Consider the following 56,022-nt stretch of genomic DNA (forward strand, 5'->3'; position numbering starts at 1 on the left):
ATTCTATCTTATTCTATTCTTATTCTATTCTATTCTATTCTATTCTTATCTATTCTATTTTATTCCATTCCATTTCACTTTTCTTTTTCTCAATCTTTCTCACTGCTCATTTGATTCTCTTTATTTTTTCAAAATTCTTTTTATTATTTATTTATTCCTTTTTTCTTATTCCTTCTCCTTCTCCTTCTCCTTTTCCATCCTCCCTTAAAATCCTTCTCCACTTCTTTCCTCCATTCCCTTCACTCCTCACTTCTACTTTTCTCTCTACCTCAAACCCTTTTATTACTTATTTATTTATCCCTTCTTATTTCCTCCCCCTCTCCTTATTTCTTACTTCTCACATTTCCATCCCCTCTTCCTTCTCCCTTCCCTTTTATTACTTACTTCTTGATTTCTCAAATTCTTCTCGCTTCTCTAATCCTTCTCGCTTCTCAATTCTTCTCGCTTTCTGATCCTTTTTATTTTTCTAATCTTTTTCACTTTTTTATTCCCCCTCAAAATCCTTTTTACTTCCCTCTTTCCTCTCACCCCCCCTTTCTTATTTCTCAAATCTTTCTCACTTCTCAAATCCTTCTCTATCCCCTCTCCCTCTCGCTTCCCTCTTTCTCACCACTCATTTCTTCATCTCCTCTCGAACTCCCTCTCACTACTTATTCCACCTTTCCACTTCCTCTTTCACTTCCTCTCACTTCTCAATCCCATTTCATTCCTCACTTCTCCCTATCCTCTCAAACTCCCTTTCACTACTTATTCCACCTTTCCTCTTCCTCTTCCCCCTCCCTTTTTTTTCCCCTTCTCTTTTCCCTTCCCCTTCCCCTTCCTCTTTCTCCTAATATTCTATTCCCATTTATCATTTATTCCCCATGTCTTTCTTTTAGCTTCCCTTTTTCTTCTCCTTGTTCCTCTTCCTCTTCCTCCTCCTCCTCTTTCCTCTCCTTCTCACTTCTTCCCTCCATTCCCATCACTCCTAACTTCTCCAATCTCCTTTCCCTCCTCACTTCTCCAATCCTTCTCACTTCCACCATAACAATTTCAAATAATACAATACTTTTTCCTCTTTTCATCCTCTCCCTCTCCTCTCCTCTCCTTTCTTTTTCTCAATAATCAAGTAAACAAACAAACAAACAAACAAATAAGCGAGCAAGCAAGTAAGTTAGCGAGATATTGCTCAACAGCTAACTATCTATTAAGTATATATATGTATGCATGTATGTCCACGAGTATTTATGTATATATTATACAAAAACATATACACATATAAACATAGACATAGAAACATACAATATAAATTTCACAAAGCAATAAAATAATCCATCAATCACACCGCTTGACCATATTACATTACATTATATTATATTCATTAATAGTCGGCTCTCACAAACAGCCTCCTAATACCTAGTCGGGGAAAGCGATTGTCCCCAGAAAGCAGTTATCCCCAAAAAATTTTGGTAAAGATTTTATTCAATTCTTGAAAAAAGAATAATAGATTTCAGATTATTAAATTACTATAATCTTATTAAATTCAACAATATAATCCACTACATTTGGTTTTAACTTTATCTATTATAATAAAGATAATAAATAAATAATAAGAATTAATATTTTATTAATAATTATATAATTTATAAAGATTGTAACTGATATAATTCAATTATTATGATATTTTCGAAGTTTTTTGGGGACAACCGCTTTCCGGGGACAACCGCTTTCCCCGACTAGATACTAGAAGGCCGTTTGTGAGAGCCGACTATTACACCCCCAAGAATTTATAAACAATCATTTTTTAGCTTCAGAACTTAGGGTATCTAATCATCTACCTCTTACTCCCTTACGAAATCTCAAGATTCGAAGACTCAAAGATTCCAGATTCCAGATATCAGAAAAACACATCTTCTTTCTTTTCATCCAGATATCCACAAATCCACAGATCCATCCCAACCTCCACCAAATTAAAGTAGAAAACATTAAAGGGTATGGTAAACACTACCAACTCCGTCCTCATTCATTTATTTATTTATTCATCGTTCCGTTCCGTTCCGTTCGATTTCCCGGGGTATAAAAAACATCTCAACTCATCGCATCCAATCTCATTTCATGAAATTTAGATCTTGAAAGATCTATTATCAATATTCCTCCACATTTCCATTCCCTTCCCTTTGCTTCTATCCATACATAGCTTAATAGAAAATCTTTGGTTGCCAAAGTGGTGGTCTCGCTCCCTCAACATCCCAAACCAACTTATTCTTCTCATCAAGCGTACATCCCTCATCGGTAATTGGAATAACCTTACTTGTGTGAGCCACTTCCTGAGCACTGATTCCAGCCTGATCTCTCGGGATCCATAGCAGTGGTGCCTCGGAGACAACAGCGGGAGGAAAGTATGCGTTTCGAGCAGTGACATCATCGTAGAGATTTTCAGGATCGAGGTTACCATGGGGAACAAGCGTGCGCATGCTAGCGTAGTCGCAATGAATATGGGGTTTGAAGAATTTAGCAAAAATACCGCCTTGGGGTTTGGCGTGAGGAGTCAGGTCGCTGGATCCGTTTTTCTCGTTATGTTTCTCGTGGGAGACGGTAGGGCTACCGCTCATACCGGCTTCGAGCTCGCCGCGGATAGATTCTTCTTCGGCCTCGAGAGTTTTGGGAAGGGTGTGCAGAAGTGGGCCCATGGCTGCGTTGAGAGAAATGTGGTATAAAGCTGTGAAAATGAGGAATATGATCATGAGGATCATTTGTGGCCATGCTTTACCAATGGCGAAAAGACCAATCAAACAAAGCTCCGAAAGGTAGACACCGGTGAGAAGTTGTTGGAGAGCACGTGGATAAATAAGACCCTTGGTATCGATTTGAGTATCGGTGACGAAGAGGATATTATATCTGTAAGCGAGATAGAACAAACTCATACCGATAGTCGCGAAACCCATAACAAGTGGCGCGATACATGAGTAAGTAATACCAATGACAGCAATGTTAGTGAAAACTGGAAGAGTGCTACCCCATGAGATGGCACTCAAGCTAGTCCATTTTTGATACATCTTTCGTGGAGTAGTGGCCAAGAACTTGTAGAGAATCTTGAAAACAAAGAATCCAACAACTTGAGAAATGACTCCAGCGGCCACAGTCAAACCTTGAACAATAAAGTAAGAGATGTAAAAGTTGGAAGCACTGGGCAATTTATTCGCAAGAAGGGAAAGAATTCCAGTTGGACTGTTGATGAGCTGATACAAAACCGATGATGCCGATGATGCGATAGTGACAACCAAGAAAACTTGAATGACTTGGAAGGCAAAGTATGCGTTTTGAGTAAAGAGTTCCACGCGTGCAGTAGTTGGTTCACCGGAGAGTCTTGCGCAAACTATTTCGTATTAGCATAGGTCATTCAATTTTGATAAAGATAACTTACGTCTCATGATGATGGGAACAAGGGACATGAGGATCGAGAGAGCGACAGAAGGCAAGAGACCAGAGATGACACCCATGATCCAACTCGGAACTGCTTTCAACCACGAAAGCCAGCTAAATTGTTCCAGGTATGAGACGTTTGAAATAAGACCAACAGCCGCGACTGGAATAGCCCAGAAAACGATTAGGGCAGCGATGAATCCAACCACCGCAAATCTACGAACAACTCTTTGCCACCATGAGATGGTCAAAGATTTCCAGATGACTTCGCTAGGATGCACACCGATGTATCTAGGAGACATTTGAAGGGCCTGGTGATGAGCGAGAGTTTGAAATGCGATTTGAGCGTCCGATTGGTGAGCAAATTCGATGAATACCGATCCAACCTTCTTAGTCTCTCCAGCCAAATAAGTACTTTGAGCGGATTCAGTTTCCGGGATGAGAGTTTCCAATTCACTTCGAGCCCAATTGATTGTATCGACCTTCTTTCCATAGAGACCAAATTTGCCAAGCTTGTGTGTGGGACGCTTCTTTTGAGGTAACCATCTCGAGGCCAATGATCCCGATTCACCATTATCTTCTATGACGGGTTGTTCTTCTTGACTCGCCCCATTCTTGATTGCCTTGAGTCTTTCGCCATTTGCTGTTTTGATAAGTTTGACCTCTGCACTTTCAAGTTTGTTGGCAATTTCATCACGCTTCTCAACCAGTTCCTCCACCTTTTCGGAATCCGCAGCGATCCAAATGTTACGTACTGCACTTCCAAAGACCTTTCGAAGTTTGCTCTCCTCGAGATATGGTGCAGGAACAGAGATGAAGAGAACTGTTCTTGAAGAGATGCGATTTGCGAAAGTTGGGTTGAGTAAGAAAGCTTGTCGAAGGTTGACGTAATAGATGGTTTCTCTTGTAACAAGGAAAAGAACACTAATTGATTGGGATGAGTAAAGTTTCAGGAGGTCAAGACCAGCGAGCATTCCAAAGATCAAGAAAGTCCAAAGAAGATCAAGAAATTCCAAAGAAGATCATGAGATTTCTGGAAAAACTTATGCGCGCATGCAAAAGTGAATACGGAAATTGAACTTACAATCCAAAGAAAATCCATCCAATAAAACAAGTAGCATAGTATCGATCTCTTCCAGCCGACGTAGAACTATCAATATTACCCATAGAGAGCATATCCAGTTGTTTTGCTCCACCTCCGCCCGTCGCATTGATGGGGAACAGAACTGGCCATGTGATACAGCAACCCACAAACATAATGACCACCGTCATGCGCAAAAATCGAAGAAACAAATAGGCATCGAGACCTTGATGTTGAAGGGCGTAAATGTCTGGAATTTTGCGAAAAGGACCAATCCAATTGAACCATCCTGATGGAAGAGGTTTCGTTCGTTCTCTATTGGGATATTAGCATTGGCCTGCATCCCGCATCGAATTGTGTGTGAGAAATGTACGTACTCCTCGCGCAATGCACCCAGATACGTTCTCGGAGCATACCATCGGACATTGGATCTGCGCAAGATCAAGAAGATGACAAAGTACACGGCAGCCACAATCAAGGTCGGTACCAAAGTCGCTACCAAACCAGATAAACTGGATCCACCACTGCTGGTATCATCGGCCATGATTACCAAGTGATATCTTCACGATATCGTGGAATGACGCACGCAATTGATTTTGATTTCGAGGATGATAATTGATGAAGATTATTCCTGCTCATATGAGCAAAAATAAGAGAGAGGAAAGTCGAAGTTCGAAAGGGAAGAGAGAAGCGAAGGAAATCGAGGATGCGACTGGGGGAAAGAAGGAAATAAAAAGAGCCAGGACTGAGACCAAAGTGATGGACGACCAGGATCCTTTTTGTTTCGCAAGCTTGGACCAAGAACCCTTGTCTGAGGTGGTGGTCCTTGTTTTATTTTAATTTCTGGAAGTGATAACTGGGGACGAATCAAGAATTTTTTTCAATTGGGATGAAATGTTGATAGGATGGGATGAAATATGGATGGGATGGGATGGGATAGGCCCAAGGGAATAATCGAGAGGCAAGGATCTTCGATATGACGATATATGTTGGATTGTTGCATATGCAATCAATGGAATGGCTGTGATTTTGGTGTCAAGAGAATGAATGATGATGGGAAATGGAAGAATGGAAGAACAAGAATCCGAGACAAGAATGTTGAATGAATCCAAATCAAGGACCAGATAATTCTTTGCACAGCCAACAATCAATGATGAAATTACTCGGACAATGATGCATAAAGAATATTTCATTGTACTCATGAGATGAGTGATTATATATCGATGACTCTCATCGGACATCAAGTAGTAAGTAACATCAAATAGTAACATCAAATAGTAACATCAAAACATCTCATAAGAAATCGCCATGCTTCAAATCCACAACAAAGAACACCCTTCCCGTGGACAGCTAGTAAGAGGTGTGGCTTTCATCAACATGACAGGTATCCTCTATTCCCTCGGATGAACCAATCAGATGAACGTGTACATTTCTTGAAATTGCTCTAGACCATCCATTTCTCCAAAGTAACCCTGTGTCTGCGTCTATGGAATCTAGGATTGAATTCATGGCAGCTGAAGTGGGTAGCTAGTAGTATTTCATTTCTTCATTTCTACGGTACTCTCTAGTTCTCAACCCCTCCTTTCTCCCTCTCTTGCTAACTTTATTCTTCATTCTTTAATATATCAATATATCAATATATTATTATATCATATCATAATATCAAATCATCAAATAGAAAGATCACTATTTAAACAGCCATCAAATCAAATCAAAAGAAAGAGAGAAAAAATATATAACATAAATAACATAAAAAACTTAAAACCCCAAAAATGCAATTTCCCATCCTCCTCCATTTCATTTCAAACATACCTAACATCGCAGGTAGACAACCGATGGATGGATTGAGATAAGTTGCGGGAGTGGATAATCCTTGTATAGCTGAATGAATGGGATAGCTGCATAGTACACCGTACATACCTCCTTGGGTACAGTACTATTACATATTTGCATTTCCACATTGTGATCTTTCCAGCCACCAGCCACGGTTGAAGAGGGATGTGTTGTGAGTTCCAGGTTGTGATGTGTAATTTGTGATTGATTTGTGATTTGTGACCGGTAAAACGTGGTGAATGGTATGAGGTAGAGACCTGATGGAATCGATGTTTTAATTCTCACATTGTGAATCGTATGATCTGAAGAGTACGTACTAGTAGGTATTATAAAATTATATACCTAGGTACTCGTACTCATAGTATAATGTTAATGTTGATTCCCAAAGTCTAATAAAGATATCTACCCATCATATAGATACAATACCATCCATCTAATCGACTCTCCTCTCCCTTCAAACTCTTCATCATAAGAAAAGGAGTTAAATTACCACTCTCCTACCCATAGCCATAGCCACACGTTTGAAAGAAGGAAAGTTTCGAATATTAACTTTCCCACCTCTATCTAGTGACAGTAGTACAGTAGTACCTAGTCCTTTCGGATATCAAAAAGCTTAATTGACGCTTGTGGAATGATTAGACTGTCACCGGTGGATAACGTCGGCGTTACATCTGGTAGTCGATACACTAAATGAAGAGGAAATACGACTAATGATCCAAACGATATCAAATTCTCAACGAAAAGAGCAGAACCGTGATGGGAACCCCATTGGACCCTCAATTGCAATTCGATCGGAATATCCTGGATGGGCTGTGAAGATGCACTCTACACGTCCCTGGAAATCTTGACTGCGTGTTTAGCCGCCGGTACTTCATGTGAGGGATGCTTGGGTGAGTTTAGTTGAGGGTTCGCACCATAGTTCGGGACCGAAGGGAGTGAGTGTTGAGTGTGCAGGTGGGGTGGTTGGTTGATGATTTGTTAGAGCTTGATGTTGATATTGGTTCATTGTGATACTGGTATGGATGTTGACGTCGATGTGATATTCTTCAATATCGATATGATATCTACACAGTACAGCATAAATCACATTCATCATTACCTCGTTAGAGCTCATTCAATCCAAATTATCATTCTTTGCTCTTGTTCTTTACTCTCACCGAGCTAAGATCACAAGACAATATCATATCTCATACCAAGTAGTACCTGCAGAATTATCACGGACCCCACAGCTCGACATGGTTCTTATAACCTGTGAGCCTGTCAAGCTGAATCGATATTACTTCACCCCGCTGATATTTGCTGCGTTATTGGTACAGAGTACAGCTTATGTTTTCAATTGATGGGAATTTCCCGATGGTTATAATTCTGAGGATATATTCTGAGGGAATGTTCAAGTGCTCGATTTCTTATCATGTACTGGGTACTATTGCCATACTATCGCCACAGTATCTCTTGGCTCATCACCATGCCTTTCACCATCTTAATTGAAAGATGTCAGGAGAAAATTCAAATGACAATCAATTATTTGCAAGTGTAAATCAACTCTTCACCATGGATGGATGGATGGATGGATCGATGGATAATTTATCTCATCCTCAAACCACACAGTGATTATATAATTCAGGCTTTTGGCCTTGATTTCGAGGTAGGGCTTTTCGAAGGTTTATTGTAGAGTTTAAAACTATTTGATTTCGGTTTTAATATAAAAACCAATAATTTGTTATTTTTCGACTTTTCAATTATAAATTATAAATCATTTAATAATTATATCAATTTGATATAGATTCAATATATACAAATAAACTTTCTTATTATTTTGATATAATTTTTATTATTATAACTTTATTTAATTATATATATATATTAAAAATATAGATTTTCAAAAATCAATATTTATAATAACAATCTTTCTCTCTTTATTGATAGTAATATTATAATCTATTAATCTATATAATTATATATATTTTGAGAATCCCTTTAATTATAACAATTCTATAGTATCATTTAATTTTCTATTGATAGTGTTTTTATTGAGAAATAAGTAGTTAGATGCTTTTTTTTGGTAATATCAATAGTATACCTATTTATCTCCTTATTGGGATTGTTTTTGTATATAAATAGAGTTTTCTATATAAATAGTAAGTAAATTGGAATAAAATTAAAGTAAAAATGAAATGAAAATAAAGTATATATTCAATATTGAGATTGAAAATTAGTTTATAAAGAAAAAAAACTTTGTTGTATTTATTTCTGTTGGTTTTTTATAAACTTCTATTACTTTTTATTAATTTTTGTTTAACTTATTAATAAATTTCATTATATTCTGTAAATATTTATCAATTCCTAAAAACTCCTGCAAACTTCTGATATCTTCTGTGAACTTTTGTTATAATTTGAAAACTCTTGTTATTATTTCGAATTATTGTATTATACTATTATACCTCTAAAATGTAAGAAAGCTGATGGATATTCTAAACAAACTAAAGTTAGAAAACTTAGAAATGATTATAAAATTGTATTAATTATATCTAATATATTAATAATATTGATGATTAGATTAGATAAATATATAAAGCAAATTTATAAGATTGAATTAAAAGATATACTTGCAATAATCAAAGAAAAAGGATTAAAGAAATATATCGAGAAGTAAGAAGAGCTTATTAGATTATATTTTGAAAAAATCCTTTGGTTTCTAAATCCTATTATTATTCGAAAATTCAAGTCTATACAAATCTGAATTCTTTATTATCTAATTTATAGAAAGAGTGATACCTTTTGTATTACTAAAACTAGATTTGGAAAGAGTTTGATATTTTATTTATACTCTATTTTGATAGGAAAGATTATTCTCCAAATAGTTCTATTAACAAAGCTTGGAGAGGAGCAACTCGAGGATATCAAAAAGCTTTCTGGAACATTACTTTATTTTCTGAATTCCAAATTATTGAAAGAGAAAACTGAAATAATTAATTAAATTTATTAATTAAAATATATATATATTCTTTTAGGCTTTGAATAAATGGCTTTGTTTAAATTTAGGGATATACTTGTATCTTTTGAATTATAGTTTAATATTAGACTTGTAGTTATAAACAAATGTTATCTTATCTCGCAATAGAAAGACTTTCAATCCAAATTTATTATATTAGAATAGTTACAGTATCTTTTGTTTTAGGAAGTTATATAATTTAGATGTATTATTATTTTGAATACAGAAAGCCAAAAGGTAGTCTTAAATAATAAAGGATTTCGAAAATTAAGCTTTCGATTATATCAAATGTATATTATCTGTATATTAATTGATTATTCAAATATCTCATTAATAATAATCCCTATCTCTTACAAATAAAACAAATCTTTAAAGTTTTTATATTATCTTTTAAACAATATTATCAATAAAAATAGAAATCCAATTCCAGAAAAGATTTCCAAAATTATAATCTTTATAAATTCTAAAAACAAAACTAATATAATAAAAAACTATTTTCAAAATATTTTTTTAAAAAAAACAAAAGACAAAGTTATATTATATTCTATTAAAATAAAGAATAAAAGCTTTAGTATTATAAAAATCATTATTTTGTTTTATTCAAGGGTTAATAAAAAGAATCGAGTAATAAGATATAATAAATTTGTAAAGATAATATTAATTACCTGTATTACCATTACTATTATTATTTTTGTTATAAATATTAATATTTATAATATAAATCTAATTATTATTTGGAATATAAGAAAATAATTGATAATAGAAATATAGCAAAAAATAAAATAAGGAGAAAAAGGATTAAAATATATTAGTATAGTATATATATTCATATTATATTATTATTTTGATTCTAATAAATCTTATCCTATAGTAATAGAAGAATCTAATATTAGTACCAATAAAATATCTATTTTAATATGAAAGATAATAGAAAGATACTTTTTATTATTTTATCGAAAGGCAATATAATTGTAAGCTTTGTAAATCTTATAAGTTATAAAAAATGAAATGGAAAACAAGGATTCGGTAAATGAAAAAAATATTGATATAGAAATCAATATCGAAAATGATATTGCTGGTAGCAATAAAGTGTACTTTATTTCAAATGGCTAGTATATTTGAATAAAAACTAAAATGATTTAAAGAATTAGTATTTTTTCTATTTAATTATCTATTTGTAATAGCTTATGCTATAAAAAGATATTCCTTAATCGTTTTAAAAAAAATCTTTTAGTAATAGAAAAGGAGAGAGAAATTGTTCTATTAGAGATATATTGTAGTAAGTATAATCTAGATCTTCTTCTTATTTCATTGAAGTTATTGAATAAGGTTATATCAGTATTCAAACTCCGAAAAGGTATTTTAAATATATTTATATTAAAGAGATTGAAAAAATAATATAAAATTGAAATATCAAAAATAGTAATTAATCAATAACAATTTATATTACTAAGTAGTTACTTTATAAAGGAAAGTATATATTAGGAGGTGGCGGATTTATATTATTGATAGTTGTAAAATTGATTATCTGATTAATGGGATAAATTGACTTTAAATAAATTGTGTGAGAAAGTATCTAATTTTAAAGTATAATAATATTTTGATTGATATAAAGATGGATTGGTATCTTTATTTCAAGGATTCCTTTCCGAAATTGAAATAATATATATATTATATAAGCAAATATTGGTTGAAGTAAAAAAAACAAAAAAAGAAATCAAATAATAAAAGAATACTTTAAAGAAAACATTAAAAGCAATAATATTAGTTTTAATATAAAAACATTTGAATATAATCTGTATAGTTTCGAATAATATTCTTGTATGCTAAATACTTTAATAAAACTAGATTAGGAGGGCAAATATATCTAATACTTATCTTTAAATATAAATAGTCTGATTAAATAATTTTTTAATATTAAATAAGAATATTAATACTTTATATACTAAAAGTATTCAATTTAAGATATTAGTTATTTAGTCTAAAGCAATAGTATCCTTAATGCTGATTCAATGTATAATACCTATATAAAGCACAATGTTTATATAAAGTATATTAAGATAAAAACGAATATTAATATTATTATTATTTATAATCAAAGATCGAATTGTTATTTTAGACTTCTTTTTATTTATTAGCAAATTCGGCTTTTTAGTTTTTATATTTTCTTTATTTAATAGATTTGGATTTACTTTTTTTATTTTCTATTTATTTAATATATTTAGTTTTTCTAAAAATATAAATCGAGATACAAATAATTTCTTAACTCGAATTTGGTAGAGGTATAGATTTCCAATAATTAAGATAAAGGAAACTCAGCCTGATAATATAATACTAAAAATATAATATCATAATAATAATAGTAATAATAATAAAGTAATATTAGAAATATAGATTGAATTATAAATATTTATAATATAATTTATTAACCTTCTATTAACTCCTATTAATTCCTATTAACTCCTATCAACTCCTATCAATTCCTATCAACTCTTATCAATTCCTATTAATTTCTAAGCCAATAATAATTCGATATTTTAATAACAAATAATTAGAAAAAGTAATTAAAATAAATATATTTGATATTTAATCTCACATTATTGTTCTATTTTAATCTGTGTAGAACTATTAATTCCTATCAAATAAATATTAATTTATTATATATATTATATAGAATATTATACATTTGAAATCTAATTTATATACAAAACATTGAATATAATAAAAAGACTATTATAGCTTTTACTACTCAGCTAATAAAAAACCAAATACACAATGAATTTATTTGTTTTCTATATTCATATGCCCTTTTTATTTTTTATATATATTTATTTATCGAATATTGATATAAATATTATAATCCTCCTCAAAAAATCATTTACAATGCGATTATAATCAGAATTCTATGTATTACATAATCACCTAATTCTAATAGAGTAGTATCTATTATTTCAAATAAATAAAACTTTATTACATTATCTTTCATTAACAATTCAATTTTCAATATATCTACTGCCTCACGCGTTTCCTCTTATATTCTCTTTTATACTTTCTTTTACACTTTCTTTCATGTTCCCTTTTATACTTTCTTTCACACTCCCTCTCACACTACCTTCCGCACTATCACTTTAGTTTTCTTGAATAAATCCTTTAATGATTTTAATAATGGGTTTGGATATAAAAATGGAAATAATAAAGAATTCGAAATTGGAGATAAAGGAAATGATAACTCGGAAATTAATAATATTAATAATACTACTAGTAGTATTATTAATCAAGATATATTAGACGTTATTAATATTAATAATAATACTGCTATTGCCTATATATTAGAAGAAATAGGAGTAGAGTTGATATCTAAAGAGGCTTTTAAAAAGATATAGAAAGGGTATGTAGTATGCTGCTTATGGCCTTAGAGTAATGTTAAATCCAAAGGACTATATCTATTAATATAGTAATATAAATGGTGGTATATGAATAAGAATGATTGGGATAAAGTAATTCCGGATAAACAAAAAGATTTTAGTTATATTACTCAAATTATAAAATCAGAAATTAAAGAACGATTATTAGAAGAGAGTAAATACGTTTTCTGTTGTAATCATAGATTTGAATACTGGGTTTACTTTAATCAAAATTTGTAATAAATAATTCGATCTGATTTGATATATGCTCATTATTATTAGATTACCCATAAAAGGAAATATAATCTATTTATTTGTATACAATATAAAAAGAAAGTGGTTGTTTTTCCTGTGTATTTATAATCAAATGCTCCGGATAGAATAATCTTATAAATCTGATTAGTTGTATAAGAAATTTTTAATAATTATATTCCCTTTCTTAAATATTAATATAAAAATGTTAATACTTATTAATTACAGATATTTTTTTTCATATATTATTATAATTATATAAGGTATTGTAAAAGGTTTTATTAATCAATCAATATAAAAAAATATTTCAATGAAAATATGGCTATTGGATATTTATTTAAATATAGTTATTTAAATAATATATTTTTATAATTTAATATATAATATTTTAAATTTATATATTAAGAATTAATAATATTTGACAAGAATTAATTAATAGGAATTGATAGAAATTGATAGGAGTTGATAGGAGTTGATAGGTATTAATAAGAATTAATAGAAATTGATAAGAGTTAATAGGAGTTAATAAAAAATTAAAAATCTAATTGATTAAGGATTAATTTAATATATATTAATAATAATAAGTTTATATTAAATTATTCTAAAGCTCTATATATATCATTATTAACTATATGTTCAAGTATTTGAATAGGGTCTACTACAATATCTAAAAGTTCTAATGGTGTATATAAAGTTTGAACTATCTCTTCTACATCCTCAATAACAATATTCTGAAGTCTTTCTTTCTTGATTATATATTATTTATTAAATAATTTAACCTTTATCTCCAATATAATTTCTCTATTTTCTTAAATATCTTCAAATAAATAAATCCCTTTTTTGAAATCTATTAGCTTAAAATTAACTTTATTATCTTAAACTAATTTTGTAGTCAAAGAAAGTATATCCTTTTTAATACTACAGATTATATACACTCCAGATATAATTTCTTCAAATATATTTTCAACCTTTTTTCGGAAAATATATTAAAAAGTATTTGTTAAACAAATACAATCAAATATCTTATTTATATTATAAATTGAGTTTTTATAATATTATATATCAATTTGATAATTAAGATTTATATACTTTTATATCAAATCAATAGCTTTATATATCCATATCTCTTTTAGCTAATTAACAAAAACTGAAGTAAGTATTCCATACTGTAATTCGGGAGTGCATACCCCTGATATAAATAATTATTTATAATAAAGCATTTTCCTTTTATATTTAACTTAACTAGCTTCCTAGAATAGAAATATAAGCAAATCTATTATCTGATGTATGATATTAATATTATTATATTTAATAGTTTTGTTTATTGTTATATATATCTCTATTTCCTAAAGTAAACAACATATAATAATATAATTTAAATCAACTCCCTTATTTCTATTCTATCCTTCTTACGTAAAAGCCTTTTATTAAACCATTTCCATTACTTTGAGAAACTCAACTAACATCATATCTCGTATAACTTCTTTGATAAAGTCAACCATCTTTTTTGTTTAATGAATATTATTAGTTATTCCAAAATATTCCTATAATACATAATAAAATAATAATACAACTCTTATACCAAATATTTGAGACAATAAAGAATATATTTGATAATATTTCAATAAATCTCTTTTTTATTCCTTTCACCCTAAATCTAAAAGATTGATTTGAATACAATAGAAACTAGTCTCGCTAAACGAAAGTTTGAAATAGATATGAATTATAATATCCTGAACCGTCATAAATATATAAAACCATAAAGTTAACCTAAGCATCCATTCTCTACATTCGTAAGGGTTAATAAACTTAGATTACTAGACTTTAAGAGATTGTATATAAACTGCTATAAGTTGGTTACTATGTACTAACTTGAGATTAATAGTATAATCAAATAATATAGATTTGCTAAATGTTGAAAAGATTAATTGTGTTTTGAAGATATTATTATAAACCTTATATATTCTATTTATAATTCCCTTATTTATATAGATATTACCGAACTGCTAATACTTTGTTTTATTGATAGGAATATACTTTATTTGAAGTATTTTGGGGTATAATTTAGTTTTCCGAAATATTGAACTAATAATATCTCCTAATATATTTTTAAATGTATTATATATAAAATAAGTATTCAATTAATAAAAAAATATATTTACTACAAAACTAGAAAAATCAAGAATATTTTGAAAGTCTAAAAAAATAATAGGATTATATATAATTTGTTTAAATTTTAAAAATAAAAGTTTTAGATAGAGAATAATTATAGCTATAATCAAATTCTTTATATTTTTGATATAGCTAAGACTTTTATTTCTTTTAATCTTTTTGAAGTTAAAATTATTATAAACAATTATTATTTGTAAATAATTTCCTTATATTTTGATTTCCTTTTTAACTCCAAAAACCATATATTTCATTTGCTCATTACAATAACTATAATTATTGTAAACTCCAAACTCAAAAAGCATTTAAATACAATGATGCTTTATTCCATAATCTATCAAATAATAATTAATAATACTATAGAAATAGTTTAATCAATATTTAAATTGAGTATATACTACTATACTAGTAATTATATAAATTTGTTGATCTTGAATATCTATATTTGATTCATTTAAATAACTAGAATAATAAGAGCATTCGTTAACAATAAGAATTGTAAGAATAAAATACCAAATTGAAGTTTTATTCTCTATTGACTAATCAATATCAAAGAAATCGATATCGTTAAGCTCGCTCGAAAAAATACTTATATTGAAAGTTTGAAGCTTTGATTTGATAAAAAGAGTAACGAATTCTTGTTTTAATATATTTAAAAGATAATCCAAGAAGACACTTTTATATATTATATTTTCAATAAATATATAGGTTAAAGTTTTTTTGAGCTTTAATCGTTGTACTTCAGGAATACCATTAATTCCAGTATATATATCATTAAAAGCCTAACTTATTATAAACTTATTGAATAATATTCCCTTCTAATCCATTACATTTAAAATATATTGGAATTTGGATTGAAATACTCTATCAATAGAAATATTAGAAGTTTTGGATTCAGAAACAACAATTGAAAACCAAGGTAGTAAATTAGATAATTATAATAATAATAGGCTAAATAATAGTAATACACTTAATAGACTTATTGGAGTATCAATTATCAGAATATCAACTATCTTGATTATTATAATAAAAAATAAAGACATACAGAAATTGATAAAAGTTGATAGAAGGTATTAGGAGATAATAGGAGGTAATAAGAAATAGTAGGAAATAGCAAGAGTTGATAAGAATTAACAAAAGATAATAGAAGTTGATAGGAAATACCGATTTCAATATTTACCATAGCTTTTTCTATTACATTTTAGTAATAAAAATACAAATATTATCAATAATTTCTAAATTCAATTAATCAATATATTATTACTATACAGACTTAAAAAATACTATAAAATTAAGGCTTTCAAATCATATATTTACTTTTTAAATATATTAAAATTGAAGAATACAAATACACCTTCGAAAATCTCTCATCAAAAGATTTCAGATCCTCACCAAAAACACAACCAAATACTCTCAAACTCTCGAGAAAATAAACATTCCCCCCAATCCCTAATTAGCCAAAAAAAATTCAATTATTAATAAACCATAATATCACCATAAAAAAGATCAAGATATTATTCAGAATTCAATAAAATATATTCTATCAATAAAGAGGGTCTGAATATTGAGATAATGGATAATTAATATTACGATGTTCAGTTTCAAGCGTGATCATGAGCTCACATGATATGAATCTCTTACCTTACATCCATTGCAGGCCAAAACTTCCATCAGACTAAAATCTTCATGCCAAGACCACACGATTCCATTCAAATACCTCCAACAAACAAACCTTCTTGCGTTGAAAGCAGAACATCCATTGTTCATACCATCAAAGAAATGCTTCGATGGACTTGACATTCAATGAACTACATTCCTTCTATTTCATTATCTCTATTCAAGCTTCACAACATGCGGTATACATATTTCCTAAAGCGTCATTGCTGTTACTTGATCTTTTCTTTCATCATGTTATTCCCATTATGCGATTTGTTTATCTGCTACGATAAACTTCAAGCTACATATAGAGACAGCCAAGTCAACGATTAAACCTTCCCAGGCCAATTATCACAAAAAAAAACATTACAAAAATCATGGCCGATGTAGTAATGCGGGATGCACCAGCTGCGGCTGCAGGCGCTGCCGCTTTGCAACGAAGAGCTGGAGGAGGGTCTGCCGAAAGTAAAGCTCCTGACACGATAGGTCCTGCGCCTAGGGGATCAAGTGGTCTAGCTCGAGGAGCAGTACAACGAACAAAATTCTCAGAAGCATATCGTTCCATCTTTACACTCAATCAACCAGACCTAATTCCACTGTTTAAACATGTCAACTGCAATTATCTGTCCACGAAAGGCCACTCACCTACAATTCTGGAATTGAAACAACACGCTCAAGCATTGGTTATTCTCCTCAAGCAAATTACTCTTTCCACCCACGCAGGAACCATCGATAGTAAGAATCAAAAAGCGGTTACCAAGTTTGATGGAGCCCCGAGTTTCAATGAACATGAAACCTTCGATTTCCTCAATGATTTGAATAATGTCTACGAGAATAATACAGTCCATCACAATCTTCCACTTCCCACTTTACTTAATACATTGGAACCTCAGTATGTCGAACCGGGAACCATGGTAAATCCAGGACAACTAGATCATTTTGTCGAGATTGACGTCTGTCCATTGCATGAAGTGGATCCAGCTCCTGTTGACGGTCCATCGCTTCCATATGCTACCCATGAAGCACTTCTCAAACACGCAAACGAAGTACTCGAACTAATCGATCATGAATATAGCGCCAAGGGAGGTCTACTCGGTGTTCTTCCCCATGAAGATGACGATAACAATCGACCCCTAGCAGAAACAACTCTCCTTGGTCAAATGATACTTTACATCCAACGACTCGTCGCTCGTCTTCATAACCTCGAACGTCTTCATGCAAATGCCATGGACGTAATGAAAGGTGAAGCTGTCGTTCCTCATCAAGCACTTTCCCGCGTAGGACCCGATGGACGTAGTGGCCGCGAGCTCGTCTACCCACAAGATCGCTTCGTCCTCGTCAATTCTGGCGACGATGTCTGGCAATTTCTCAATGATGAATTTGAAAAGAAAGAACGAGTCGACGAACAAGTCCGTGCAAATCATCTCCGTCTCGGTGTCGAAGGTGAGCGTCTCTGGGAAACCAAAGGTGGAAAAGAATATTCCCGTGGTATCACCGCCATCGATGTCATAACTCGCTACTATCGACTCCGCAACGATTCCCTCAAAACCATCTTCGTCATCCCTGCCCACGCCGAACATCCCGGTGTCAAAGTTACCCGCGAAATGGAACGCAACCCCACCGTCGTCAGCGTGGTCAAACCCGTCTGGCCCGAGCGCGTCTCCGTCTGGGAAAAGAAAACCCGCGACGATCTCGAGGAACTCCGACAACTCCGCCGGGACAACGCATCTCTCCGCGAAGCCGCCGAGGTCGCAGACACAGAACGCACGTATCTCCTCAACGAAGTCAAGCTCCAACGCTCCCACGTCTACAACGCGAAGGAAAAATGGAAACGCTTCACCGAAGGCCCCGACTTCAACGAAGTCGCCATCCAGCTAGAAACCGAACGTGAAAGTCTCGCCAAGGAACGCAAAGATTTCGAAGCCCAGCGCAGACAACTCGATACCCGCGCTACCGATCTGGAAACCCGATCCCAAGAACTCACATCGCGCGAACAAACGCTTGCGAATACTCGGGCAGCAGACGCGCGACAATTTGAAGCTCGTCGCGCCACGCTCGAAAATCTGTATAAACAGCGCTTGATTGATCTCGAGAATGATCGCTTGGCGGCGGTGGAGAATGGCACGCGACTCGCGGATGAGTTTCAGAGGGCCTGGACGGAACAATTGGAGAATACGCAGACGCTGGTGGATTTCTTGAATAGTGATCGTGCGAAGAGTTTGTTGGCGGAGAATCTCATTCCTGATGATATTGGGAAGAGGGGGGTTAGGGGCGCGCAGGAGGTGGTGCAGAGGGTTTTGGAGAAATTGGCGAATCCGCAGGGGGGTGGTGGTGGGCATTAGTTTAGTCTTTTGGGGGTGGGCAGTTGTAGGAGGATGGAGGGAGGGAGGGAGGGATGCATGGATGGGAATTCTATTTGGCTTGTTTGGTTAAAAGGGAGTGGATTTGTAACTTTATCTAGGTATTCCATATTTCGCGTCTTTTAATTTTCTCGAGAGAGAAAGTAGGTAGCTAGGTAGCTAGGTAATTGAGTTGTTTGTAATATTACGTATGTATGTATTTATTATCTATATATCTACGCATGTATTATCTATACATAATATCTTATATTAATCTTTCCACCCGGACTTTTCCACTCATCTAATGATTCCCTTTCCTTCTTCTTTTTCCTTTTTCCTTTTTCCTTCTTCTTCTCCTTTCTTCTTTTTTCTTTGGTTGGGTTATTTTTTAGATTAGATAAATTTATTTATATAGTTTTGAGAAAGTGAAGGGAGTATGGATATCTAATAGCTGTAATTATAATTGTAATTGTAACTCCTGTTGAGGAAATAAGAAATTAGAGATTAGGGATTGTTGAATTTATTTAATAGTTTAGAGATTGATTTGATTTCCTGGCTATGGGGGAGATTCTGGAGGTGGATTTGGAGGCTTAGGGTTAGGTTGTGTGGCTTTTGGTGGTTTGGGGATAGGAATGGGGATGGTTTTGTGAGTTTGGGATTTTGGGATTTTGTGGTGGATGGGATGGGATGGCATGGCATGGCATGGGATTTTAGGTGGGTGAGATGCTTAGTTTGGTATTTTGATTGTTTTATTTTCTGAGATTTGGTTCCAATTTTGGGGGAGTGGAATGAATGAAGATTAATGATTCTTTTTTTCTTTTTTTTTTCTTAGGTGTAGGTTTGGATTTGGGATAGATGGTCGGTAGATGAATAGGTAGATAGATAGATAGTTTCCTAACAATCTCGCTCTCAGTTTAGGAGTGAAAAGAAATACTAAATGGAGGATTTGGCTATTTTTAATCTAAACTCATTTAATCGAAGAAGAAGAAAAGGAAGTGGAAGAGTAACACTAAGCGAAGTATAAATGAGTGAAAGATTGAGAGGGATATCGATGAAAGAAAGGGGTATAGTGCTATTCAAAGAATTTCTCGCTTCGCTCTGGAGAAATTTGTAACGATTAGACGAAGAGTGATATAGAGTTGGGAGTCTAGATATCAGGTATTATGGATCGATGGACTGTTTTTTGATGGGGTTTGTATTGGAAGATTTTTATATGTTGGAAGGGATTTATGTTTTTGGAAGATTGATGGTTGGGGAGTTTAATTGTTCCTTTCTTATTTGGTTACAAGGGGATTTGAAACTAGGAGAGGGTTTTGATCATGGCAATTGAAGAAACATGATAGATTCCTGATTCATAACGTAGCTAGATGTATCAACCGTAGTGTCTTTACAATCCGTATATCCTTTTATTTATCCAAAGTGTAGATTATGAACAGTCTATGGTTCGATTCCGATGGCCTACTTGTTACTGTACGGCCCGACGTATCAACCGGATAATCTATCGATACTTGTATGCTCTTGAAGCAATGAATGAGTTACGGCTCGCATTTGGCAATGTCTCGCAAGTACAGCATCATATTGTATTTCTGTGCCGTATTGCAGCACTTGCCCTCAGGATTTTCTTTGAAAAGGTGTGCTTTGGGTTTTTGTTCTGCCGGAGAACAACTTTAGTCACCTATACTTCCCATACCTCCTGATCAAGTTTTGGGCACATCTCAAATCTCAATAATCTAGGTTATGCCTAAGTCTGTGCGCAAGATGGAAGCTAAATTCACTTCATTCATGTCTATGACAATGCATCGACATGGCAAAGACATAAAGTCTCTGCTTGTTCCTTCCCATTACAGAAACATCAACAATACTTTCAGAAAGACATTCCCTAGTATTCCACACAGAATCATTTCAGAAAATTCAACTCATATTCAACAGAAAAATATTCGACATTACAACATGTCTCATCCTTGGCTTGTTAAAGAACAAGACCGGTGCAACTATGGTCTTCAATGGCAGCAAGTAATTGCTACCAATCAAGCAGCAAATGTCGTCCTCGGTCCACACAACTTTCATTATCCTCCAGAGAAAAATGTGTTCGCTGTTCACGGTCAACAAGATCAGCAATACATTCAAGATTTCGAAACCAACATTCGCTCCTCGCTCAAAGATTTTCTGGTCTCGGAGCTATCTGACTGTACGTGGACCTTGAATATTCTTCGACTTGGCTTCGAAAGTAATAGAAGCGATAATCCGATTGTTATTCATCTATTCATTCAAACCCCAGATTACTTCCTGGATGCTGAAAACAACAGAGACATTGAAAACATTAAAAGCAATGCGATTAAGGTCCTGGAAGGAATGAATAAGATTATCTCCCAAAAGAAGAAGACTTCTGAGAAGTACGTATTTCTTCATAGTAACTCCAACTTGTTCATGGGGATATTCAACTGACTTGGCATGTCTAGGTGCTTCATCGACATTTGTCAAATTAAAAACTCGACACTTAGATGCTCCAAGATTAACCAAGAGAATGGTGTCGATTTGAAGAACAACTTTGAAAGCTTGTATACCAGTTACACACCACGTCCTGGCATCTCAATTGGACGCACAGAACTTGACACTGCAGGTTCCCTCACAGGGTTTTTATGCCACAATAATGACACATACGCTCTCACGTGCAGACATGTTGCTTTGCCAGGCAAAGATTTCCGATCAGGATACAAGTTTCGAGATGAAGGACAAGAATTTCAGATATCTATACCCGCTATCAAAGATCACGAAGCCACCAAGATAAAAATGAAAATTGATCTTGATAACATCACTACAGAAATCGCAAACGATCTGTTGGAACAAGTAAAACATCCCTATGGAGACTATGGATTGCAGAATCAAATCAAAAAACAGGAACAAAATGTCTATGCCTTTAACTATGACAAAGCCTTACATCACCGCACTGATGCTGGTCATGCTTATGTGGCCCCGGAAGAATGGCGCAAAGTTCCATACTACAATGGAGTTCTCGATTGGGCCATTATAGATAATATCTGTACTGATCACAATAACACAGTAAGTTCTTCATTGCTTGATACTCTTTTCGAGTGATAATACTGATTTTCATGATAGTTGCCTCGAACCTATTTTCTCAGAAAAGCCGAGATCTCCAGATTGATCAAGCGCAAACAAGCGGACGATTGGTCTTCCAGCCAGTACGAAGCTTTTATTGCAAAGTGTCAGACGTTAGAAAAATCAACTAGATTTGATATCAAGAATCCAAGCTCATCCTCGGCGCTATTCACAAATAGAATTTACTTCAAAGCACCAAGTCGAACATTGGGTTGGAAGGCGTGCGAAATGAATGGCATCAGAAACATAAATCACAGAAATGGCCATGGAGTGTCAGAGGAATGCGTATTTGTCGGCGAAGGCTACCAGGGGGCGATACCTGACGGAGGCGATTCGGGCGCTCTAATCTACGATATCGACGTTGACACTACGAATGTTGAGGAGCCCACTGCGGCTCTCATGCCAATGGCTATGATTTGGGCTGGTGATAATTATGGAACAATTGTTTCAGGTTTCCAGGATGTTACATATGCGACTCCCATCGGCGCAGTGTTGAAGGATATTGAGTGTGAAATGGGATGGGATGAGGGAAGTCTTAAATTTTGCTAAGCGAAAGGTGGCTTTAGTGATTAGACCTTACATTCCGATCTTTACTAGACACGGATGGAGGTTATAGGGTGGGGTTAGCCTGGACTCAGGATAGTATAGATTTGACTATAGGGGGAGAGGGCTTTACGGGCTAGCGGAGTGTCAGGCCCACGGAGCTTGTGTTTATATTGCTACTTTTTTCATGGTTTTATGACCTCATGAATTTATGACTTTAGAATCACACCAGTAACTACATGTACTTCAAACAAATCAACAGGAAATTCCTGTAATGATCCTCCAGCTATTTCAACATATTCGTCACATCTTTGATTATATCTCTTTCTCTTCGTGAATTTATTATCGACTCCAGTTGTCATGTCAACTCATGCCTCTCAATTCATATCAATCATCTCATTTTCCTGCAACTTAAAATATCAACTTTACATTCCAAGTAAGTATAATAAGCGGCTCTTTAAGTATAGTCGGGGGAAGTGAATTGTCCCCATGAGATTCTGAATGCTAATTATATTAATAGAATTAGATTAATATAAACAAGCATTATCAAGGTGAATAGTTATTGCGTTGATAAAGCTAGTGATATATTTGTAATTTTGATTGTTTCAAAAAGACCAAAGAAGATTTTTTTACTATAAATCACACATTCGATTTGATTTCATTGGTCTTGATCTTGATCTTGATCAGAAAAACTATCAAAATCTTAGAGGGAAAATTCACTTTCCCAGAATGGGAGCTAATCGGCTGTTTAAAGAGCTGGCAGATGGTGGGGGTCACGTCGAGGTACATTGGATGGGAGGAGATCGAAAATCGAAATGTGGTGGATGCTAATGATCATGGGGGGAACTGGATGATGGTATGCTGTGAGGACATAGGTAAAGATATTGATTATCTTTTGAATTTTAGGGTCTCAAGACTTGAAGATCGGTTGAAGATTGGATGTTCAGAGAGTGTTTTGTGAGACTTGGGTGAGTTTGTGGAAGAAATTTATGTGGAATGAGTTGATTTTATTGGAAGTGCATGCATAAACTCAAAACACAGAAAGAAACCATTTCAATAATCAAAGCAGAGATTAGATCAACCATGAGAATTGGCAGGAATCTTGAAGTGAAGTCATGAAAGAAAATATCTCACGCTGTGCATCGTACTCGGCGGGAGAAGTACATTTGGTGGGGTGGGTAAGCGGCGCATCCACGTTTAAATGATTGGCGAGTTCTTCTCATGTATGAGGAAGTATCGATGTGAACACTATGACTCTATGAGAATATGAGAATATGATGAATAAGGAAGATGAGGAGGAGGAAGTTGGTGCAAGGGATCAATTGATATGCTGAAAATATGGTTGTGAAACCAACTAGCTAATGTACCTATATAAAAGTATGACAAGAGAAATGAAGAGATCATGTTCATCGTTGGCTGTCAAGAAAATCCGGTTATTTCAGACGATAGAATCAAAAGAAAGAAAAACAGACAGAGACATGGTTGAATCGACAAGGCTCTGGTACTCGAATCTCCAAGAGGATGTGGAGCTGACGTGCGTGCTTGGCAAAAGCCTGGATTTGAAGGTAACCCCGATGAATGGCGCAAAGAACTCAACGTGCCTCGATATCAAGATCTTCATCGTAGTAAAATATATTTGAGGGAATTTCTTGGCCACCGGGTAAGCCGAGTCGTATTCTTTCATCTCGAGACTCGTGCAGAGTCCAAATTTCGGTAGTTGGCGAATAGGTTTGCATTTCTTCAAATTCATTGCTCGATACTTGTATGCCATTCTCTGTAGTCGGATTTGTCGTTACACGCTGAATTTCTGATTGGGGAGGGCTATTCTGTTCGTTCGGATCTTCCTCAATGGTAAGTTGATTGTCGTAGTGCGATGCCATTACGCAGTCGTGTGAGAAGTAACCCAAGTGACGACAAGTATATTGGGAACTAGGTTCATGGGTTTGAGCTTCCAATTCATGCAAGTCATTTTCTGACATATAGCCAGCATCATGGCTGGAGCCACCAAAACTAGCTGCATTGCTTGCGAAAAAATCTTCTTGTTGTGGTAGATGATCGAAGTGGGTGGATTGTGGATGAGGACCTGCGGGAGATTCTGTACAGGGATGGGGAGATCCTTCTTTTTTGGGGCCAACAGAATTGCAAAATCGACTGAGATCAGCGTTGTGATGGTAATGTTGATGATGAGATTTACTCTCAGTGCTTATGAAAGTCAGTAAGATAATCACAACAAATAAGTGATGTTATCTGTGGTACCACATACTTGGGTTCGGATTCCTCCCGAGCCTGCCTATGAGTTGACGCGGATTTTGATGACATGCTGTAAGAAGTAACATGAGAGATTTTATGCTTGATGATAAAGCTGATCACAAGAATGAAGGGGATGTGAGCTGGATAATCGGTAGTCTGAGTCAAAGACAGACAATAGTGACCTAAGTAACACTCTTCATAGATCTCAATTTCAATGATTGCGCGGGAAAAATAGAATGAAGAAAACTTAGGAACTTTATACACAAATTCTGATAAACATTTCTCCTGGAAATCTAAGAAAAGATTAACAAAGCATCGTTCCAAATGGCGAGTAGGATATCTACGATGCAAGACGCAGGGGAAACGGCCCGACGGTATGGGTATGTAAGATCGTTCTTCAATTGAGTGAAGGTATTCGAAAGCATGACCCCATTATAAGCTAGCTAATTCAAGTTCATGAACAAATATGAGGCTAGAAAGTAAGATAACCAGACATCACACGAACAAGGGCGTGTAATTGGATATAGGAAGAGCGCTCTTTTTACCATTTCCAGCAATGGCGGTAGGGATTTTTTTTATAGAAAGACATCCAATATGCAGATATATGGGTAATTACGCTAGGGGAATACTGAAATGGCAGATATAATTGCTGATTTCCCTGAAGACTTTCAAAGGGTATCGGCTATGCACCTCGACTAAGCAACTCAGGGAAGCAGTAGAAAGTGGCATCGTCATAGTTCGAGCTGTACGAGGCACAGTCTGCTCGATAGCTTTGAAATCAATCGTCCATATTTTAACCATGCAAACCAGACCAGATGTCGTGGAAGGCAGGTCATGAGCGGCCCGTTTCAGACCTGTTGTGCTCGCAGACAGCCATCATCGTAAATGTATCGAAGTGGCTCATATCATTAGCCCCTGCTTTCTTTAACCTTATTGGATGTTTGAAGAACATATCTTGGAGCTTAGAAAGATCTAGAGCGATGAAATGAAATGAAGCAGCAAGCAATTTGTACCTTGTGCAGTCGGAATTGGAAGGTGGTAGGAACCTGAAACGATGTGATTAATACAAAACATCGTGTAGAAAGCTTCACCCTTAGCATGGTATTCTGATTCAACGACCGATATAATTGATAAAAGTATGAATCAGTGCTGAAATTCTATTTTTTGACGTTTCAAATGTTTGGGGGACGTTGGGGGACAACGGGTGGGACACTAATAAGACGTTCATAGTCACACTGCTTACGTAATGCAAATTCCTATTCATGAACATCCAGGTTTAGAGTCAACTTGAATTTGTCTACACCACAATCAACTTTATCAGCTCATTACTTTGTGAGATGAGAGACTATGGACTGAGCCTTCCCACGAACACATTTTGCCATTCACAACAACTATTTTTTCCGGGGCGGATAGTCGCAGAAGAAACGAACAGTTTTCTGTTCACGACATGACCATCACTGCGCGTTTTCGAACACTCGCACCAACAGTTCATAAACTCTACAGATTAAATTGCACACTTTCGTCACTAGCCACCCAGTTATAGCCGTGCTGTAAAGTAAAGGCTCTCACTTAAATCAAGATCCATAATTGGATGCAATGAAGTCAAGAGCCCTTTTAATGCTCGTGGCTTGAGCATGGTTCACTTGAGCCTCGTGCAGGGCCTCTAGGTCTTACTGTACCGTTCGCCAATCCCGATTTCAAGCTATCTGATAAGTGACAGATATGCACCAAGAAGTCAGCTGAGCAAATAAAGATTAAAGATCTGAATTTCTAGACTCTGTTGTTTCAAGGATTTCGAGCTCACATTTGAGAAGCATTGATGAGGCTCAAGCTTTTCCCGTAGTTTGGGGTTTGATTCTTTTAAAACATTGCTCTTATATCACGACACGAGCCGACACTTTATTGATTCTATTGCATACCAGGGTATACAGCTGCGTCAGCACTGACACCACATACCTAGTATTATGGCTCTGCCTAGACTCGGCTCCAGATTCATGTTCAATATGTGCTACATCGGAGGAGAACGAGATATTAACTACATTCTTCTCTTTTCGCGTGCTGTCTCATGAAGGACTATGGAGCGGGTGATTACAATTGACAGATTTCTCAAACACAAAGCACCAGAGAATGCGGATACGTGCATTTTGGGGCGCACGCATCAAACGCGTTTCACATCTTTTCTGCGGTGCACATATAATCTCCAAAATTCGCATGAAAGTATGCTTTCGTCTGGCGTACGAGATGACGTTCAAGGGACCATATCGTTGTCATGTTTCCGCAGCATACGAGCCGGCACAGCTTCCGGATGAGTCTCCGCAAATAGGAATTCGAGCTCTCCCACCAAAATTTTAGTTTGCTTAGTTTTGAGTACAGAAATCTTTACCGTGGCAGCAACATGAACAGTGTTTCTTAGTCGCTAATTCTCTAAATCGCATCGTATCTGATGAGATTTCTATGGCCGACCTGCTCTCATGCGAGACGTGCCTTAAGCGACAGGCTCGAGTTAACAAGTCAAAAGCTTTTATCTCCTTTACCAAAACCTCTGCATTACGTTATTTATTTCTATCTTTCTTCTCTATTACTCAATTTCAAAGATAAGAAGAAACGGATCAGTCATTGTCAACTGCTATCAGCCACTTTACAAAATCACATCAAAAATCGTCATTTTGCTACATCTTTAGTTCCTCGAAAAATAAATTTTGTTTTTATCAGATTCTCATTAAAGTTACCTAGTTTCATCGAAAATTCTTCTACAATCCTGAGTATAAATAAGAAGTTTAAAAATAAACACATGTTTCGACTAACAGTAGTTGACTAGTATGATATCCTCTTTGAAAGTAATAAGAACAAAGAAAAGTCAGACTTAAAGCTCCACTAATCCCTTTCTTTGATTTTAGCGCTACTCAACCTGTCTATTAGATAGCTCTTCAATCATCTTAAATTCATCAATTACCCCAGCCCAGGTTGTATGTACTGGACCCGGTCACTCGCCATCTCAGAATCAGGAGGTGAGTTGTAATGGATTTGCTAAGTTATATTTTCTATGGTATCTGAATTGCCTCGAACATAATGTATCTAGATGGTTTGAAAGCATGTGTTAATCTTCAAGTGCGAACTAATATAATAGTAACACTATCATATATTTTATAATCTTATAACCTTCGAGAAGAGAAGCACTCGAACTCGAAAAACTCAACGCAAACTATTAAATTACTTGAAACAAGTATTGCGAATCTGGACTACTCATTTTCTCTACTTTCTCTGTATATACTATATAATTATTCACCACTCAATTTCTGCCATCTCACAGCTCTTACCCATCATTTTATCATCATCACATTTTTGATCAGGTTTGAAAAAACTCAAACATCATTTTATATTTTTGTACTGTATATTCTTATAAAGCTTTTATTTTTACACTGATGAGTCTCCGACCAGCAGATATCTTCTAAAGAAAATACAAAGAAATCATAACTCGTGAACAAATTGCAAAAGTCAAAAGGTGGGATAAATAATAGAACAAAAAGTCATAAAGCATAACTCGTTACCTTGTACCTGGTTTGTATGTTTTTCCTGCATTTTCCTTGTTTCCTATCCAAATAAAAATCCACTTACCTTTTCTCTCTCCACCCAAGACGTGTGTCAAAGGCCTCATATCCTTTCCTCAACTTCTCAAGCACTGCTACCAGAGCAATCACCCAATCTGAAACTCGCCAACTCCGTTCCTTCGAAAACTCTCCCCGAGCATCTTCTTCTCTTCTTGTCCTCCTTCACAAAGTCTGTCAACCTCAAATCCGGCACGCTGCACCATTCCCATGTAGACAAACTCGGACACCAATCTAGACTTGCGGACGCAGCTGAGCTAAGTGTAAAAGATGAAGGAATGGGGATGCGGCAAACGGTAGGAGACACGAGAATCTTCAGGGTGAATGTAGGGCTCGGTTGAATCGGGGATTCGGAGGAGACTGGGAGTTCGGTTGGAGATTCGGGAGTGATTGGGAGCTCAATCATAGTCGGAGAATTACGTTTTGAGGGAATGGCCTCGCAGACCTCGAGATCTGAATGATTCTCTGGTGCAGGGAGTTCCAAGATTTGCGCTGCTGTCATCCAGCCTGTACAATCATCAGAGGATAATGGCATCGGTGAGCTGTCGAGCGAAGGAATCGTTGACGATGGGGATGAAGCGAGAAGTTTGACTACATGGAACTTTGCTTCATCCGAATCGCTCCAGCTTTTAGTCGATTTCGATGATCGTTGTGATGATGTTCGCTTTGGAACATTAGCCTGGAGGGTTTCGGCTAATGCTGTAGATGCATCTGCTAGGTTGATTGCGAGCTCAACATTTTTTTCAAGCATGACGACCTTCTTGGATTCTTCAGCTGAGTGTTTGAGTGCAATCTGGAGTTCATTTTCAAGAAACTCAACCTTTTTCGATTCTCTCTCGAACAACATCTTGAAGTGGTCTGCAAAGGCTTTTTGTTGGCTTGGAGCAGCACGGGCCGCGCGGAACTTTCGCACCTCTTCTTCAAGTTGTTCGTTCTTGTATTTGAGTTGATGAATCTCTTCCTCAAGTTGTCGGTCCATTTTTTCGACTTCTCGGACTGCGTTACTGAGCTTGACATATGCCTTGTGTGTTTTTTCCGCGTAGATTTTCCAAGCCCGCGTTTCGTTCAAGGTTGCTTGTGCTTCTCTGGTAAATATAGGGGGTGTTCTGACTGAACGGTGTGGTTGTATTGTAGGATCGACTTTCCTACCTTCTACAGTAGTTGCTGTCAATTTAGGAAGCTTGATAGTGAGACCCGGGAGCAAGCTATTTTGAAGACACAATGAGGATTGTGAATTTGGACTTGGGGATTCGAGCTCACTTACATTGACCGGGTTCGAGTTGAGTGGGAGGCATATTCTAGGAGCTGCTGGCAACTCATAATATCTGGCCATCTGCACCGGTTGGCCATCAACAATTTTTGCGACGTTAAAAGGTTCAGATACTATCATTTGTCTGATCTTAGTCGAACTATGTCCCCGGAAAGCCATTAAAGTGGTCCTCATTGGAGTGGAGATTCTCCGCATGATTTTCCTCTTCATGACAACTATACGTCTTGTGTGTTGATGATGAGGCCAAAAGTATTTCTGGAGACGATTTTTGGTTGGCGACATTGACTTTGTGTGTCTGACCTCTCTAAGATCAAGATCTATTGAGGCGCGTGGAGAATCTGATATGGGATATCGACATTCCGGTGCCGAGCTACTTGTCGCCTGCGACACATATTGTGGCACGGAAGTATTGATTCTGAGACTCTCTGTTCCTGATATGCGTCTGACCATTCTTGGGTAGAATGTCTCATTCATGATGTAAGTTTCGCCTACCTAGTGTCTTGAGTTTTCGAGAGGTGGGTGATCAAGATTCTTCAAGAATTTTTAATTGTCACTTACTAACGGGATAGGTTATTTATGATGGCTGTTGAGAGATGCAGATGAAGAGAGATTCTGGAGAATTTGGATGAATCCGAAGAAAGCATTATATATCGTCGTAAATTTTGACTGTTCAACCTCTGTTCCAAAAATTATGATTATTGAGATTTTGTTTATCACTGACAAACAAAGACATTGAGAAAACAATGTAAACAAAGGGGCCTACCAAGCGTCTCAAATACCAACAAAGAAAACTCCAGAGGATACTTTGCATTTGAGAAAGAAAGCTCATGTGATATAACATTTAGCGCTATATGATTTCTAACTCACAGCTGGATCGTAGACTTGACGGTATAGTCGCATCAGAAATCATTGAATCTGGTTTGATCAGCAAAGACACATTGATTTGAGTAGCAATATCAGTAACCACATCAATAGTAGTTACTTCCACCCCGAGAAATTGAGGGGGTTCCAAGCCCTGAGTCACGACTAAACGGAAGATTTGAGCCAGATCTCTGCGCTACTGTGAGAAAGTTAGCATAGCCTGTAAAAGGTGTTCAAAACAGATTGATATACCTGATCGACCATTTGGTCTAGAGAAGTCTGATGCTAAAGATGCTCCTGGATTTCCCACTTTTAGACCTGCTCGCAAACCGTAGCCTACAAAACCGGACGGCTGACCAGAATTAACATTGATACTTGATAGTGGAGTTCGACGAGGGGTAGCTCGACCATGGGGTAAAGGTAAAGGTGTTCCAGCCATATGGCTTTGTATGTTGTTCATGCCGATACTCGTAGGAGGAAAATTGCTGGATGCTAAAGGCTGTCGATGAGAAGAAGGAGTCGCCTGAACATGGTTATCTGTGATCTTCTTAGTAATTAATTCATGGTTGAATTTGAGTAATGACAAGATGCTTTCGTACATTTCTGAGAAACGTGACTTTGCCCTTGGCTACCAATAGTATCCCACTCACTACTATGTCGTCTTCTTTGAGGTGGGGGCGGCATGGTTGAGTCGTGAAAACCGCCAGTACGATTCAGTCCACCGGTCTGTTGATTTGCGTAAAGAGGTAGTCTGTGTTCATTTGTGCCTGGATTGTCCGTAAAGCGATTGCCATTTGACGTTGCTTGTAATGTATCATCAACTGCATTTGAAGCCGCAGTCTGGACTTGATCCAACATTCCTCTGCGCTTTATTTTATCGTAAAGTTCTTGGGTCTGAAGTAACTTCTTATTCCTCTCCTTGAGATCATGATGGAGCTCCTCATTCTTTCTTCTCAAAGCATCATTGTCAGAATTCATTCCTACATCAGTGTTTAGTATTTATTTGGGAATAGAGGAAACCGTATAAGATCCCACCCTGCATTTTGTTGCGAAGGTTCGATATTTCGCTGTTTGCATCATGTATTATCTTGTCCATCTGAAAATTCAGCGTTGAATACTTGTCTGTCAAACTTTTGGCAAGGTATTCTTGATAAACACTTGAAGCTCGTTAGTAAAGCTTGTAGCATCAGACTTTAGAAACAAACATCTCTTGAGTTGTTTGATATGCCCAGAAACTTAAGGCTCGGCCTGCACACTCCATTATGACGCTTGGATTGAGTCCACTCAACACGCTCGTCTTATAGTCCTCACTCGGGTTTAAATTTGTAACGACAACATCGTCGGGATTTGGCAAATGCATATCGCATGCGGGACATGTTGTTCGACGATTCTCCCGTAGGCTTGTTGAAAGCTGGGATTGATTTGCACACTCGATGCAAAAGACATGACTGTAAAGAATAAGTAATGAAATTTAGAGTGAAATTGTGAATATGACATATGAGACCGGAAATCGATGGAAAACAAACCTGCAGGTAGTAACCACTGCATGATCCTTCAACTCTTTCCTGCATTTCAATGCATTACAGCGAAGAATAAACTCCATTTTCTTTGTGCATACACTGTCGCCGAACGAGGTTCCTTCTCAGAGCTACTCTTCTTCGTCACCTACATTAAGTGCCCATTGTCATTTTGATAATCGAAATGTATAGTTTTCAATTATAAGCAACACTTGATGAAACGAAATGTCTTGCTTGTTCCAATACAGACAAGACTTGGTGGATAGAATTGACGGAAGTGATATTTTGAGTTCGAAGAAAACGGCCCGAGCCGAACGGAGAATACATTACATAAGTGAAATCTTATGTTTGGGCGGTCAAAAGTGGCATAAAATTTTACTCCACAATCTTTGTAAGCTGTGATAAGTGACCTCGGGATGCCAAGCAACGCTCAAAAATAGATTTAATGTTCTGATATCAAAATGTGATGGAGCTCTATTTATATTATCTCGTCATACCGGATGTTTATACTCGCATTTACGTAGAAAGATATACTACATTATAAGTTGATATCATGCCAAGTCTCTCACCGACGCCCTGATACATGCAATATGAACATGGTATCATCTTGGTGCATCTTCATCCGGGGTACGTCCGGTATGAATGGGAATAGTTTCTCCGTGAAACCCTTGTATAGGCTATCAAAAGTGACATGTAGGATGGACGAATGGTGGGATGGTCGCATATCTTACAACAAGTTCGAATTCTTCCATTGAAAGAGTACCAATCAAGTGTTGGGATTCATCTTCGAGGTACAACCTCTCTGGGTGTTTGGTCGGCAAGGCAATATACATTTAGCAAAAAGAGAAGCCTTCAATGACCTCAAATTGCTGCGGGGATGATTTGATCTTAGTAGTGGATAATCTTCCTGTATGATTCTACACCTGGTACTTGTATTGAAATCATTGCCTCCCATTTTTACAATCTCATGATTGGCAAATCATTTATCTCAATGGAACTTATTGCAGGTGCCAAGGTTTTCCAAATAGCATAAGTTCACCAAATCTGTCATTCATGTCTCCAATTTCGATTGAACGAATTTAGTCGCTGTCTTGGAATCTAGAGACTACTTTCAATAGTACTACAAGATGCGGTTGCAAAAGTCTCGTTCTTTGCTGGCTGTTCTGTCCACAAGTATTCTTCTTCCGTCATCCGCCCTGGGAATCAATTCTACTTCCCCTACTGTGACCATCACCAATGGTTCATACATTGGGAAATATGTTCCTGAATGGCAGCAAGACCAATTCCTGGGGATACCCTATGCTATTCCACCCTTGGGAGACCTCAGATTTGCTAGACCGAAGTCCTTGAACACTTCGTTCACTGGATATCGAGATGCAAAACATTATGGTCATAGTTGTTACCAATATGGAACGACTTTTAATCTTTCTGAGGACTGCCTCACTCTCAATGGTATAGTGATCAGTCAAGAACACGCTGGATGATTGCTAAATGATACACAACCTAGTGATAAGGCCAGCGGGAACTACACCTGACAGCAATTTGCCTGTCTTGATCTGGATATTCGGCGGTGGATTCTATACTGGAGCGACAGCAGATCCGCAGTCAGTATTCTAAGAGCATTTCAGATGTTCAATACAATTCTAATAATTCCCAGATACAATCTTTCTGGCATCACACATGTCGGACAACAAACTGGGCAACCTATTATTACAGGTAATCTTAACTCGCTTTTCTGTTTAGAAAATCTCTAACGTTAGTAGTGTCCATGGACTATCGTCTCGGAGTGTGGGGCTTTCTCCAAACACCTCAAGTACTTGCTGAAGGAGGCTCCAATGCTGGACTTCTTGATCAAAGATTAGCATTGAGATGGATAAAGGAGAATATAGCATCTTTCGGCGGAGATCCAAAAAAGATTACGGTCTGGGGAGAATCCGCTGGCGGTCAAAGCATTAGTTATCATCTGTACTCTTACGACGGCAGAGATGACGATTTGTTCCAAGCAGCAATAATCGAATCTGGAAGTCCTACTGGGGCTAGTCTGTACGAGATTGTCTTTTTTTGACTTTTTTTTTGGCAATTGTGGCCCTCCTGCTTTAGCTCAAATTCTAACCCATTGTAGGAACCCCCTCGGTTACTATACGGTACCAACCGAGAATCTAACTCGAGCCACCGGTTGTTGGACATCTACAAACAAACTCGCTTGTTTACGAAGTCTGACTTCAGATCAGTTATGGAAAGCACAAGTCAGCCAACAATGGAATCCCATGGCAAGTCACACCATTTCTTCACCTGTATATTAACAATTGAAAGCCATATTCGATAATCAGACAATTGCATATTTTCAAACAACACTAACTTGACCTTAGGTCGATGGTGATTTTCTAACTGACTACCCCAGTAGCCTAACACCCCAAGGAAAGTTCATCAAGGTCCCTCTCCTCATTGGAGCGAATAGCGATGAAGGAACTAGTTTTGGTGTTGCCGGACTAGATAACGAGACAGCTATTTTCAACAATCTACTCGTATACCGGGCTTCAAATGCTTATGCCCTATCGCCGCCAACTGCTAGAAAGTTGCTTGAGCTGTATCCTGTATGTCATCTGAAGTGGTCGTTCAAGTACCCGATAGTAAAAACTAACAGTAACAGAACGATCCTGCAAATGAACCTCCACATTACATTACCAATGCGACAATCTTCCCGTCCAAGGGACTACAGTAAGTTAGCCTGAGATATGAATATTCTTGGTCCTCGCCGTACTAATGCAAGAACTAGATGGAGACGTAGTGCTGCCATCGCAGGAGATCTAGTTATGATATCCGGTCGTCGAAAGGTAAACATACGTTCCTGCCCATCCTATTTTCTCATTTAGTACCAGCTTCTAACCCAAGGATTCTTATTTAGCTGTGCGAGATCTACGCCGCTGCTGCTCAATCCGTATATAGCTATCGCTGTAAGTCTCATCCTCTCAGCCTGCCCCTTTCCCATAACGTTATATCCTTGCAAAACTAACGTTCCTCTCACCCACCAGTCGATACACCTCTCTGGAATGCTGCGGTAACCGATGGCGCAAGGCATTGTAAGTCTCGCTACTGTCTCCCCTGTTCTTTTATCACAATCACAAAGCTGACAAACCCAAGTCGTGAATGTTGTCTTTTCCTTTCAAAACATCTCCGGTGCTCTCGGTCCCCTCCCCCAATATCAGCCTTATCTCGATTTATCACGAAATATCGGTAAAGCCTATATCTCGTTTGTGAATTATCACGATCCAAATGTTCTGTCCAATAGCTCTTTATCCACGATATCCAATAGTACGACGAGTATCAGCCCAAACCTTCCATATTGGCCACTTTATAATAAAGATGCCCCGAAAAATATGGTCTTGAACAGCAACAAAACATTTATAGAAGATGATGCATGGAGGAAGGAGGGGATCGACTTTATTAACTGGGGTGGCGTCGATAGAGAGTTGTGGTCTTGAGGATTCAAGAAGATGGAAGCGAAGTGGATCAATGAGAGGATAGAGGAATCACGCGAAGATACGAATGAAATGAAATAGACGCTTTGAAATTAGCATTTCAAGGCTCGTGTGGATCAGAATATCATAGAAATAGGGAATAACGAATTTTGACCCGGAAGAATTATTCGCCAATTTCAGAGATGGTATATTTATGTCTTGATACTAAGTCCACAACTCTATTCTCTGACCGACTCTGTTCTGAGACGTTTTCACAGCTCAAGATCTCGAACATTGATATTTTCGGCATCCTTATTTATTGGTATAATCTGATCCAATTCTGCATATGAAGCCAAAATGTGAATTTAAAGTCATTCTCAAAGTGTTTGATCCTTTCTTTTCTTTTTCGATTGATAAGTGACATGAGCACCTTATTGTTTAAATGCGGGGTTAAGATTGTGTTGCAAATGTCATGGCAGTCACGTTCATTCTCTCCCTTCTCGTTGTCCTTTCTCATTGCATGACACGTTCGTTTTTCTGGTTTGTGAATCTTATATGTATTGGAAATCCCCTTGATCTTTGAAGGCGTTTGATGTGGTCTTTTATTTGATGCTCTCAGGCAGCTGAGGTTATTGGGAGTAGCTTTTTACTTGCTTCGAAGTAGATGATCTCTCAGTTATATGTATTTAATGGGGTAGAAAATCGGGAATTTTAATCTCTGTCTTTTCAATTCTGGGTACAATATTCGCCTTGATGTAAAACTGAAAAGCAGCGCTAGAGTCTTCACCTCATGAGATAATAGTCCCATCCATTATCTTTGGTAGGATATAAAGCAAGCAGTCAACTCGCTCAATCAAGGTGATTCTCCTTACTATTGGATTGTCAATATCAACGCTGACATTTGCCAAGAAACATAAATAAAGCCACAACGCCGCAATATTGGAAAGTGTTCAGCTCTTGATACCTAGGATCACAAGCAACACATAAAGTCCCTGTGATGCTTACTGAAGATTTCTGCATTTACTATCGAAGTCAATGACTAAACTGCCTTTTCCCGGTGCCTACTACTACTGCTGTTGTCCCACAATGCTCTGCACCACTTGCCAAAACATCTCATTTGCTCCCTTACAGCAGACTGGCGTTACTTTCCAAAAAGAAGCGACTGAAGAAATACGAGCTGCGTACTCTAGCCATCGATTCTTCTTTCACGATAAGCGTCGTTTATTAGAATGGGACGACTTTCGACCCGAATGTCAGCTTTGCAAATTAATGACTGCTCGACTCCGTTGCAATGTGAATCGATCGTCAGGTGATGAATTATCTGCTGCTTTGGATTTAACGGTCTTAGATGGAAAAGATTACTTATTGTGGAACTCAATCTTTAAGCGGACGCGAGTTATATTAACACAGAAAGGAGAATTTTCAAAATCAAGTGACGGTCGTAATTTTGTGAAGATTAACGACGGAACCAATTGGTCGGGGTCTTTTAATATCCACTTTGGTGATTTATCGGTGGAGATGGATTTGAATACACTTTTCGGTTGGTAACATTTTGATTCTAATAGTGTTCCTCGGCTGATTTCATAGGCGAATTACCTAGGGTCTTTTCCAAATCTGCCTTTTTAAGCTTTCCAGCTCAGCGATTTGAAGACGGTGCTGATGGATTCGATGCATCTTTGAAATTGGCAAGTACTTGGATGATTGATTGCTTTAACCACAAGCTTTGCCGAGAAACTATAGGGACGCTCCCTACTCGTGTCATATATATCGACGAGAACCCCAGTATTGCGCCGCGTCTTGTAGAACCAAAAGGACAGATCGTTCCCTATGCTACTTTGAGTTATTGTTGGGGCAAAAAGGGTCAATTGCAATTAAAGAAAGCAAATCATCTTCAGTTTTTGAACGCTCTTCCTGTTCAAATGCTTTCCAAGACGACTCAAGACGCCATTAGAGTTACTCGAGCACTATCAATCAAATATCTCTGGGTAGATGCTCTATGTATTATCCAAGATTCAGCCGAAGACAAATCAAGAGAGCTCGCTGTAATGGGAGACATTTACTCTCGGTCCGTCATTACAATTGGTGCTGCCAATGGCGACCATGCAGATGCAGGACTTTTTGCGAAGCGCGACCCACACCAGCAGCGACCCTCCCTCGTCTATGAAATAGAAGCCGATGGTTCTAATACTCAGATATTTGCACAACTTCCTCGAGACGACGAACAGGGCACGATCCTGGACAGTCGTGGGTGGATTTTCCAGGAAGAAGTGCTTTCAGCTCGGACTCTCAAGTTTTGTCCGGATGGTCTTCGCTGGTCTTGTGTTACTTTATGCGCCACAGAAACTACACCAAATGGCAATTCGCATCCATCCAATAGGCTGGATTATAGGCTTAAAACTTGGCTTCATTGTCCAGAATGGAAGACACGGTGTCTTAATACCTCGGATCCGAAAAGACGATATTTTCAAGACTGGTATGAAGCTGTATCGTGCTTCACTGTTCGGAATTTGACATATAACACAGACAAGCTACCTGCACTTGCTGGTATTGCAACTCAAATGCATAATATTCATAAATATGACTATCTGGCTGGTCTATGGAAGCAAGACCTAGATTATGGCTTGCTATGGTATGTCGCCTCTCAGCCCAAGATAGGTAGTGGAAAGTATGAATTCCCGTCTTTATTGGGCGAAGAATACTATACTGTTGTTCCGAAGAAAGGTAGAAACATACCAAAGGCCGCCTCATCTGTGGCAGAAGGGATGAGTCAACTTTCGACAGGCAACATTGAAACGCACACACCCTTCTTGAGGAATGTGCCTATTAGCTCCTCAGGAACAGCCCAAAGGCTGAAAGCGGCACTCCCTAATCTTGAAAAACGAGACGAATTCAAAGCTAAGTCGCCATCATGGTCATGGGCCTCTCTGGAGCATGAGAAGATCAACTTTCTGTACAGTCACTCGGGATTAAAACCATCCGGAGGTCCGCTAAGCCACTGTCTCGAAGTTGACTGTTCGCCTTCAGATAAAGGGAATGTATTTACACAAATATTGCCTGGCCATATGATTCTGACAGGTCACTTGAAGCGAGCTCAAGTACATTTTGATGACTACGGCTACGATACCCAGTACCTCGCACCCAACGTGTCTGCGGGTCGCTGGCCGGGAACTCTGGTACAACTGAAGGCCAACGCTTCTGGCGAAGGCGAGGTAATTGGTTTCGTCGCGTTGGACTCGAACCCAGTAGCTAGCGGCCTAAGGGTACACAGTTTGGCTATTTTATTAATGCGAGAAGATGACAAAGATTCTTCGAATGTGAGCATGGCAAAGAACGGTAAATTAGGTTATTATAGTTCAAGTAAGGTTCCGTTGACGCTCGCTCGTCTGCGTAATGGCAATATTTCAATGAATCGTGGAACCAAACGATATCTGACGGGTTTAGCGCTTCAGCAAGTGTTGGATGTCAATAACTTGGCCATCTTCCGGAGGGTTGGATTGTGTCAATTGTACAGGGAATTTTGGACGGATGAGCTGAAGAAAGATTTGAGCAAGCAAAAAATGAATCTTATGGTTGTTTAGGTGTCGATTTGACCTACCCAGGTGTACTACTGTTGTCTGGCATTAAATCTTGTCAAAATTGCATTTTAACGAGCTTCAAAGTATTGGGCATACAGAGAGAAGCTAGAGCGGAGGGAGAAGCTCACCACATGATGTACTTCGAACTCCATTTTGATTCTTGTATTGGCCCACTTATCTGCGAATTCCAGTTGCAGACTTTAGAAAGGCTACATTTTGACAAGCGATAAAAAATTGCCTTTCTACTCGAGTAAAATGTGACTCTCATTTGACGAGGGAGACCAAAACAAGAATCCCATAATCGCCTGATATCTCTGAGAGTGCGAATGTGAAGGTAATATGTCTATTAATCAAGGGAATAGCTCGCTAACCACCTATATCAGTGTTATTTATCATTCTAAAGCTCTCCGCTCCACTTCTCCTCATAGATTCACAAAGAACTCAAGGTCTCGACTTCACCCCATGTTCTGTGGCAGTGCGGACCTCAACATTTCCATCCTCCATACCGAAATATGCAGCCACTGGCTTCTGTCCACCACCCTCTTCTCCGGCATTTGCAACCTGGGCGCCATTTCTTCCATGGAAGAGACCAGTCTCCAGTACACCCACTATTCTCTTTAATCTTCTTCCAAGTGTGTGTACCTCCCAAGTGCCGTTTTCTCCATCCCCCTTATCATTACCCTTCAAATCTGAATGAATTAGAAGTTTTGGGAAAGGCGCGTCGATGATCCACATGCCGTTATCTGTAACTACTGGTCCAGCTTTCGCGCTTCCACCTTGTCTGATTTTCGGATCCGGAGAGCCCAGCGTAATTAGAATTCTTTTAATGGTTGGAGCGGCTAATGGTGCAATCTCGATTGGAATGGCTTTCCAAGAAGTGAGGAGACGAGGTTGGAGCTTTCGATAATCTACGCATTGTTAGTTTGAGTCAAAGTCGCAAACGTATTACCCAAATGCTTCACTGACCTGCTACACATACGAACTTCTTGGAAGAAGTTGCAACCAACTTTTCTTGGAAAAGACAAGCTCCGCCTCCTTTTATACAGTTGAGATCTTCGTCGATTTCGTCTGCTCCATCGAATGCAACATCAAGACTTTCACGCTTTCCCTTCAAACCTAGATCTTGCAGACCCGTAGAAACATCGAAAGCAGCATCTCCACTCAGATGAAGAGGCTCCACAACTACAGGAGGCAAAGAATCAATGCTTCCCAAAGGCAGACCTGCTTCGATAATCAACTGTTTACTTTGATCGCCAGTGGGAACAAAGATCATCTTTGAGGTGATGTCTCGACCTTTAGCAGCGATAGCTTCCACTACGTAAACGACAGTACTACCCGATCCGATTCCAACGTATTTGTAAGAAGGATCGAAGTGATCCTCGACTGCTTTGTATGCTGCTCGACGCTTCGAGGCTTCTACTGGAGAAAGGTTTGCGTAATCATAAGTATGAGGGGTAGCATTTTCGGCAGCTGGAACTATCGGATTTGAGGATGCCGCGGATTGACCAGGAACAGCTGGATTATTGGAAGCCATTGAGTTCGTATAATGCTGCTTAGATATGCTCGACAAATTCCTTCTCGATATATTCAAGAATCGTGGAAATATGGGATATATACTGCGGGAATGAACCGTAGTGGGACAAACGCTTGCGAATGAACGATGTACGGAGATTGTAGAGGTCTTGAGTCCAGCTGAATGTATAATCGAATGAGACAATGTGTGAGAGCGAAAGAGTTGGAAAGCAAGATTGCGAGGATATATTTCCATCAAAACTCGGGTTAGGAAATGTCAGATCTTATTTTGGAAATTAAATGGAGTGATGAAATAATAATTATTTTATTGCGTGCCCAAATTGGTGGGGTTAGCTTAGCCAAGTGGGATGGCCCGACTAGATTTTTGGATAAATTCATGCGACATTGCTGAATAAGATGACGCTCCGATCCGGATGGATGTTTGTTCGGAGTGAAGCTTCGGTGAATACAGCCTTGAGGAGTTTCTCCGGAGTGAGCGGACGCTAAGATAAGAGCTCGACTGTTCGCACGTGCCGATAAGAGCAACAATTCTTAGATAAGCAAGGCTTCTGCTACAGTTCAGTGTTGGTTGATTAGATCTACCTCATCATATCTATCATATACACTCATACACTTTCAGGATATTTAGGGAACCTGTTGACTGTTACCTTTGTAGATCCGATACTCTACAAGCTCTATCTTTCTAATTTGTGCCTCCAAACAATGGCGGAGACAATCATGGACCAGAATCCTCCTGTCCTTCAAGGCCCTTCCGACAAGGAGAAGAAATATGATCGACAACTACGATTATGGGCAGCTTCTGGACAGGCAGCCCTTGAGAATGCCAACTTACTATTATTGAACTCTGGTTCTGGCACAGTTGGTGTTGAGACTTTGAAAAATTTAGTGCTTCCAGGTATGTGACAAGCCGATGGGATATGCATAGTCAACTAACGGCAATAGGCATTGGAAAATTTACAATTGCGGACGAAGAACTCGTAAATGAGGCTGATTTGGGTGTCAATTTCTTTCTTGATGAAGAGAGTTTGGGGAAATCAAGGGCGGAACAATGTGTGAAACTTTTACAAGAGCTCAATCCAGATGTGAGGGGGGACTGGTTTCCAAAACTCAAGGTAAACCTGCGAGTCTACTTGTTTACCATTAAACTTGCTAACGAAATACATGCAGGACGATAAAGTAGACCAACTGTTTGCGGAAGATCATGAAGAAAAATATACATTAATTATATACTCATTCCCAATCGATCCCAGAATCCTCGCTCTTGCAGAGAAATACAGCGCATCCCACAAAGTGCCTCTCGTCGGCATACACTCCGCAGGCTTTTACTCATATTTCAAAACGCATCTACCAGGAAACTTTCCTATAGTTGATACTCACCCAGATTCAACCGCAACAACAGATCTACGACTTTTAAAGCCATGGCCAGAACTTTCGAATTTCGCATCAGATCTGACTGAAGACATCGACACTCTTAGTGACCATGAGCATGGCCATATACCTTACTTAGTCCTGCTCTTGCATTTCTTGGCAAAATGGAAAGAAGAACATGGCTCATATCCGACCTCCTACAAAGACAAATCAGCGTTCAGGACGACTGTTACGAATGGCACAAGGAGAAATAATGCCGAGGGTGGAGAGGAGAACCTCGATGAAGCTGTTGCGGCTGTGATGAAGAACATATCCGTACAAGATCTGAAAAGTTCCGTGAAGGAAGTCTTCGAATACTCACCAACCGAGGTATGATGAAGATGACCCAAGGGAGCGAGTGTAATGCTAACTAGCTTGACTTTAGGCAGAATCTAACTCGGATTTTTGGATTATTGCTGATGCCGTGAAGAAGTTTTATGAGAAGCATAATGAGCTCCCGCTTCCGGGATCAGTCCCAGACATGAAGGCTCAATCTAGTACATACGTACAACTTCAAAACATTTATAAAGCAAAAGCTCGACAAGACGTCCAAGAAATACTAGAGACTGTGCGGGCACATGCACGTGGTAATGAGATTAAGACAGAAGAAGTAGAGGTGTTCTGCAAGAATGCCGCTTTCATCAAGCTTATCCGAGGCTCGGATCCGACAATAGATTTACAGAAGATAGCAAGTATGTTCACCTTGTATAATCCCTGTCCGAGAATTCGCAATTAATGTTCTGATAGATTTGGAATCTGAAAATGATGCAAACGCTTCCTTCACGATGGCGCCATTATCGAACTTCCCCATTTACTTAGCTCTTCACGCAACTGCTCATGTAGCAGCAGCTACTTCATCTGAGATATTAGCCCAGATCGACAAAGAAGTACCGAATGTGTCCTCTAATCCACGTGTCCAGAAAGTTGCAGAAGAAGTATCACGAGCCAAAGGAGGTGAATTACACAACATTTCTTCGTTAACTGGGGGTATGGTTGCACAAGAAATCATCAAAATTATCACGAAACAATATGTACCGATCGACAACACATGCATATTTGATGGTATCACGAGTAGGGCGCAAGTTTTGAGGATCTAATCGGATAAAGCCTACCTAATCTAAGGCTAGCAAATAGGGGTGTTTCGCGAAAGGTTATAAGAGCATATGATCCGGGAATGGGAATGTCATGCATATCGAGATGTGGAGGCATAGATAAGATTAACGAAGATTTGCGAGTGTCATCGGGCCATGGCTAAGCAATAATGATATCACGATCAGTAAAATAACTTATCAATTCACACTGACATTTTCGAGATTTTCAAAGAGAGGCGTTTCAAAGGCGTGATAACCATACATTCAAATCACGCGGATCAAAATAAATCCAAAGATTTGATATCTTGCAAGTCGCACCGCATACATGCATGCAGAAGATCATGAGATAAGCATGAAGTGCATTTCTGTTGCAATACAAGGCGGTTCTTTTTGGTGATACATCTGCTGTGCAGTTCTAACACAGTTAGTACGACATTTCCGCATTCGCTTGCTAGCTTGCTGGCTTGCTTACCTGACTTTTTGGTCTACTTACATACATAGTCTTAGTCAAAACGTGTTACACGACAGAATTTTTCAGAACACCACTTCACTGTTGGCAGAGGGGGACGTAGGATCATATGTGAGATGGTCCTGAATTCTCCGTAGACGTGGGGTTCGGATGCAACGGGGAGGGAAAATTTGGTAGCGAGGATGGGTCGATAGTGTTTTGTGTGAGGGTGTGGATGGGGATGTGGATGTGGGAGGATTGGCGAGCTGGAATATCGGATGAGGTGGGGGATCTTCATTGGGGTTGTGCAGATGAGTTGTAAGGGAGGCTTGGATCTTGGAATGCGATGGACTGGGATGGGCTGGGATTATTTCGTTGCTGTGAGTGCGGGGAAGCCAGGAGAATCATAGGTGAGAGTACTGAGGAATGAATTTGAATTGAAGGAGAGGAGAGGAGAGGAAAGGGAGAGAATTTGGAGTTTCGGCCCGAGACTCCGTGTGATATTCATCTTTTACTTAGCGAGTAATAGAGACGAATATTGAATGTAATTTACCTAGGTCTTTTTATCAAAATATTGCCTAGGTAGATTTCCCCGCATTCGCTAATAATAAATTAGTTTGCCCCTCACTCTCACATTATCTTGGGAGCTGAATATAAACTGTCGATGTTACTATTCGGGGACGATGAGCGTTAAATTAGCTGCGGGTTTAGATATTTCTGCAACCTTTTTTTCGATCCAGATGAACCCCGAGTTTAGCGGGGTGTGATGCATGGAAGCGAAAGTAACTGTGGCTTCTAGGTATGTAGATTTGCAGGCCGAGGTACATTCGATACTAATTTTTAAGATCAAGAATGGGGGTGCTAATGCTAAAAATATTTGAGATTATTCATTTCGATAATTGGATTTTGCATGTCTGTATGTGCCTGAAAATCGTGTTGTCAAATAATATATTGCTATAGTGGTATCATATCATATCATATCATATCATATACAAAAGCGTAACTTCATAGCCCATACGCAAACAAAGATGCAACTTCCATCCGCAGCTAATCATAACCCATCAAGTTTTCTCGCTATCCTAGATAAAATGCCCAAATGACCTCCCATGATGATGAGACCAGCTCTTGTGTAGACGGTAGAATGTCCTACTTCAATCGCAAGCCTATCAATCATTGATGAATGATATACGGCCCTTCGAATTGTGCCATGCCTGAATCATCATACTGCATTGGCAAACCATCATAGGGCATATCCAATCCATCCGGCAAATTTCCCCATAACATGCCATCCAGATCCCATATTCCTCCGTTATCAAGCATCATTAATTGTTCTTCTCCCATAATCTCAACCTGCTGCAACATATTACTATCCATATAATGTCTCCCATCTATTCCCCCCATTCGATGCATATCATCTGTCATGTGGCTCAACCCCGGACTCGGTTGTCTAGTCAGAGGTCGCTTACTGACTTCATAGACCTTGCTCACCACTTCCCTACTTCGTCTAGCAGCCAAAGACCAATCCGCCATACCATCAAACGCTTCAAGCACAACTTCAATCTGGGATTGCCAAATCCGAACAAGATTTGTGTTCCATGATTCCCAGAATATACTGACAAGTGGAATCATGGATGCTTGATACATGAACCACACACCATTCCATCCCAACATTTGGTTTGGAGTCCATTCACGTGCTATATCTTCAATGGTTTCTTGGGCAATTGTACGACATGTTCGCACGGCTGCAAGTTCTTCCTTGGTTGGTGAAATTCCTTGATTGCCTCTATTGGCAAGATTCAGAAGAACAGGTCTGTAAAGTACCATGCGAAGATTCTGGTATCTCCATTTCATGACGCATCGAGCAGTATGAATTGATTCTGGACAAGGTTCCGTAGAGCGTAAGATCCAAGGAAGATTATCATACCATTCTACGAGCTGTCTGTCGAGATTGGCTAGGTCGTCAGCTCGGAGAAGTGGGGTTTGGGCAAGAGCGTCCTGAATTTGTGTGGCAACTTTACAAAATTTGATATTCTCTATTAGGGGAGTAATATTCATATCTTGATTCTAGAATAACGTTAGCTACGAACAAGTAACTTGGAAAGGGTTTACAAACAGTGCTCGTAGATGATTCGGGAGGCTGCATGGTAATCGCAGGGCCCCAGCGACCCATAGAAGGTCTTCCTAATGTCGTAGACGCCCATGTATCAAGACAGAATAAACTCCACCACGTTCTTCGTCTCTGTTCTGTAATCAGATTGCTCTCGACGCTGTTCTCATGCATACTTTCACGATGTAACCCCATTGCACAAGCCATTCTCAAAGCAGCTCCACAGATAGCATTGGCAGTATTTGGACGATTGATGTAGTGAAGATAAAAACCTCCCATCAATGACAGAGCTTGTAATGTTTCCAAATGCCCGCTACCAAAAGAATCAATCCCTAGGTGGTCTTTCGCTTGGTTGTAGTAATTGATGTGTTTGTGATCGTCTGATTTGCTTGCGACAATACTTCCCATTGCAAATACCATGTTTAATAGACCAAGCCATGGCGCATCTTGACGTCGCCCACTCAAAAAGTCGGCTCTAAACGTGGGTTCGTCAAGCATTGGTACAAATATTTGCACTCTGTTGAAGTATGCATCAATAAGAGTCTGGCCATTGGATGACCATGAGATTGCTTGTAAATCTTTGGCAGAACTTCCTGGTCGTGGTGTGGGATAGTTGCTACTTGCTGAGATTTGCTTGTTGTTAGAAGGCGCCAAGAAGAGAGATCGTAGTCTCGGTGCTACCTTGAGCATAACCAAAAGTGCGGCTTTAATTGAAGTCGCACCTAAGTACGACGACTGTCTATCAACTGAGAGAGACAAAGCATTGACATCATCCGCCTCTGTGGGTATTGGATCTCTATTTCTTCTTTCTTCGTCCCATTCAATATCTTGATTTGGTATCTGTTCAAGATTTGCAAGACTTCTATCTTCGTCCGACCCAGAGTTCAAGGGCGACCTATATTCCTGTGATGTTGGAGAGGTATTTGAAGCAGAGGGGGATGTATTCGAGAGCGCACTTCGCGGGGACCGATCGATGAGGGCAACGAGTTCATTCCGCGACAACGGCAACAATTGTTGCACTTCTTGATCCGGAAAAAGTCGTTGTAAAACGGTACGACATTCATCTAGGGATTGAGAGAGAGCATCAAGGGTTCTACTTCAATCAGTACTTTAAAGCAGCGTTTGGAAACAATCATCGTACTTTCGAGATGGAATTACCCTCTGTCTATGTTTATCGTAATAACATGGTTTAGGAGAACGACATCCAACACATTGCCCACAAGGCTGTCGGCCGTCGCATCGAATTTTACGACGTTTACATTCTGCACATGCGTGTGGAGTTGTAATTCGTTTGGTTACTCCATTCGTCGTCGGTTGGGGGGTATCTACAATTATTGATTGTTCTGTGCTGCTTAAAGTTTCGCGGGGTGGCGCCAGTCCTTGAACTAATACAACGTTGGAACAATGATCAGCATGGAACTTTCTTACTCCACTCGGTAATTCGGATGTCTTCTTTTCGAATATATACTTACAAGTATGAAACATCTTTGTTGAACCAATTGATGAAGGCATGAAAATGGGTGCCGATGGCCGAAGGACAATATCCGACCCACCTCGATAGAATTCGGTCTGGATTGGATTGGGGTCTGGAATAAGTTGCGAATTGATTACAGCAAGTGCAGCTTTATCAACTCAATATGAAATATGACAAAAATACGTCGATAATAGTATCTTCTTGGCCTCTGAGCTGAGAAATCGCATGTGCGTGAGTTGATGGTAAGACGTTCAAGGACGCTGGAGGTACGGGGAATGACTGCAGTGTTTCCGGCAAACTTCAATTCGTAGAATACTGGCAAACCAACGGTCACGGATGAAGGCGCCGACGTCGTTTTGGGGAGGAAGCTGACATTCGCTGACAGCAGCAGGACTCTTCTTTTGGCCAAAATCCTTGATATATTGGATATATTGCAATATTATATCCACGACGGTGTAGTTGTGAAACGTTGAAAGCTTCCTGGCGTCGTTTAATGCAACCGTGGGGCTTGTAAGTATTCTGGCCACAACATATATGAATATGCAGATCCTCACGAGGAACATGAGCTGATTTCCTCTTTACTGGATCTCGTGCTTGGAAGGTACTCCAAGTTCCAAACCTCTTCGTGCATTGACAGGGAAATGAAAATTGGGATAGTCTTTGTAGGATACTCAATTGGGTCTTAATGAAAAATCATATGCTTGGGTTCTATGTCAGATTGACATTTTCTGTTGGTGTTCAGCAATAAAAGTCTTTGTAGATCTGTTGGACACGAGGATTGATGATCCCTCCAGCTTTGTATCCTAGCTTTGAGGATCGAAGACCATATCAGACCTTTTAGACCTGTCGTACCACGGGGAAAGTACTCTACTTGTCAAAATTTCATCTGATCTTTCTTTTTTCCGCCTCCACGATCCCATTTTCCCCAAGCAATTTCCCCACACGGTTCCTGTACTACGCTTGGCCAATTAACACGTCGAAAAGCAAGCAAAACGCAGTAGTCCCAATCTCGGATAGGCGGAGAAAACTTGGGGAAGTTGATTGGGGACAAGAATGGGGGTGGGTGGGTAAGTTGACTAGGATCTATCTGAATATCGGAAAATCTATTAGGCGATTCTATGTACCTCGAAGTCTGGAACCATATATTTCAATACACATCCTCATATCAAAAGACTCTTCGCTTTCGACCCAAAGTCTACTCCCTTGTACTTCTTGATGAGTAGATCACGGCAGGAAAAGGGGCAACACAATGATGAATCCACATATCAAGCAACCTCCCACACCAAAATTAAGTCCAAGAGCTGCAAAAATCATCTCAACACGTGTCAGAAATCCTCGCTGTGGATTTCTCGTCTCCAAACTTTCACTGCGCCAGAGCTCCGGACTCTGTAGAATGGCTTGTTGGCTTACCTACCACAACTTAAATACTTCTCAGCAACGACTCAAATCATTCATGGTAGGTTCAGACGCAATCCCATATTTGATCACGTACGAAGAGTCTGCATCTCATGCAATACACAATGGTTTTCTAAGGTTTTCTTAGACAATCCGGGACCCTGGAAGAGGTAAGCCAAGACCAATTATCTCAAGGACGTTGCAGCCTTTCTGCAGTAATTCGCCGAATCTACAGCCTGCAGTTGCGGCAGCGCGACGAGCTAAAAACATATAAAATTATCGAACTTCAGCTATGATTCTCAACGGCACAAAGCCGCTCCCTGGCTGCACACCCTTTCCGCGGCGTATCAAGCATGACATGTTCGTCCTTGAAGCTTACATTTTGTCTTCGCCGATGATCCAGCATCCAAGAGTTTTCCTTTACATACAACGGCCGGAAGAACCATTCGGAGATCCCAAGACTTTCATTGTCACGTTCTCCAACTTGATAGCCGAGAAGATTTCCTAATCAAGACTTACGAGCAGCAGATACCCGGTCCATTTATGTTCCCTCCCGTGACATGGGTAAGGATATCCTTTCGCGAAACGCGGGGTGATTACCAGTAGGTATTGAAATCCGGTCTTTCAAAATCTTACACAGGTTCCCCGCCTAGCGATTGTGGGGAAATGTGATGAATTCGAAAAAAGTCGCAATGTACGTGACTGAAACTTGGATGGTATCCCCGGTACATAGTTGTGAGCCGCGCTCATTATGCCGAACCGATAATTAGTGTAACGGCGGCTGAGTATAGGCAATTCAGCCGAGTCCCGCTGTGAACCGTTATTGGTTGTAGATCTACATGCTGGCGTTACTTTGAAGAATATATCGTTCGTATTGTGGTATTGCCAGCTCATATATATGCGTTTTGGGGCTCTATAGTTGCGGATTGGGCGCCTGACTATACGAAGGGGCTTAAGTGTTTCCCGAATTGACTTGCTGCACCAGCCGTTGCTACCATCATATTGAATGTATAGTAGCAGTTCAACCATGCATCTTATAGCTGTAAGCGTTGATTCTGGGTCACCCGGTACTCGTCCAAGAGGCGAAATAAATCGTATGAGGGGGAATAGAAGATGATCGTCGTAAAATCACCAAGTAGACGTCAGAACAGAGACAATTCCTAGCCCTGCATATGTTGCCACATTCACCCCAGTTCATATGTTCAAGAATGAAGTCCTTCTCTCGAAAGGTTTCTTTACTGTGTGACCCAGAAAAGCTGATTGATCTGACACCACTTGGGCTGGTTTATTACTGGGATTTACAATGAAATTGGTCATCGTGGATATGTAGGTTGACTGACGCGTTCTAGAAGCAGTGCGTCATCTAAAGTAAGACTGTCGGAGAAAAAGTAAGCTTTACAGCATCAGGGTTGGGGAATTCCTCTGGTTCTGTGCAAGGCGTTTCCGCAAATAGTATCATGGGTGGTGCCTCGTAGAAATATCGTTTTCGCTGTCCTGCATGATGCATAGGTTTTCAATCCAGAGGGTTCTAGATGCTTTGTCGTCAAATAAATACCACTGTTACTAGAGAACTGTCTTCAGTCGTGAATGGGTTCTCCGTCATTGGTCTAGGTAATGGAATTGCTCTTGTGATTAAGTGAGTCGGGATTCTCATCAAAAAGTCGTGTGGTAAATTTTGTAAAGATGGTCAGATATTGGTACAGAGCTACACTCTCTACGTCGGTAGTTGATGGTCTTGATGGGCCGCAAGACTTTGTAAAGGCTTGCAAAGCCTTTTCCGAAGCCATGAGTAGAAAGTTCAAGCAGAAGTCAGCTGAGATCTCGACTCTTCAGGTGGCAGATCGCTATCTCTTATTTTAAACACCAGAACGAACCCTATACTAAGCTTTCATTGGTAGTAGTCAGGGCTTGGTTCCACTTAAGGCTTGCAGTAATCCGGGAGGGTTATAGTTTGGGCATTCAGGGAACGAATTCACACCCATATTTTGTTGACGAACGTAGTCACGCCATATACTTGTAATTTTGCTCCGCTCGTTTGAATTTCAACTCATGGTTTCTTGCTGGGAAACAGTACATTCTTCTACATGCTTAGTTCTAACATATCTTAGGAGACATATTCAAATATTCTAGCGCTCTTATCTGCAGAAATTGAAGTTGCAGACAATGAGATGTACAGTTGCAACAAGATTGTGTCTAGAAGTATAAAATATAAAATCCTAAGGTTTTGATTACCAACACCAGCTGAGAAGTGACCTAGATCAGATGACACACGATCTCATTGAAATTTAAGTAGCAGTAGATGAGATTGAAGATGTTTTTTTTTTCAATGACGATGCATTATAACCTCTTTTCAATGATTTTGTTCACCACCGGCTCCGATCGTAAACTTCACTCAGCATGGCAGCAATTTCCCAACAACATTTTGACCGTCACTTTAAAACCGGGTGCAGGATTCCGTGAGTATTTGAAATCTGTGAGATGTAAATCTACTTCTCGATGCAAAAATAATCATAGAGAACAAGATCAACAGCTTCCTGTCCATTAAATTGAATGGCTTGCACAATCAGATCCAAGTTCTGGAGATTGTAGCTTGCCATTCGACACAATGATTATAGTTTTTGATAGACCACAGCCGATACGGACAAAGTTCCTAAGGTCAGACCAGACTAAATTTGCATCAAAAATTTGGGAGTGGACCTCAGCAGCTTCTCTCATGTATTGCTAACCAACTTCTTACCGTCTTTCAAAGTTAGGCCTAACGTCATAATAGCACGAACAGAAGTCTTGAGTCCGTCGATGACGTCATGTTGGACGACAGATGTCTTCAGGAGTTTAGAACATAAACTGCTGGCCTGAAGGAGTTCAATTTTATGGCGTAGAAAAATCATAGACCATGAAGTGTATGGTGATACTGGCAGAGGAAATAATCCATGCTCAATCGCACTCTTTGTCAAAGAGCCAAGTAGCATCGAGTCACAGTCTCGTCTGTAAGAGACGACCTCATCATAGTTCAGGAATGATATCTGTGTTGTATCTAAACGACTTCTGCTTGAATAAGGATATGTATCCCTCTGATTTGGATCCTTATACTCGATTTCTGGAATTGTTGTAGCAGTGCAACGATTGTCGAGATTTTGATACATCGTGATGAAATCTTCGAGATATTTGACAGCTTTTCTAATTCCTTCTAGGCGATACATCTCTATTTTGTCTAGGTGGGTTGATAACGCTGACCCTGCAACCTTTCATGCTAGGTAGTCTTACCAGTTACTTGTTTCGGAATTGGTAGATTGTACTTCATTTTTGCCATTGTTGTCACGAGATCACAATTAGCTTGCCCCTCTATCCAAGTCGAAGCTCGACGGAACTCTGCATCCAGCTCAAACTGCCAAGCTACACAAAGCCAGCGAGTCATATCTTCACTCGTAAAGGCCCAATCCTGCACTGTGTTTTTCCAAATGTCATGATATGGACAAACGACTTCCGCGCAACGGTATTTATCTACTAGAATAGCTAATTGCGTGAACAACTCCAAGTTAATCACTGCCGGGATCAATTTCATACGGCCGTGGATCATATCGGTCAATATCTTCATGGCAGCGGGGTCGTCATCTGGAAGTGGAAGCTCAAGTTTTCACGTTGTCTTTAAGGTAATAGCCTCTCTAAAACCGCCCTGAAGCATTGCTTTAAATACTGGTGAGGCTAGAGACATATGTTTCGAAGATACCAGTATATGGTCGCTGTAAATCGGAAGTGGCTCGTCCTGCGAAGTCTCTGATGTTTCACCATCAAGGGAACGTATCATCTCTGATTCCGTGGAGATGTCATCGTTTGGTGGGTTAGTAGCTTCGGCGTCTACTGAAGAAAAAGAGTCGGGTTTTGGGGATTTTGGTATCGTCGGATCCAAGAGGAGGACTAAATCTCCATCGGGGTCGACAATGATATTTGCGCTTGAAGATATTGCCATTTTGCCGTAATTAATTCAGATCTGACAAGTATAATGATCAAATATGAGAAGTCAAAGAAGGCAGTGTTGTGAACGTGTACGTGGTACTTCGAGTCGTTGCGAAGTTGGGGGAAGATGGCGCAATCAGAACCAGCTCTGAAAGATAGATCGGCAATAAATCTCACTCTTTTGGAAATTGTGGGAAATTCAGCAGGATCCATGAGGTCTATGGTCCGTACGCAACGGCAGCCACGAGCACTATCTTGCTAGCTTTGGTTAGCGTATGAAAATAAGAACCTATTTTACCTAGTAGTCCTAGAGTGAATCAAAAATTTAGAGAGTAGTATACCTAAAAGATTAGTCAATGAAGGTTTGGAGCTGTTAAATGGTGCCCCTGGTCAATCAAAAAGGTGATCATTCCATATAAGCAGTGTTATAATTAGTATACGATAATATTACTGTAGCTGATATAGAGAGTATAATACGCACGCTAGTATGTATAATAGCTAATTATATCCACATCTATATATATTATACAAACAGAGCTATACTAAAGATATATTAAAATATGGGAATTCATATATTTTGATTCGAATATTGTATATTTTGATTGACTTTAAGTCTAATAAGAAAAGAGATTATTCAAAATATGTAATATTTGAATAGAAATATGTAAATTCCCATATTTCGGTATATTGTTAGTGATATTCAATATTATTGAAATATGGAATACTTTCAGTGATACATAATTCAATAATAATTACTGAAATATTATTATAAATATCAATACATACTACTAAAATGGGGTGTAACTGAAATACGGAAAATACTAATTACAACACTGTACATAAGCACAATATAACATATATATATTCACACGTCAGAAAGATATACGGTAGATTTGATATATGTTATCGAGGGGCCTTCATTCTGTATAACGCTGATAGTTCCATCATTCGAGAACGAGTCATGAACAGTTTGTTGTTTCATGACTAGAATATCCACCCGTCTTTCCTTTTTTCCCCTCATTTTCTACCCGTATGTAGGCAACAGGCCCATTGTCAATAAATGCAGTATAGTTTTCAAGATCTCCTCCGGGCGAAAGCGGGATTGCAGATCTGAAATAGAAATCAGTGTCCTGGGTTGCGCTATAATGGAACTACCGCAGTCAATAAACAGACGAGGACAAACTCAAGTCCATGACTGCATTTTGTGTGGAAGTTGTCCTCATCCACATTGCTGTGGAAGATATCTATCTATAGGATTGGAGAATGTATGAGGAAAGCTAATGAGCACACGTGAGAATCCTACTCGCAATCTGCCAGACTCAATCCAGATATTTTTTCATCTATGAACTCAATAGATTGTCGAATTCTTTCCAGGACATCGTGGTGCAATGATTCGACTTGTACAACTACATTACAGGCAGTCCGGGGCTCGAGTGACTCGATGCTGCGCTTTACTACCGAAAACGGCAGCTCGTTATTGAATGGAACTTCTGGAAACGGAAACAGCCCCTTCTCCGTGGCACCTTTTATGAGACTTCCAAGAACCGTTGCGTCGCAGGTTTCTCTGTGAGAGATTATGTCCAAGACACGTCGCAAACTTTGGCTGGGACACATCAAAGTGTGGCCCTGGTACCTAGATATTGTATCCTTGAGAAATTTGATGAGTTGGCTTACGGCATTCTCACGGCTTTCGTCTATCTTATCTTTGCAACGTGTTAGCGATCGAGAATCCTTCATCTGATTTGCAATCTTACTGATAATTCTTTCCGGGATTGGTAAAGCCAGATCATTCTCCTTCAATATTGCTCCAAGTCCCACACCACTTTCTTTGATGATCTCCTCCGTCGCATCTCTGAACTCATGATCTAGTCTAAATACCCATGCCACACATATCCAGCAAGCGATATTGTACCATTCCTGGCTCCATATACGTGGAAGATGATCGTTGGCAGCCCAAACCTTCGCTACAAACTTGGTCGACTCATGGCATTGATATTTGTCGACCAAGATGGCGATTTTGGTAAGCAAAATTAAATTGGGGTATTTCGAGACTGAGTTAAAGCGTCCATGTATAACATTGACCAACGTGATCATGGCATCTGCATCATCATCTGGAAGTGGTATCTCGGTTCTACCTTTCTCTCTAAGTTCAACAGCCTCCCTAAAATCCCCCGTCAACATAGCCTTGAAAACTGGTGAAGCGAACGACAAATGCTTTGAGGAGACCAGTACTTCAGACCTGGACAGTTGAGTACATTCATTTTGCGTTTCTCCAGGGTTGTTGGGTGCCTTTGGACTGAGGATGTTTGTATTAGGAACGTCGATGCGGGGGTTTGAAGTGGATGCATCCGATTTCGAAAGTGGCACAGGCCCTAGAAGAAGTACCAGATCCCCATCGGGATCAATGATGACAATAGAGCTTGAAGGAGCAGCCATAATTTGTATATCCGTGTCAATCAAGAGACTCTTCGAGAAGAATGGGCTCCTCTAGGTCAGGTCTCGCGTTGTTGTTGCAGATGAGTTATTGTTGGTATCAACTTGGTTGATAAGTGTAAGTGCTTTTGTCTATTATGGTTGTATTCGTTCTTGATCATTATTATCTATGGGAAGCTAGTATTTAGTATAGTGAAGTGCTAGCGCCACGCTAGCTAATACAGTGCCCTCTTTGATCACATGATCGATATCCCGGCAGTTATTAATTGAAGCTGAAGGGGTATAAGTTGTTGTTTAAATTCCATTGAGGTTGCGTTTGTAAAAGAAATTTGGAGATAGAGTACAGTGGTACTTTTGGCGCTAACGAAAGTAATCCAACGCTCAAAAGTGAACGTCAAACGATAAAATAGAGAACCCAGGGAATCTTCTACAATAATTAGCCCTTTTAATCAATGAACCATTACCTTCAACTTTCTTCTATTGAGTTTTCTTCCTTCTAGGAAGCACGAGATTAGTACTCTCACAATTTCGGTACACCCGATTTCATAACGTATGTCCAAAACATGACTTTTTTTGATTTAATCAATTTTTTGTTAAATCTAATACAAAAACAATTCAATTGCTTTTAATTCAATCAATATAATTCTAAATTGAAAAAACTTTGTATTATAATATAAATCTCAATTGATAAAATCTATAAATAAAATTTAAATAAAATTGATCAAAAATTTATTGAATTGAAAATAATTGAATAAAATTTCAATTTTCGAAAATTCAAAAACCTAAAAACTATTCCAAAAATTATAATTTCATTTAACTATTTTCAATTCAATAAATTCTTAATCAATTCTATTTA

At 38.4% G+C, this 56,022-nt stretch overlaps 13 protein-coding genes across 13 annotated transcripts; 5 read left to right on the forward strand and 8 right to left on the reverse strand.

The window, feature by feature from the left end:
• Window positions 1–1,584: 1,584 nt before the first annotated feature.
• EAE98_012012 (uncharacterized protein) lies at window positions 1,585–5,645 on the reverse strand. Its single transcript, XM_038959636.1, has 4 exons — window positions 4,861–5,645; window positions 4,487–4,798; window positions 3,404–4,326; window positions 1,585–3,355 (listed from the first exon to the last, which is right to left on the reverse strand). The coding sequence occupies exons 1-4, from the start codon at window positions 5,025–5,027 to the stop codon at window positions 2,178–2,180; spliced, it is 2,580 nt and encodes an 859-aa protein (XP_038803952.1). The 5' UTR covers window positions 5,028–5,645; the 3' UTR covers window positions 1,585–2,177.
• An 11,521-nt stretch (window positions 5,646–17,166) lies between these two features.
• On the forward strand, window positions 17,167–19,131 carry EAE98_012013 (uncharacterized protein; the record flags this gene model as incomplete). Its single annotated transcript, XM_038959637.1, has 1 exon — window positions 17,167–19,131. One exon carries the CDS (start codon window positions 17,167–17,169, stop codon window positions 19,129–19,131), a length of 1,965 nt encoding a protein of 654 aa, XP_038803953.1.
• A 1,947-nt stretch (window positions 19,132–21,078) lies between these two features.
• EAE98_012014 (uncharacterized protein) lies at window positions 21,079–22,794 on the forward strand (the record flags this gene model as incomplete). The annotated part of the gene is made up of 3 exons (XM_038959638.1): window positions 21,079–21,521; window positions 21,588–22,188; window positions 22,246–22,794. 3 exons carry the CDS (start codon window positions 21,079–21,081, stop codon window positions 22,792–22,794), a joined length of 1,593 nt encoding a protein of 530 aa, XP_038803954.1.
• A 1,586-nt stretch (window positions 22,795–24,380) lies between these two features.
• EAE98_012015 (uncharacterized protein) lies at window positions 24,381–25,107 on the reverse strand (the record flags this gene model as incomplete). The annotated part of the gene is made up of 2 exons (XM_038959639.1): window positions 24,381–24,990; window positions 25,052–25,107. The coding sequence occupies 2 exons, from the start codon at window positions 25,105–25,107 to the stop codon at window positions 24,381–24,383; spliced, it is 666 nt and encodes a 221-aa protein (XP_038803955.1).
• Window positions 25,108–28,710: 3,603 nt separating this feature from the next.
• Window positions 28,711–30,387, reverse strand: EAE98_012016 (uncharacterized protein; the record flags this gene model as incomplete). Its single annotated transcript, XM_038959640.1, has 1 exon — window positions 28,711–30,387. One exon carries the CDS (start codon window positions 30,385–30,387, stop codon window positions 28,711–28,713), a length of 1,677 nt encoding a protein of 558 aa, XP_038803956.1.
• A 494-nt stretch (window positions 30,388–30,881) lies between these two features.
• Window positions 30,882–32,377, reverse strand: EAE98_012017 (uncharacterized protein; the record flags this gene model as incomplete). Its single annotated transcript, XM_038959641.1, has 6 exons — window positions 30,882–30,973; window positions 31,027–31,311; window positions 31,374–31,754; window positions 31,810–31,931; window positions 31,980–32,222; window positions 32,301–32,377. 6 exons carry the CDS (start codon window positions 32,375–32,377, stop codon window positions 30,882–30,884), a joined length of 1,200 nt encoding a protein of 399 aa, XP_038803957.1.
• Window positions 32,378–33,418: 1,041 nt separating this feature from the next.
• On the forward strand, window positions 33,419–35,773 carry EAE98_012018 (uncharacterized protein; the record flags this gene model as incomplete). Its single annotated transcript, XM_038959642.1, has 11 exons — window positions 33,419–33,743; window positions 33,799–33,895; window positions 33,949–34,007; window positions 34,055–34,334; window positions 34,414–34,561; window positions 34,661–34,885; window positions 34,942–35,009; window positions 35,068–35,125; window positions 35,197–35,245; window positions 35,324–35,371; window positions 35,433–35,773. The coding sequence occupies 11 exons, from the start codon at window positions 33,419–33,421 to the stop codon at window positions 35,771–35,773; spliced, it is 1,698 nt and encodes a 565-aa protein (XP_038803958.1).
• A 1,062-nt stretch (window positions 35,774–36,835) lies between these two features.
• On the forward strand, window positions 36,836–39,327 carry EAE98_012019 (uncharacterized protein; the record flags this gene model as incomplete). The annotated part of the gene is made up of 2 exons (XM_038959643.1): window positions 36,836–37,289; window positions 37,337–39,327. The coding sequence occupies 2 exons, from the start codon at window positions 36,836–36,838 to the stop codon at window positions 39,325–39,327; spliced, it is 2,445 nt and encodes an 814-aa protein (XP_038803959.1).
• Window positions 39,328–39,765: 438 nt separating this feature from the next.
• Window positions 39,766–40,858, reverse strand: EAE98_012020 (uncharacterized protein; the record flags this gene model as incomplete). Its single annotated transcript, XM_038959644.1, has 2 exons — window positions 39,766–40,232; window positions 40,291–40,858. The coding sequence occupies 2 exons, from the start codon at window positions 40,856–40,858 to the stop codon at window positions 39,766–39,768; spliced, it is 1,035 nt and encodes a 344-aa protein (XP_038803960.1).
• Window positions 40,859–41,559: 701 nt separating this feature from the next.
• EAE98_012021 (uncharacterized protein) lies at window positions 41,560–43,361 on the forward strand (the record flags this gene model as incomplete). The annotated part of the gene is made up of 5 exons (XM_038959645.1): window positions 41,560–41,752; window positions 41,800–41,969; window positions 42,025–42,594; window positions 42,650–42,956; window positions 43,012–43,361. The coding sequence occupies 5 exons, from the start codon at window positions 41,560–41,562 to the stop codon at window positions 43,359–43,361; spliced, it is 1,590 nt and encodes a 529-aa protein (XP_038803961.1).
• Window positions 43,362–44,736: 1,375 nt separating this feature from the next.
• On the reverse strand, window positions 44,737–48,245 carry EAE98_012022 (uncharacterized protein). Its single transcript, XM_038959646.1, has 4 exons — window positions 47,383–48,245; window positions 47,052–47,295; window positions 45,917–47,003; window positions 44,737–45,867 (listed from the first exon to the last, which is right to left on the reverse strand). Exons 1-4 carry the CDS (start codon window positions 47,420–47,422, stop codon window positions 44,974–44,976), a joined length of 2,265 nt encoding a protein of 754 aa, XP_038803962.1. The 5' UTR covers window positions 47,423–48,245; the 3' UTR covers window positions 44,737–44,973.
• A 3,245-nt stretch (window positions 48,246–51,490) lies between these two features.
• Window positions 51,491–52,746, reverse strand: EAE98_012023 (uncharacterized protein; the record flags this gene model as incomplete). Its single annotated transcript, XM_038959647.1, has 3 exons — window positions 51,491–51,990; window positions 52,044–52,391; window positions 52,449–52,746. 3 exons carry the CDS (start codon window positions 52,744–52,746, stop codon window positions 51,491–51,493), a joined length of 1,146 nt encoding a protein of 381 aa, XP_038803963.1.
• A 1,286-nt stretch (window positions 52,747–54,032) lies between these two features.
• Window positions 54,033–55,169, reverse strand: EAE98_012024 (uncharacterized protein; the record flags this gene model as incomplete). Its single annotated transcript, XM_038959648.1, has 1 exon — window positions 54,033–55,169. One exon carries the CDS (start codon window positions 55,167–55,169, stop codon window positions 54,033–54,035), a length of 1,137 nt encoding a protein of 378 aa, XP_038803964.1.
• Window positions 55,170–56,022: the final 853 nt, after the last annotated feature.

Source organism: Botrytis deweyae (genome assembly GCF_014898535.1).
Source record: "Botrytis deweyae strain B1 chromosome Unknown BDEW_057, whole genome shotgun sequence".
Taxonomy (NCBI): domain Eukaryota; kingdom Fungi; phylum Ascomycota; class Leotiomycetes; order Helotiales; family Sclerotiniaceae; genus Botrytis; species Botrytis deweyae.

Excerpts from the sequence above, each read along its gene's own strand:
- EAE98_012012 (XM_038959636.1), bottom strand. The coding sequence starts at position 5,027 with ATGGCCGATGATACCAGCAGTGGTGGATCCAGTTTATCTGGTTTGGTA. Across the intron at positions 4,799-4,860 it reads CTGGGTGCATTGCGCGAGGA|AGAACGAACGAAACCTCTTC; the intron begins GTACGTACATTT and ends ATATCCCAATAG. Across the intron at positions 4,327-4,486 it reads GGATGGATTTTCTTTGGATT|TGTTCTTTTCCTTGTTACAA; the intron begins GTAAGTTCAATT and ends CCAATCAATTAG.
- EAE98_012022 (XM_038959646.1), bottom strand. The coding sequence starts at position 47,422 with ATGCCTTCATCAATTGGTTCAACAAAGATGTTTCATACTT. Across the intron at positions 47,296-47,382 it reads AACAAAGATGTTTCATACTT|TTCAAGGACTGGCGCCACCC; the intron begins GTAAGTATATAT and ends ACGTTGTATTAG. Across the intron at positions 45,868-45,916 it reads CCGAATCATCTACGAGCACT|AATCAAGATATGAATATTAC; the intron begins GTTTGTAAACCC and ends ACGTTATTCTAG.